The sequence below is a fragment of the Callorhinchus milii genome, unplaced genomic scaffold, assembly GCF_018977255.1.
Source record: "Callorhinchus milii isolate IMCB2004 unplaced genomic scaffold, IMCB_Cmil_1.0 Scaffold6, whole genome shotgun sequence".
NCBI lineage: Eukaryota > Metazoa > Chordata > Chondrichthyes > Chimaeriformes > Callorhinchidae > Callorhinchus > Callorhinchus milii.
Genome location: NW_024704747.1, coordinates 754948 through 824766, shown reverse-complemented (window position 1 = coordinate 824766; position 69819 = coordinate 754948). Strand labels below are relative to the sequence as shown.

General features: G+C 48.8%; 4 protein-coding genes across 5 annotated transcripts in view; 2 read left to right on the top strand and 2 right to left on the bottom strand.

The window, feature by feature from the left end:
• Positions 1 to 8497, bottom strand: part of marchf4 (E3 ubiquitin-protein ligase MARCHF4) — an 8587-nt gene extending 90 nt beyond the window's left edge. The window contains exons 1-4 of the mRNA XM_042336309.1: positions 8021 to 8497; positions 1652 to 1813; positions 794 to 986; positions 1 to 248 (exon numbers count right to left, since the gene is read on the bottom strand). The exon at positions 1 to 248 is cut by the window's left edge and continues 90 nt beyond it. Of these exons, the coding sequence (XP_042192243.1) occupies positions 1 to 248; positions 794 to 986; positions 1652 to 1813; positions 8021 to 8437 (1020 nt within the window). The 5' untranslated portion in view covers positions 8438 to 8497. The remainder of the gene's footprint in view (positions 249 to 793; positions 987 to 1651; positions 1814 to 8020) is intronic.
• A 6518-nt stretch (positions 8498 to 15015) lies between these two features.
• On the top strand, positions 15016 to 32593 carry smarcal1 (SWI/SNF related, matrix associated, actin dependent regulator of chromatin, subfamily a-like 1). 2 transcript variants are annotated; one of them, XM_007910110.2, is made up of 18 exons: positions 15016 to 15120; positions 17993 to 18158; positions 19144 to 19830; positions 20154 to 20204; positions 21298 to 21585; positions 22123 to 22173; positions 22684 to 22867; positions 23409 to 23559; positions 24135 to 24296; positions 24766 to 24831; positions 25517 to 25657; positions 26490 to 26708; positions 27136 to 27206; positions 28669 to 28771; positions 29348 to 29530; positions 30417 to 30517; positions 31045 to 31138; positions 31589 to 32593. In XM_007910110.2, exons 3-18 carry the CDS (start codon positions 19236 to 19238, stop codon positions 31784 to 31786), a joined length of 2658 nt encoding a protein of 885 aa, XP_007908301.1. In that variant the 5' UTR covers positions 15016 to 15120; positions 17993 to 18158; positions 19144 to 19235; the 3' UTR covers positions 31787 to 32593. The 2 variants fall into 2 exon arrangements, with proteins under 2 accessions (XP_007908301.1, XP_007908299.1); XM_007910108.2 differs by lacking the exon at positions 17993 to 18158.
• Positions 32594 to 33935: 1342 nt separating this feature from the next.
• rpl37a (ribosomal protein L37a) lies at positions 33936 to 37829 on the top strand. Its single transcript, XM_042336550.1, has 4 exons — positions 33936 to 34013; positions 35776 to 35904; positions 36222 to 36304; positions 37668 to 37829. The coding sequence occupies exons 1-4, from the start codon at positions 33951 to 33953 to the stop codon at positions 37729 to 37731; spliced, it is 339 nt and encodes a 112-aa protein (XP_042192484.1). The 5' UTR covers positions 33936 to 33950; the 3' UTR covers positions 37732 to 37829.
• A 4764-nt stretch (positions 37830 to 42593) lies between these two features.
• Positions 42594 to 49515, bottom strand: retreg2 (reticulophagy regulator family member 2). Its single transcript, XM_007910112.2, has 9 exons — positions 49281 to 49515; positions 48539 to 48645; positions 47879 to 47909; positions 47127 to 47256; positions 46443 to 46527; positions 45639 to 45776; positions 44384 to 44475; positions 43845 to 43980; positions 42594 to 43406 (listed from the first exon to the last, which is right to left on the bottom strand). The coding sequence occupies exons 1-9, from the start codon at positions 49493 to 49495 to the stop codon at positions 42811 to 42813; spliced, it is 1530 nt and encodes a 509-aa protein (XP_007908303.1). The 5' UTR covers positions 49496 to 49515; the 3' UTR covers positions 42594 to 42810.
• Between the last annotated feature and the right edge of the window lie 20304 nt (positions 49516 to 69819).

The window sequence follows — 69819 nt, the reverse complement described above, 5'->3', positions numbered from 1 at the left end:
GATGGTGTACGCACAGTGATGGTCAGACATGTTCCTGCTGGGGTGCTGGCCATGGGAGCCATTGTTCGTGGCGGGCGGGTGCTCGGCCCGTGAGTTCCTTTGGCAAAAGCGGCTGCTGCGTCCTGTCCCGCTCTTTTCGTCCTCAGTGTCCTTGGACTTCTCGTAGTTCAGCACCTTCCACTGCTGGTTGACCGCCTGCCATCGCTTGAAAATCCGGAAAACTGAAGGTCCCTCGTGAATGATCAGGCCTGGAAAACCAAGGAGAGATAGAGAGAGTGTGAAGGGTTTCCATGCTCCAACCCACAGTGGACATGGGATTGGTTAGATAATAATAATATTAATAATCCTCGCATTTGATACAGCGCCTCATCACGTCTTCAAAGCGTTTCAAAACGCTTCACAGAATATACTGTAATGTGTAGTGACTGTATTTTTGGGTGAAATGCGGCTGCCAATTAAGCAAAGCAGCGTCCCACAAACAGTTGTGGGTTGAGTGATCATTTTTTTGTTATTTTTTTTGGAGGGAATATTACCCTTGGAAAGCGATCCCGCCAATCAACCAACAACTGGGTTCCTACTTACAGAGGCGTGTGTGTGGGTGTGTGTGTGTGTGGAGTAAGGAAACTTGCCTAAGGTTTCGCCCTGACCCGCCGGGAATTGAACCGGGTCCTCTCTGTTGTGAGGCGAGCGCTCTAACCACTGCACTGCAGGCTTGTGCCTGTACAGGGCCGAATGGTCTGTTGCTTTGCTGTAAATGCTCAGTGACTGTGAAGTGAACAAAACGGACACTCACCGATGCAGACAATGTCCATGAAGCCGTACATGCCGTAGCAGATCTGGAAGAGAAGGTCCTGTCTCTGCCACTTGGCCGACGGGCTGATGATCGACCAGATTAACCAGGAGATGCTTGCGATGAGGAAGAGGGATCCCAGAATGGCGGCTGCTATCTGGACCCTCTCGATCACCGTCAGGGAGATGGCCTGCCACTGCACGGAGCGAACAGAGAGGGAGGTGTCACAATGGCTACATTAAATGGTTCAACTGGTTTCTAGGCTTTGTTACATGGAACATAATAATAATAATCTTTGCATTTGATATCTTGCCTAATCACCGTATGACCATAAGTCATAGGAGCAGGAGTAGGCCATTCGGCCCCTCGAGCCTGCCCCGCCATTTACCCGCCCTATCCCCAAATCCCCTAATCCCTCTATCCTTTAAAAAATGAAAACATTGTGGAGATGTCTCAAACGCTTCACAGGATATACTGTAAAGTGAATTGATTGTGTATTTTGTGGGCGAAATGCAGCAGCCAATTGTGCACAGCAGCGTCCCACAAACAGTCGTGGATTGAGTGACCAAATTATTTTTTTTGAAGAGATTACCCCTGGAAAGCAATCCGCCAATTGACTAACAGACAGGTTCCTACGTAAACAGGCGTGTGGAGTAAGGACACTTGCTTGAGGTTTTGCCCCGCGCAGGAATTGAACCTACGTCCTCGAGCTTGTGAGGCGATTGCTCTAATAACAGCTACAGGATACACTACAGAATACCCTACTGTAGTATTTCCATGTCTCTAGTGGGCTTCACCAGAAGTGGCTGAAGTAGATCGGTGAGGTTCCTTCACTGGCTAAGAGGGTCGATTGGCCCCAGCACTGACCTGAAGTGGGTTCTTGGCACTGACGGCGAGGACGTGATACTTGTAGTAACAGAGCTCGCAGCTCCAGGACCCCCTCTCGCTGATCCACTTAATCAGGCAGGGCTGGTGGGTACAGCGTACAGACCCGTCACAGCGACATGGGCTCAGCAACTCCCCCTGAAAGCACAAGATCAGAACATCAGAGGCTGGTGCTTCCCTTCCTCAGTCAAAGCAATTGTTCATCACAACAACAAGTTACATTCACACATATCTTTCACTTCGGGAGGACGTCCAAGCCACTGGACAGTTAAGGATTTGCACCCAGGGAGGCAATGGAGGCAGATTATGTCAGCAAATTCAAGAGAGGATTAAACAGCTACTTAGTGAAGAGATCAATTGAGGTGTAAACGAGATGGAGGAATTGTTTGGATTTGGAGCCTATCAGATAGAGAACAATAGTGCTTTCCCAGTCTGTGCAATCCTGCACTCCTAAACCCAGGCTCAGCCACACAAGTAAATTGCGGGTAAGTCCTAGGTAGCTCATCATCACTCTCAGAGCACCACACGACTCTGCTTCTATTCAGTGAGCTAACCATCTAAGGCTGGGTTTGTTCCAATCTAGAATCTCATTCTGAATGAATGGAACATGACAGCTCTGAATTATACATCAGGCTGAAACTCCTGATCACCAGACTGCCACAGGGCCACTCCAGTGAGACTCAAAGAGGTCCATCACTCGATTAGAATAGGCCCGAAGGGCACAGTGAGAGGCTCAGTAGCTAGCTCTCCCATGCCAGCCTGGCTGAGTGGGTAAAAGCACTGTCACTGGCTCAGAGCCTTGTGTGTTGTTATTGGACCGGGTTATTATTATTAATGCAGCTCTTCCCCCAGCAATGCACTGAAAATATCAGCCTAGATGCTGAGCTGAAAGTATGATATATGGGTTTGAACACACAACATTCTGACCCAGAGAAGAGCGTGACCAGATGAGTCAGGCTGAGATTTCTCCTGTGGTGTTTCTTAAAACAGTAGATTTGTTAATAGAAAACAAATTAGCTTACAAATTATTCTAAAGCATCACGCTCTGACGAAAGCTTGTCAGTTTGCTAGAAATTTGGTATCAGCACTTTTCACATTAGCAAATACCGCAAATTAGATCATGTTGGGAGGAAAGCAGACATAAAGCAAAGCTTTGGTGTGCGGGTTGAAGCCAGCACATTGCTTCTGTTGCTTGCTGTGTGATGTGCTGCCAGTTTGTTTGGAAGCTACATATTTAATCCCATTAAATTTTCATTTGTGCTGAAGCTAGGTTGTTGCTCTTGTGAGCTGGACGCACTACGTATCAGTTAACAAGTAATCAAACCAATTTTCCTTGGGTGTAAATGGCCATTTGAGTGGTCCCGTAGTCTGGCTGAGCCGAGATGTAACAAGTGTTCAGGAGTCACTCTGCACTGCCAAGCAGCTTAGCCCCTACCATCCTCGCTCCTGGTGGGGAGGGGGGTCTATAAACCTAGTGTGCTGTCTGCAGCTCGCGCAGTTCTGTGTGTGTGTGAGGGGTGGGGTGGCTTTCCTTTTCCTAGTTATAGGTGCAGCCCAGGCTCCAGTTACATTTGCAGAAACACAAAGCTATATCTGATATACACACAGGTACAGAGGTACCAAATACAGAGAGTGCACAGATATGGAGAAATGAGTGAAGTGGTCCTGGAAGAACGGACACAAGATTTAAAAAAACACAATAGAAAAAGGTTTCTATTTTTAGCGATGCTCACGTGATAGGCCCCAGAGACAGACAAACACAAACAGCAAGACAAGAGACAGGGACACTATAGGATCTATCTTACGCTGATCATGAGAAACAGCGCTCGTTTTCACAACAGAGTTATCTGGGATTTCCCTTTAGGTGTGTTTAAACAGAAAATCCCGATGAGAAAGATTGCTATTCTCAACAATGAACATTATAGAAATTCCAGAGAGAGACACACACAGAGACAGACACTCACAGACTCACAATGAGACAGACATCCAGACAGACAAACATACATTTACTGCCGAACACCCAGAAACAGAATTCACTATTCTGTGAAGATCTTTGGGAAGTCTCAACGACTTAATCAGGCGCTGCATCCAATGCAAGAATTATTATTATTATTACTCATTGACATAGTGAAACACCCAGACACTCGCAAGCTCACAGTGAGTCACCTAGAGTGAGACACTCAGAGCTAGACAGAAACAAAGGCTTACACTCTCAATGAGTCACAGAGAGACACAGTGAGAGAGGCATGCAGTCAGAGCAAAACAGACCAGAGGCACACAAGTGCACGATTAGAAACTGACAGCGAGGGACACACACACACACACACACTCAGAAAGCCATGCACAGAAAAACATAGATATATCAAAAAATCTGAAGCTTTTCACAGGTAATTGCTGTCAAATGTAATAACTAATTTGAGGCTTGAACCCACGAGTTTGAAGATTTGAAAAGCAGAAACCACGAGAAGCTGTTTTTAATCTTGTACTGAACAGTAGAACCAGAGGACACGGCCTGCGATTGAAGGGAATAATTTCGGAAATACTACTTCAGTGAGTGAATTGTAAATGTATAGAACAGGCTCCCCCGGGAGACAGCTGGTGGAAGCAGAAAGTATTGATTCTTTCAAGAACAAATTTGATAGATTTCTTTAGAAAATAATATCTCAGAACACAGAATATAGTTTGGGACACGACATGTCAAGGATGGTGGAAGATGAACTGGATGTACATTGTGCCTCTTTCGCCAGCAAATTCTTATGTAGAACAAGGAAGTAAAGCTTGACCTGAGCAGAATTTCTAATATACATCCTGACTGGAGCGTGTGAGGAGAGGCTGGGAACGGGATGCTTTACATCACAGACACCAGCAAACGGCATTGGTCAAACAAGACTCTCGTCTGCTGCAAATCATTCAGAATAACACACAAGTGAAATGTTCCCGGGTCCTGCAGCTATAACAAAATATATAAATAATTCTCGCATTTGATACAGCGTCTAATATAATCCCTCCGAAAAAAGAAAATTGGTCACTCAATCCATGTGGGGGACACTGCTGTGCGCAATTGGCTGCTGCGTTTCGCCCACAAAACACACAATCCATCCACTTTACAGTGTATCGTGTGAAGCACTTTAAGACGTAGACAACCACAATATAAGGTGCTGTATCAGATGCAAGGATTATTATTATCTATAATGTTGAACCATCTCAAAACACTTCACAGGGAAACTTGTAGGCAAATACAGTAGCCAATGCAGTAAGGTTCCCCACAGAGCCGTGAAGTAAATCAGCAATTCATCAGGAAGATTGTCGGCCAGGACACCCAGGAACCTCTGGCTTTAACATCTCACCTGAAGAACAGAGTCTCCAACAATGCAGCGCTCCCCCAAGTACTGCTCTGAAGCCTCAGTCACACTGAGCTCAAAGTCTCTGATGTGGAGACTTTGATCCACAACCCGATCCAGAAACCAGAGGGCGAGTGACTAAGATAGTATCACAATTCTTGCTCCAACCTTTAGCCACGGGAGATTTGGGGGTTGAATTAAAACATTGTTCTCTGACGAGGTGTGGATAAAAAATTGTGACGTGATGTGCTAATTAACATATTGCTCAAGAAAGCAACTAATTGGTGTATTAATTGTCTCCTCGGTCAGGAGTCCGCTGGAGGCTGGCATTCACCCTGCCCGCAAACACCATTCACAGTGACGGAGCCCAGAAACCAGTCGGCCATGCAACTGACTCACAGCATCGGAGCCGGTTACTGGGACACTGACTTAGCTCTGATTTTTGTTTAATTAAGACTTTAGCCAACTGATGAAGTGAACCGTTGTGAACAGTATTAGGTGTGGGAGGAGTGTGAGGAGGGGGCTGCCACCAGCACTCTTGGCAATAGTCATCACAACAACTGGTGGCTTGTATCAACATCTTAATTATTATACAGTTATACTCTGTCAGCGTCTAGCATTTGATAATAGCGCCTTATCACGTCTTTGAGATGTTGCAAAGCCCTTCACAGAATATACTGTATAAAGTATATTGACTGTATTTTATGGGCGACACGAGCAGCCTTTCTAACATTGCGCACAGCAGTGTCCCACAAACTGTCATGGATTGAGTGACCAAATGCTTTTTTTGAGGGACTATTACTCCCGGAAAGCGATCTGCCAATCGACTTAACAACCAGGTTCCTACGTACTGCTGGGGAAGCAGCGGTGTGTGGAATAAAGAATCTTGCCTAAGGTTTTACCCCGTCCAGGAATCGAACCTGGGTCCTCTCACTTGTGAGGTGAGTGCTCTAATCACTGCACTACAGATTTCTACGGTACCACAACCGACAAAGACCGATAAATGTAGAATTTGAGGCCTGAGACATAGCAATTGTCCAAAGGACAGCAAATTCTGGGATGTCTGTTGTCCTGGTGACAGCCTGACACCAACCGCACAGCTTCAGGCATGTGCAGGCTCTGATGGGGTTAGACCCTGCGAGGGTCGGGGTGTGTGCCTGCAGACTGTGGAGGTGTGAAGTGGTGAATATTTTATTGTGAAACCACTTGATACCGAAATGAAAACATTAATAGTGGAATATTTATTTACGCTGTAAAAATAAAAAAAGGCAGTGTAGGAAGAGGTAAATTACACACTCTAAGTAGCGGAGTAAAAATAAACAGAAACTCTTCACTCCCTAGAATTCCGCAGTGGCTCAGTTGGTCTAGTGTGGAACTGAGCCAAACCAGGTTCCACCTTTTAGCATGTCTTTAAAAAAAGTTAATTAATAATAATAATAATCCTTGCATTTGATATAGCACCTTATCACGTCTTCCAGAGTCTCAAAGCGCTTCACAGAATTTACTGTGAAGTGAATTGACTGCATATTATATGGGCGAAACGTGCCAACCAGTTGTGTACAGCAGTGTTCAACAAACAGTCGTGGATTGAGTGACCAAATTTCGTTTTAAGGGATTACATTTTGGTGACTGTCCTGAAATTACCCTTGATAACCCTGAACCTGTGACCTCTTGCTCCACAGCCTTGGTGTATAGGAAAGTTCTGGGTTACGTTTATAAAATTCTCTCTGAGACAATATCTTTCAAGGTTCTCACAGCTCATCCCTCCGGGCAGTAGCCTTGTTGTTCCCTGTACTACATCTAGCAGCTGAGTGGCTATTATACTGTGCAAACCAAGTGCATGCTGACCAGAGCACAGCCCACAGTACCCCAGGTATGGCCTGGCCAGACCTGCACACATCGCACTCAGGGGAAGGAGGTAGGGACAATCAGTTGGTTGCCTGCCAGCCTCAGATGGAAATATGGAACTGTACACTCGTCCAGAACAGTATACCATAGTCCATAGACCAGAGCTTCACATAAACCCCAAAGACAATCGAACACCAGAGCACAGTCTCACATCATCACCAGACATCCAAGGCCTGCGCCAGCCACAGTGAACATCCTCCATCTGCCAGTCCCAGACACAAAGACAATTATCTCATGATAATAATGATAATCCTTGCATTTTAATAAAAATGATGCACAGTATTTAGGAAGCGAGAACGAGAGCACCTTATCACATCTAAACACTTCAGTTAATTACTGTGAGGTGTAGTGACTGTTTTTGTAAACAACCGCATCAGCTAATTGTCCCAGGTATGAGGTGAAAGACTTTATCTGGAGGATTGTTAACCAGGCCAGAAACTCCCTTCACTTTCCTTATAGAATCGAGGAATCTTTAACATCCACTTTCACAGAAACAAAGGGGAAAGAGCAGGGAATGGCTTAGAGAGCTCCAGTGGGAGCGAGCAGCTGGATAGGAAAGTGTAGTGGGAGCTTTATGCTCTATCCCAATACTCTTAGCTACATATGAACAGTTGGGACGTCCTCCTGACGTGAAAGGCGCTTTATAAATGGAATCTTGTTGTTGTTGTTGATGGGCTGAATGGCCTCTTTCTGTGCTGTAACTAACACAGAACCATTCTTTCTCTCTCAAAAGGTGGTTGCACTAGTCTTTACTACCAAGCCAGTAGGTAGACTATTAAGAACCACCTATAAGGAATTAGATAGAGAGCACCAGACCAACAACAACTGCCCCTCACACAGGGTACCATCCCAGAACACTTGACAGTGGAGGAGCATTTCACCGAGCGGTGGGGGGGGGGGGGGGCGGAGGTGACCGTAGGCACAGTCGAAGAGGAAGGTCTTCAGGTGTGATCTGAAGATGAGGAAGGAAGGGGGTAAGGCAGAGGGATAGAGGAGAAGTGTTCCAAAGTTTCAGAATGTAGCGCATCCACCGATGGTGGAACTGAGGGCACGAGGGATGACCAGACCTGGGACCAACCTGGAATCAATCACCCACCTGCTCAGGGCCTTGGAAGCAGATGCGACACTGGGGAGACCTGCAGCCACTGTCCAGGCTACTGGTGAGAGAGAGTCTGTCTTCTCCTTTTCTGTGGTAGTAGTCTTCTGAGGAGGTGCTCACCAGAGTCAGGGGCTGCTCCTGGACACTGGGCTCCTGCTCGGGGGCCTGACTGGGTGGCTGTTGCTTGTTCCCTTTGCCATTGGTTGGCAGAGTGTTGTTGTTGGTGGTGTTGGTGGTTGGGAACCCATTCCTGATCGGTAGAGCGATTTGGTCGTAATTCATTCCACGGGGAGGAGGGGGAGGAGGTGTCGGAGGAGGTGATGGAGGGGGAGGTGGTCTCGGGAATAGCAACAGCTTCAAGTCATTGTACAGCCTATGGCAGCGGCACTTAACCAGACGTTGATGGCGCAACATCTGTGTGTGTGACTGAACAATTGCACACACTCACACACTAACTAACACATAGAAAAGCTGACACAGAGAGACGGGTAAAAAAAAAACCCAGAGTCTTGTTTTTTTTTCCAGGGATCCTTCAGAAATTCAGGACCAAATTCAGCATAAAAAGGAGAGGAGGGGGTCAACTGGGACTGAGATTTGGGATGAAAATCCAGTTTTTTTGTCTCTCCCTTCCCAGGAATGAGACCCAAACACACACACAAGTGGCCGTGATGATAGACTGATTCCCTTCACTCACAATTTCTTCCGCAGATGGTGATCGGTGTGGGTTATTGATCTGCCAGGTTTGCAAAGATCTTGACTGAGAACTCTTCAGTTGTGTTGTTGTGTTCCCATTTTCTTCTCGTTTCCCCCTTTCTCTCTCTCTCTCTCTCTCCACCAATCTCCCAATCCGAGGCCACAAACAGATGGAAATCAACGGCAGTACCAAATCGGGAGAGTGTGTGGTGTATGTGTTGAGGGAGAGGGGTGAGAGGGAGAGTCAATCTGGGGCTTCTAATCACTCGATTCCCGATTACATCTCATCGATAATCGATCCTGGGAAATATCGATCTCCTCTGGTGGCTTTCACCATTGCTGGTCAACCTCAGTGTCCAGAGCGGAGGCTGTTTTTTCCTCTAACGTTGCAGATGGAGCTCGAAATAACAGACCCACAGACACACACACACACACACACAGAGAGATGTGAATCGATGGTCAGGAGAATAACGATGGGATCGTTCTCAAACCGCTTCTCCTGTGCCGATGGATTGGGTGTCAGACGAGCAGTTGTGTTTGGATTCCTGGTTTGGAGCCTCTCATTCCTTCCCTTCCCATCCGTGTCGTTCTCTCGCCCCTCTGCCCCGATTGCATAGTGAAATAAAAAATACAGAGAAAAAAACACACACTGAAGGGGAAAAAAAACACGCTCTCGCTTTCAGCTTCTGTCTGTCTGTCTGTCTGTCTGTCTGTCTGTGTGTGTGTGTGTGTCTGTGTGTGTGTCTCTGTGTGTGTGTCTGTCTGTGTGTGTCTGTGTGTCTGTCTGTGTGTCTGTCTGTGTGTCTGTCTGTGTGTGTCTGTCTGTGTGTGTCTGTCTGTGTGTGTCTGTCTGTCTGTGTGTGTGTCTGTGTGTGTGTCTGTCTGTGTGTGTGTCTGTGTGTGTGTGTGTGTGTCTGTCAAAGAGAGAGACACACACACACTCACATCACTTGCTATCCAGTCAATTTCCCCACCCTCTCATCTCTCCTCCCCATCCTAGCCTTTGGCAGTGCCTTTTCCCAGAGCTGCCTTTGCTTTCTTTCCCCTCTTAAAATAAAAATAATAATAATAATTATCAATATAATAAGAGTAAATCTATTTTTTTTCCTCCTCTCTCGCTCCCTCTCCCTCCAAGCTCAGCAGATCAGATAACAACCCCCCCCCCCCACCACCCCTCCCCTTCAATATAGTTCAACCTGGGGACTTGTATATTCTCCTTCCGGGGTCTACATGTTAAATAAAACATACAGTATGTACTGCAATCGCCAGCAGTTCCTGCAGAGGTTATATTCAGCACCAGAGCCGGGACAGCTCCCCTGCCCCCTCCTCACTGCCCTGCCAGTGTGTGCCAACCAGCAAACCCACCTCACACCCACCTCCCCCACGCTTGCTTCCTTGCTTCCTTGGTTCCTTCCTTCCTTCCGTCCTTCCTTCCTTCCAGCCTCCACCGTTACAATACATGTCATCCTCTGCTCTCTCTCCTCGTCAAAAATAGAGATTTTTTTCCCCATCCCCTACAGCAGTTATCTCTCTGGATCCACGCGCCCCGCATGGAAGCAATGCCACCCCACCCCACCCTCCCCACCTTGCCTTTAAGCTGTTTGTTCCATTAACATTATCAGTCTTCAAATGGATTATTACCCCCACACTCTATCTATCTTCTTACAACCCTGTCCTGCCGTTGTTTCCCTGCAATGTTTCCCTTCCCTTTGTCCTGCCTCGGAGCCAGTAAAGACACCATGCTGAATGGAACTCGTGTGCACATTTTCTGTGGGTCTACGGATAATAATAATAATAATAATAATCCTTGCATTTGATATAGCGCCTTATCATGAGATCTCAAAGTGCTTCACGGAATATTCTGTAAAGTGAATTGACTGTATTATTTGTGGGCGAAACCCGGCAGCCAATTGCACACAGTAGTGTCCCACAAATAGTCATGGATTGAATGACAACATTTTTTATTACTTGAAAAAATATTTGTTTCCATATCACTGGTTGCTCACAGGAACATAGCAATGTAAAGAACAGGAGGAGGCCAATCAGCCGTTTGAGACTTTTCCTTCAGTTTATTACATCATGTCAGATCTTATCATCCCATTTCCTCTGGCACTGCCTTCGGCCATCTGCTCCCACCTCAACACCCTCTTCACCTCCACCCTCCCAATATGCAAGGGGCTATACTGTATACATGTAAATTGTAATGCATTGTATTATCCATATCTCTTAAACGCCTTACTTCCAAGTATCTATTCATCTCATGTGTCAGCCCCACCAACACTACTGGTGTTGTTTTTTTCCACCTCAGCCAATCTATTCCCTCTCTGTGCTTCCCATAACCTTTAATATTCCTCCTCTTCAAGTTTCCGCAGTATCTAATTGCCTATAGTTTGTGGCAGAGAATTCCTCATTCCTACCGTGCTCTGTGTAAATACAGAGAAACAGATATTTTATCACCAGAGTGCTTCACAGTACTGTCCAGAGTAGTGACTCTTCTGGACAAATATGGCAGGCATTTTGTATACGGAGATATGTAGAATGAGAACAATAACAATTTGGATTTATTTCATACAGGGAAAATTAATTAATCTGGAGGATTGTTGGCCAGCACACCAGAAGAAGCACCTTTATCTTTTCCAGCAGTGTTGGGAGCTTTAACGTCCATCCGAAGAACTGGCAGGTTGGACCTTAGTTTAACGACTCATCTGAAAAATGACACCTCCTACAATGCAGCGCTCCTTCCATTATTGTGTGTGTTGGAGTCTCAACCAGGACTGTGAGATCAAAGACCCTGATTTAGGGGCTCAAACCTGCAACCTTTTATAATAATAATAAAATAATCCTTGCATTTTATTAGTGCCTTATCAGGTCGATGAGTCGCCTAAAAGTGCTTCAAGAATATACTATAAAATGTACTGGCTGTATATTTTTTGGCTGAAACTTGGCAGTCAATTGCGCACAGCAGTGAACCACAAACAGTCATGGAGTGAGTCAACAATTTTTATCTTGAGGGGCTTATTACCCTTGGAAAGCGAACCGCCAATCGACTAACAAGCGGGTTCCTACTTACTGTTTCACCCTGCCCAGGAATCGAACCTGGGTCTGCTCGCTTGTGAGGCAAGTGCTCTAACCACTATACTACCGGACTCCACTTTTGACTAAGAGGAGAGAGTGTGACTGACTGGGATAAGATGACGATGGGCTTGAGGCTAAGAACTTATATGAAATTCAAGCCACGAATCAGACCGACACAGCTTCAATGTCAGTTTGTTTCTCATGGTGACTCACTGGGCAAAGAGCTTGGAGGCATTTCAGCGAGATAAGGCAGCACCGAATGGAAACATGATTACTTTTATTATTATTGGCTTGTGGGCGTTGTGCGAGAGGCAGAGGTTGATTTCCCCCCTCCTCCGTGATAATCATCTCATTACAACAGGGAGAGAGATGGGGATGAGCGGCTGATGAGATGTCAGTCCAGGCACAGAAACCATGTTGACACAAAGCAGTGTCATAACAACCACAACAAAATTACATTAGTAAAGCACTTTTCATGTCGGGAGGTCCCAAAGCACTGAACAGTCGGGGATCAGGACCCGAGTGTGTGGGGGGGGAGGGCAGGATTGGGATGAAGAAAGACAGAGAAGTAGGAGAGTGGCTGAAGGCACCGTCAAAAAGGAGGGCCTTGAGTAGTGCTATGAAGTCACCTCTGAACACCTCATAAACCACATGGTTGCAATTGATCTGATACACTGCCTATCAGATATCAGGCCCCAGTATGAATATTAACGTTCTCCCAATTTACGGTCAACAACACCGAGGCTGGCCTCTTCCCGAACCGGTTGGAGACGATGTAAAGCTCCCTCTACACTGTGCGTCCACACTCCCAGGACAGTGACAGCTTGGGTTATAGACAGAATAAAGCTCCCCTGGCATTCCTAGTTTAGATACCGATTCTGACCAAGTCAGTAGGGGAGGGTTCAAGCCCCAAATTTAGATTTTAGGCTCTCAGTTGAAGGTAATTACCTGAGAAGAATTTGTTTTTGCTCCCACAGGAGGAATTTTTTAAAAAAAATCAATATTGAACTTAATTTGCGTACCTGTCTGACTCTGTCTTTCCTAAAATCTTTGGCTCCACAGAACCCCAATAACTCTGCGTTACTCACAAATGTCTCTCTCCCGACGCAATGACTCGGAGCAAGGTGCCTTTCAGCGAGAAATCGCCTTACCGAGGTGACTGAAGCCTTCCTTTTTGAGTATATTGTTGTCGACGCGTTTCGCCCGCCAAGCAGCAGTCACCGCACTTGACGGCGATTCCCCTGTGAAGTTACTTGAGATGTTAATGTCAGGTTTAAGCAGTGCTGTTGTCCAAGTGCTCTGGGACGCTACCCTGGGTGAGGGGCGCGATATAAATGCAAGTTGAGGTGGTGGTGGTGGTTGTTGTTGTTGTGGTGGTTGTTGTTGTGGTGGTTGTTGTTGTTGTGGTTGTTGTGGTAGTGGTTATTGTTGCGGTGGTTGTGGTGGTGGTGGTTGTTGTTGTTGTGGTGGTGGTTGTTGTTGTGGTTGTTGTTGTTGTGGTAGTGGTTGTTGTTGCGGTGGTTGTTGTGGTGGTGGTTGTTGTTGTTGTGGTGGTTGTTGTTGTTGTTGTGGTTGTTGTTGCTGTGGTAGTGGTTGTTGTTGCGGTGGTTGTGGTGGTTGTTGTTGTTGTTGTGTTGTGGTGATGGTGGTTGTGGTGGTGGTTGTTGTTGTTGTGGTGGTGGTGGTTGTTGTTGTTGCTGTGGTGGTGGTTGTTGTGGTGGTTGTGGTGGTGGTTGTTGTTGTTGTGGTGGTTGTTGTAGTGGTTGTTGTTGTTGTGGTAGTGGCAGTGGTGATGGTGGCTGTGGTGGTTGTTGTTGTGGTAGTGGTGATGGTGGCTGTGGTGGTGGTTGTTGTTGTTGTTGTGGTGATGGTGGTGGTGGTTGTTGTGGTGATGGTGGTGGTGGTGGTTGTTGTTGTGGTGGTGGTGATGGTGGTGGTTGTTGTTGTGGTGGTGATGGTGGTGGTGGTTGTTGTGGTGATGGTGGTGGTGGTGGTTGTTGTTGTTGTGGTGGTGGTGGTGATGGTGGTGGTTGTTGTTGTGGTGGTGATGGTGGTTGTGGTGGTGGTTGTTGTTGTGGTGGTGGTCCCTTTAATTAACGGCTCAGGGCTTTCTCCCGTCACGTGACCAGAGATCGGCGGCTGCGAAGGAGCGCTCTGGGGCCGGCGATTGGCTGAAGTCGGTTGTCAGTCAGCGCGGGGAAAGGGCGGGACTTCCGGAAGCTGGAGGAAGTGGGCGCTTAGAGCGCACGGCGGTTAGACAGCAGGTGAGGGAGTGCGCGCGGGGAGTGCCCCAGTCCTGAGGGGAGGGGGGGTCAGGGTATTGCCCCTTCACTGAGGGGAGGGGGTCAGGCAATTACCCCATTTCTCAGGGGAGGGGGTCAAGGTATTGCCCCATTTCTCAGGGTAGGGGGTCAGGGTATTGCCCCATTTGCTCAGGGGAGGGGTCAGGGTATTGCCCCATTTCTCAGGGGAGGGGATCAGGGTATTGCCCCATTTGCTCAGGGGAGGGGGTCAGGGTATTGCCCATTTCTCAGGGGAGGGGGTCAGGGTATTGCCCCATTTCTCAGGGGAGGGGGGGGTCAGGGTATTGAGGGAGTGTGGGAGCGGTCACTTAAAAAGACATTTGAAAGGGATTTGGATGAATGTTTCGAAGAGTTGATTATAAAGCGGTCGGGGGGTCGGGGGGTGGGGGGGTCGGGGGGTCGGGGGTGGGGGGGGTCGGGGGGTGGGGGGGGGAGTGCAGGGGAACGGGAGAGAGTAGCGTAGAGGGGGGGGAGGGGGAGGGGGACCGTGAGTGCGGTCACCGAGGATGGTCTTGAGGCCTAATCTGAAAATGGGGATTGAGGGGAGAACGTTCCAAAGGTTCGGGGCTTAGGGGGAAAAACAGAGACTCGTCTTTCTATAACTCATCCCGGAGCGCTTCACAGTAATTACTGTTAACTTGTTGACAGGGATTTTTTTTACCCCCCACCCCAAAAAAATTTTCAGCCTCGGCGGCAGTTTATCCCACAAATGGCCGGAAGCTGAAATGGTCGATTAACCTGAAGGATTGATCGCCAGCCGGGACCGCCGGAGAAACCACCGTCTCTTTTTCCATTCGTGTGGTGGGATCTTCGAACGATCAGCCATCAACCATCTCACCTGAAGGGTGACATCTCCCCCGACACGGCACGGGACGGCACGGGACGGCACGGGACGGCACGGGACGGCACGGGACTGCACGGGACGGCACGGGACGGCACGGGACGGCTCGGGACGGCACGGGACGGCACGGGACTATTCGATTGAATCTAGATGTGAGATCTTCACCCACAGCTTCTCACCCTGAGGTGAGAGCAATGACCGATAGCCAGATTAACGCCCGTTATTATTTTTAAGTTGACTGGCGCATCGCTTTTCCTGGAATAATCCTTTGAAAAAAAATTTGGGCGCCCGGTCCACGAGTGTTTGCGGGTGACGCTGCTGTGCACCATTGGCTGCTGTGTTTCGCCCACAAAATATAGTCACTTCACTTTACACAATATCCTGTGAAGCGCTTTGAGACGTCTCAAAGACGCGAGAAAGCGCTGTATCAAATGCCAGGATTAGTTTTTTTTATTATTCTAGCTTGCAGGGAATATAAATGGGGTTTCACAGAGGTATTCTGGATGGAATCATGGTTACGGGATCTAATGTTTCGAAGGTTTTCTGTTGTGTTTGTTAATGGTGAGGTTTTGTCCTCATTCCCAGCAGCTGGCTTGTAAATGTGACCCATTAACTTTCTGTCTGTCACAAAGCTAGACTCAACCTCCTAGCTCTGTGAGTCTTGCTCGGCTGAATAATTACATTTTAATATATATATTAAAATGTAATTAAAAATTCGGATGTCTGAAAGGCCCTTTGGGTAATGAAGCATAATGGTGCGGAGGATGAGCACTGGGTCGTGAAGTCTTGTGGAAATCCGTGAAAGTGGAGTCCTGTAGCTCAGTGGTTGGAGCGGACCTGGGTTTGATTCCCGGCAGGGAGAAACGTTGGGCAAGTTCCCTACTCCACACGCCTCTGCTCACCCAGCACTAAGTAGGTTGTTAGTCGATTGGCAGATCGCTTTTCCGGGGGTAATAATCCGTTCAAAGATGATAATAATTTGGTCAGTCAATCCATGACTTTGTGGGATACTGCTGTGTGCAATTGGTTGCCACGTTTCGCCCACAAAATACACTTTACAGTAGATCCTGTGAAGCGCTTTGAGACATCTTGAAGCCATGATAAGGCGCTTTCTCAAATGCAAGGATTATTATTATTAAACATTGTGTGCGATCTTGCATACTCCGAAAACTTTACTCAGTGGCAAAGAATTTCACAAATCTAGATCCGAGCTGTCTCTTTGCAAAATGGTTGTGATGTCGAGAGCTACCTGGGAGTCATCACTCGGCAAATTAATTTCATTTCACAAGTAATTTGCTCCAAGGATTCGCACGACCCAAGGCTGATGCCAAGGCTCAAGTGGTTTCTAATTCCGGTCAGAGAAACCGAGATTAGATTTTAGCCTTCAAATCACATCAGTATCTCTCGTGTGTTTCTTAAATTGCATGCTGAACTTTAAGGGGGTCTTTACTCTGTTCCTTTTGGTTATAGCAAGCACGTAGTACGTTGGTTCTGTAGTTGCTGATTGTAAGGGAGGATTAACAGCAGGTTTTTAAACATTTACAATTAGTTGCTGCTACTACTAATAATATATTGATCCTTACATTCGATACACCTTCACATTGTTGAGATGTCTCACAACACTTCACAGAATATATGGTGAAATGGATTGACTGCGTATTTTGTAAGTGAAACATGGCAGCCAATTGCTCACAGCAGTGTCCGACTAACAATCATGGATTGAGTGACCACATTTTTCTTTGAGGGATTATTATCCCCGGAAAGTGATCCGCTAATCGACTAACCACTGGGTTCCTACTAACTGTTCGGTTAAGCAGAAGCATAAGGAGTAAGGAAACTTGCCTAAGGTTTCACCCCGCCTGGGAATCAAATACCGGATCCTCTCACTTGCGAGGAGAGGGCTCTAACCGCTCCAATATGGAAGTTCCATTGGCGTGAAGTGAATGACCAATTTATCTGGAGGGTTGTGGGGCGCAACGCTGCGAGAAACTCCCTTCTGCAGTTCACACTAACCTGCGTGAAGGACGCAAGTTGTTGCTTACAAAAGGTTGCTTTCTGGAAAGCAATCCTAAGGAAATTATGAGCGGGAGGAGGGGGGGGATGAAAGACAGAGAGCGGTAACGTGATTGATGAAGAGGGACATACTAGCTTGTGTTAGCAATGGGGTGAGATTCAGCACCATCTGGCAGCGCTGTCCTGCTGTGCTGCTTTTCCACAGCTATTGCAGGCCGCCTACAACCCTGCATAAAGGGGAGGCCAAGCTTGCGGGAGAGGTTTGCTAGTGATTTAAGGCGTTTATTATAATAATAATAATCCTTGCATTTGATACAGCGCCTTATCACTTCTTCGAGACGTCTCAGAGGGCTTCACAGAATAGACTGCAAAGTGAATCAACTGTGTATTTTGTACGTGAAATACGGCAGCCAATTGCACACAGCAGTGTGTCCCACAAACAATCGTGGATTGAGTGACCAAATTATTATGTTTTTAAGGGATTTTAATAACCGGGTTCCTGCTTACTGCGAGGTAAACAGTGGCGTGTGGAGTAAAGAAACCTGCCAAAGATTTCGCCCTGCCCGGCAATCAAACGCGGGTCCTCTCACTTGCGAGGCGAGTGCTCTAACCACAACGCAACAGGACTCCCCCCTTTTGCCAGGTAGAGTCTCCGGGGAAAGAGAGTAGTCAATTGCACAGTGCACTGATTCTGTGAGAGATTGTCCCTGTTGAGCCATCGCGGCAGCCAAAGTACCTTGGCTGGGATTTTAAACCGCAGTGCCTTCTGCCTGCTCAGGTGGTTGGGGAAGATCCCACGACATGATTTGAAGAGGACGAGGTTTCCCCTGGGTGTTCTGGTCAACAATCTTCCAGATTATCCGTGCTTTGCCTTACGGCAGTTTGCGGGATCTTGCTGTTTTGCAAGGAGACTGCTACCAAAAAAAAAAAAGCCTACATTGCCAATAATTGCTGTGAAGCACTTTGAGACAATCTGACGTGATGAGGTCCTATGAAGATGGAAGTTCTTTGTTTCGTTGTTGGGTTTTCTCTCTTTTCGCACAGCCTGCTTCACTCCCCCGCAACCTTCACAACAGACTGAACACTGACTCTCTTATCCCATCCCGTGGTTAGCGATTCCAACTCTCCTCTGTTGTGTGGGAGGGAAGCTTCAGAAGATGCGTTCAGAACATTAGTCTGCTCAACGCCGGCGGGTTAATCTTACAAAACGGTATGGACCATGAGGCAAAAAATGAATAATAGATAATGTGCTCTCTGCTCGGAGAGGATTTGATACACGGCTCATGAATTAGAGTGTCGGGGGGGGGGGGAGGGGGTCGCATCCCCGGGGGGCTCTTTAGGAATAGATAGGAAAATGCTACGTTTCATAACTGTTTCGATTTCATAACGTTGGCTTTTCCACTGGAACGGAGGAGGTTGAGAGGAGATACGATCAAGGTCTTTAAGACTCTGGAGGGGGGGGTGGGAGGGGGGGGATCAAGGTAAAGTGGCCATTGAGGCTGGATCAATACAATCGTTTAAAAAGGGGAAGATACGGGAAGCTGTCCAGACAGCGCTCTCAATGGCAAGCTGTGTGGTTTTAGCTAGTTAGACTCCAGCATTACCCCAACGCACACTCTGGCCTCTCCCAAGCTTTGGCCCTCGCCAACTTGCGCCTAATGCTCTGCAGAATTAGGTAGCAGAAGCAGGGCGGGTGTTGCGTTGTCGGAGCTACTGCCCTTCGGATGAGATGTTAAACCGAGCTCCTGTCCCCCCGTCGGCCTGTTCAAGCGGATGTTAAAGGTCTCGTGACTACTCAAAGCAAAGGGAAAGTTTCTTCCAGTGTCCTGGCCGCCAATTGCCCAGACAAAAATGGTCATTCATTTCATGGCTGTTTGTGGAATGTTGCTGTGCAGATATGGACTGCCATGCTTGCCTACAAAACAAGACACGACAGCATATCCTGTGAAGTGCTATATGAAGTTGAGATAGACTTCTGCTTTGAGGTGCTATACCAAATGTGAGTGTTGTTATTAATTAATTATCCTCGCGTTCGATATAGCGCTTTATCATGACATTGAGACGTCACAAACCGCTTCACAGGATATACTGTAAAATGGATTGACTGTATACTTTGTTCACACTTTATGTTACATTTATATTTTCTTGTTATTGTTGTGCTAACTGGGTGTTATTTTTTAAAACCTATTTTCCAGCCGGACTTGTGAAAGGCTGCTCGCACTGAGAAGCGGCTGGTGTGTGTGTGTGTGTGTGTTCAGGAGGAAAAACCCCGCGAGGTCCGGTGAAGATGCCGCCCATTCTGACCGAGGAACAGAAACGTAAGATCGAGGAGAACCGTCAGATGGCGCTGGCCAGGCGAGCAGAGCGACAACAACAACAGCAAAACTGCGCTGCTTCCTCAGGCTCTGGGAGCCTCGTTCAGGGGTTTCCCTGCCAGCCCCAGGCCGCCACCACCAACCCAACCCAACAGAGAGCTGTCGTATCTCCCCCCTCAGCGGGTGGGGAAATCCACCACAGAGACTCGCCAAAGCCTGCCCTTGCGAGCACGGGCAATGGTGGGCGTTTCCAACTGACTACCGGCTCTACAAGCGAGCTTAGCCGTGGCAGCCCAGGCCGCACGCAGACAGTGTTTACCAAATCGGAGGTAACCGGCGTGGCAAAATTTTATTCCACCGGTCAGACTTTTATTCCACTGGGCAGACCTGGCCAGGCCAGAGCAGCCAGGGCCCACGCTTCTAACTCAGCTGCAACGTCAGGCTCCAGAACTCCGAGCTTCACTCAGGGCCGCTGTGTGTCTCAGAGTAACAGTCGCTTCCGAGTGGAGGTGGGCTACAACCCAGAGCTCATTCTGCTCTTCAAAACTATCCCCAGCAGGAGTTATGGTATGTATTAATTCCATTTAACCTGTACAGCACTTCAGGAGTCAATCAGCGAGTTTCTGTTCCTGTTCACTATCCCGAGGGATAGTACCTGGTGGGAGGTACATGTGTGCAGTTGCCTGTTCTTGGCTGTGGTTTCGTTTTCCCCCTCTTGCCCCCTTTTCTCATGGTTAAATACCCCTCACTTTTGCTCAACATCTTCCCTTCGTTTCCTCAGTGATTCCCATTGTCTTTGTGAAGCGCTTTGCGATGTCCATTCTACTTGAGAGGAGCTGCAGAAGAAATAGTGCAAGTTTTTTTTATTATTGTTTCTCTATTTCTCATAGATCCAGCCTCCAAAATGTGGAACTTCAGCCTGGATGATTACAACGCTCTGAGTAAGTGGTGCAGGGAACTTTGATCGTTCCTGGGGCAGCAGGGGAATGAAATGTGTGTGGTGTATAATAATAATAATCCTTGCATTTGATACAGCGCCTTATCAAGTCGTTGAGACGGTTCAAAGAATACACTGTAAAGTGTAGTGAATGTATTTTATGGGCGAATTAAATAACATGAAGTTAGATGTTTCCCCCCACCCCAACCACTGTAACTGACTGTTTCCCACCGCAATTACATCCAGATGGAAATGACTGTCAGTATGGTTTCAATAGTTAAATATTCTGCTTCCTTTAACTTCCTCCGAATAATAATGATATAACATTATTATTTCTCACATGGCCCATGTTGATGTTTTTCTATTTGCTCTTCTTTCTAACATAATAATAATCCTTACATTTGATACAGTTCCTTATCACGACAATGAGACGTCTCAAAGCTCTTCACAGAATATACTGTAAAGCGTGTCGGCTGTGTGTTGACTGTGGGCGAAGCACTGCCGTGCGCACAGCAGTGTCCCACAAACAGTCGTGGATTGAGTGACCACATTTTGGAGTGTGGGGGGGGTGTTCATTATAGGAATGTGCAAGAATCCAAAAGACCCACAAAATTACAATTTATTCTGGAAGCGCTTTGTGGTGTCTTATTAATAATAATATTATAATCATTCCCTCTCAATCTTTCCTCACATCACTGGTACCCAATCCCATGGACTAATCCAATTGATTTAATATATAATTATATTAAATAGGGTGAACATCAGTGGCTGAGTGATGTTTTCTCATCCCTGACTAATGTTACAAGTGCCTGTGAAGCGATGGTGGAATGAGAGGAACAAAGATACTTTCATTTAGCACAGAATCATGCCGCTCCACCCATCGCACTAACGACTGTATGGGACTCATCCTCAGGGGTCAGACTCTGGGATGCTTCCCGGCATGAAGGGCGATATATGAATGCAAGCTTTTGCTGCTGCTGCTGCTTTATGTCAGGAGGACATCTCAAAGGGCTTCACGGAATTGACAGTAAAGTGTAGTGACTGTTTTGTGGGCGAGTCTGGAGGAATGAACACTGCTGCCTATTGCTGTGTTTCAGTGACGATGGTGAGGAAGCTGCCGAGTGCTGGGTTGGAGCCTCTGGACGGGGCAGAAGCTGGGACATCTCGAGCCACAGCCGATGGTTCGTACTCCTCCGACACTGGGGGGAGGGTCACTCCCGGAACTGCCTTAAGCACCATCACGGAGATGGGGAACGTCTGGAAGAAATCGGAGGCTGTGGTGCGAGGACGTTGTCAGCTCCTGTCTCGCGCTCGCTTCGAGGTGGAGATTGGTTATCACGAAGGCGTGATCACAGCCTTCAAACAGATGGAGTCCAGGAATTACAGTGAGTGAGCGAGCGAGCCCTGGGATATTCATCAGTACTTCTTTCTAGTGCCCATAACGGCAACCCACTTCACAGTGCTTCACGGGTAATTGGTGTCAAGCGAAGTGACTGCATTTGTTGGCAATTAGGGCAGATAATTTGCGCACAGCTCTTTCCCACACATAGCCGTATAAAATGAACCAGCGATTTATCTTGCAGATTGTTAGTCAGGACACTGGGAGACTATTATTTAAATATATATATCACACACATACAAATTTGTTTCCCTCTGTTTCACACCAGTTATGGATCATCTAAAAGTTCTGGCTGATGTTTATAATAAAATAATAATTCTTGTATTTGATATAGCGTATTATAGAATCGTGTGCCTGGAAGGAGAGATGTGATCTCTCACTGTGTTCGGTGTCCCTGTGGGATCTCTGTTCACTGGAAGGTTTGATAGTGTTTCACTAGTGGTGTGAAAGCCATTGGTTTCCCTGCAGCCTTTGAGCTAAGATACAGCTGGTAGTGGATGGTGACAATTCTCTTCTCTACCAGATGCCAAGACGAGGAGATGGAGCTTTCTACTGGAGGATTACAAAATGCTGTGTGAGTATAGAGACTGATTTACCTGTATTACATCTTTATCCTCTCTATCTGATTCTCTCTCTCTTTTCTCTCTCTCTCTATTCTCTCTCTCTTTCTCTCTCTCTCTCTCTCTATTCTCTCTCTCTTTCTCTCTCTCTGAAAGTAAAATTGTAAAATGTTTCAGAGGTAGCTCGGCTAACTCAGGCTGCTATACATCCCCAGCCCCTAACCCAGCCACCATTTTATTTTAAACAGAGAGAATCTTAGGACTCTGAATCCCCCCCAAAATCAATTAAGAATATATTGTAAAGTGTAGTGACTGTGTATTTTGTGAGCGAAACGCAGCAGCCAATTGGGCACAGTAGCGTCCCCACAAACAGTCGTGGATTGAGTGACCACATTATTATTTGGAGGAGCATTATTACTCCCGTAAGGAAAACAGAAGTGTGTGGAGCAAGGAAACTTGACTAAGGTTTTGCCCTGCTCTGGAAATGGCCGGCCAGAATCTGATTGCCTCTGATTCCTTTGCAGTTAAAAGGCTGGGTGCGATCCCCGGGGTGGAAGTGGAGCCGTTTCCCCGTGGAGTGGTGCAGGTGTTCCTGCCGCAGTTTGAGAAGTCCCAGGCGGGGCAGCTGGACATTCCCGAGGCAGACTTGTCCCAGGTCGATCCCCTGCTGGTCCAGAGCCTCATGCCGTTCCAGAGAGATGGAGTCGAGTAGGTTTCCTCACCAGCGTGGCTTTTACATGTTTATACTGGCAGCATTTTCATCCTGTGATAATAATAATCCTTACATGTGATTTGAGACGTCTCGAAAGGCTTCACAGAATATAATGTAAATTGTAGTGCCTGTGATTTGTGGACAAGATGTGGCAGCAAATTGAGCACAGCAGTGTCCTGCACACTGTCATGGATTTATTTTTTTTAAAAAGGGATTATTACCCCCGGAAAGCGATCTGCTAACCGACTAACAAGCGGGTTCCTACTTACTGCTAGGTAAACAGGCGCGCGGGCGCGTGTGTGTGAGGAGTAAGGAAACTTGCCTAACATTTTGCCCTGCCCGGGAATCAAACCCAGGTTCTCTCGCTTGTGAGGCGAGTGCCCTAACCACTAAGTTACGGGATTCCCCAAATTAAATCCTGTCCGTTTCACAGGTGACGTGCGTTAGTCCTCCAGAATCCTGCAAATCTGCGGAAAGAACGTGCTGTTGCTACTGCTGTTGTGACGTTCGGCTTTACTTCAGTTCTCCTCTCTGCAGCTTCGCTGTGTTCCAGGGTGGCCGCTTGCTGCTGGCTGATGACATGGGTCTGGGGAAGACCATCCAGGCGATCTGCATCGCTGCCTATTACCACAAGGAATGGCCTCTGCTTGTGGTGGCGCCCTCATCCGTCAGGTTCACCTGGGCTGAGGTACAGTTCACCTCGTGTCAGCCATGTCTGTGTTTGTCCTGTTTTGGGAAAGAGCTGGAGAGAGGGATTGTTAAAGCGGGTCCTAAAGGAATAGAATCAAATTGTCAGTAACTCTTGTGGATAAAATGGCCAACATCTGAGTTGTTGGGTCACTGCTAACATCATTTCCTGTGTGCTGTGCATCTGCAGGAAGAGCAGCTAGAATAATAATACTTGCATTTGATGTAGCACCTTATCATGTCGTTGAGATGTCTCAAAGCGCTTCATGGGATGCATTGTAAAACGAATTGACTGTATTTTGTAGGCAAAATTGCGCCTGAAGACCTTCCTCTTTGACTGTGCCTACGGTCACCCCCTAACCCCCCCACACCCCCGGCTTGGTGTTGTGCTCCACCTCTGGCGTGCACTCCGGGATGCTACCCTGCGTGAGGGACACTATATAAATGCAAGTTGTTGTTGTTGTTTGTAATGTTGGCAGTCAGGAAAAGTCCTAGAGAGAATTTCTTAAATTAGTGATAAGCAAAGTTACTGCATGAGCGATGCAGTGACAAGGTCTCGCTGTCTGTCTGTCTCAGGCTTTCCACCGGTGGCTGCCTTCAGTTGATCCTCAGAGCATCAATGTCATCGTCAAAGGGAAGGACAATCTCTCCTCAGCTCAGATCCACATCATCAGCTATGACCTGCTCAGCAAAATTGCCAAACAGCTGGCGGAGAGAGCATTCAAGGTCATCATCATGGTAGGCAGGTGGGATCCTCCCATTAATATAACAGGTCTCTCCCGAAGACCTTCCTCTTCGATCGTGCCTATGGTCGCCTCCTCCCTCCCCCCGGCTTCAAATCCCTTCACGCACTAGCACCTCTCTTACATCTCTGTCCTGCTTACTCTGGTCTCCTGTCCCTTGTGCCCTCTGTTCCACAATCGGTGGCTGCGCCTTCAACCACTACACTCCGAAACTCTGGAACACTCTTCACTCTTCCCCAATCCCGTCTGCCTTGCCCCCTCCTTCCCCATCTTGAAATCGTGCCTGAAGATCATCCTCTTCGACCGTGCTTATGGTCATCTCCCACCTGCCTCCCCCCTATCGGCTCGGCATCACTCTCTGCCACTGTCGAGTTGTTGTTGATGTTATTATTTCTGTGTGTGCTCGTGACTGGGATGTCTGTGTTTCTATGTTAAGTGGCCTCTATCTCCAATGTGGTTTCCAGGATGAGTCTCATTTTCTGAAGAACGTGAAGACAGCGCGGTGCAGAGTTGCCACTCCTCTACTGAAGGTATGTCCACTGCCTCCTGACCCTAACCTAGGCCGCTCGCTCATTTGCGTTACCCCCTGGAGTGCTCATCCCTCCCTCAAAAAATAATTCTCCCATTGTTTCAGTCCACGATTGACATTCCTGGAGGACTGAAATGGATCTTTGCACCTTTGCATTGACCTGGGAATAATAATAATAATAATCCTTGCATTTGACGTAAACGCTTTATCACGTCATTGAGTCATCTCAAAGTGCTTCGCTGAGTGTAGTGACTACATTTTGTGGGCGAAATGTGGCAGCCAATTGCGCACAGCAGTGCCACACAAACTGTTGTGGATTGAGTGACCAATCGACTAACAACCGGGTTCCTACTTGCTGCTAGGTAAACAGGTGTGTGTGGAGTAAGAAAACTTACCTAAGGTTTCGCCCCGCACGGGCAATCAAACCCAGGTCCTCTGGCTTGTGAGGCGAGCGCTCTAACCACTACACTACTGGACTCCAAATGCCAAAAACCTCAGAGAGGACTGGTTTAGGAGAGAACATCCAGATCTTGAAGTGCTTTCCAGCTCTCCATCTGTCAGCCGGAGGAGCAGACGGTAGGGGGGACACTAGGACTGGAGTAGTGGCAGTGGGGGGGTGAGGGGAAGCCGGCTGTTTTTCTTGATGTTAGTAAATGGTAAGTGTTTGGTTTGAATCGTGTTTTCAGGCTGCTAAGAGAGTGATCCTTCTGTCTGGCACCCCAGCGATGTCCAGGCCGGCAGAGCTCTACACACAGGTGTCTGTCATTAGACCCAAGATCTTCCCGCAGTTCCATCAGTTTGGAGAGCGCTATTGTGATGCCAAACGGGTGAGTTCAAAATCTTTGTAATTTAGAAAGAAAGAGCGTCTCATCACATTGAAACATCTCAGAGCACTTGCTGTCAAATAGTGTCGGAATCTTTAAGCTGCCGGATAGAACCTCGGTTTAATGTCTCTTTTGAACCGCTGTGAGCTCTAGCGTGCATTGAGATTGGAGACTCAGTTACTGATCCTCATCTTTACTGTAAGGACCTCATTCCATGATTTAGCTGGATGTTAAAGATCCCAAAAAGAGAAGGGAGTTTCTCTCTCTCCCGATGTCCTGGCCAACAATCCCCCAGAAAATACTGATCTTCTATTTCATGGATGTTTGTAGGACATCGCTGTACACGAATAGGCTCCGGGTTAACCCACAGATACAGTCGCATTACAGTAAATCCTATGAAGGGAAACCTTAGTTTCCTTATTCCGTTTGCGTCTGTTTAGCAGTAAGTAGGAAACCACTGGTTAGTCAATTGATGGATCGCTTTCCGGGACTAATAACTCCTTCAAAAAATAATAATAATAAAAATTTGGTTGCTCAATGTGGGACACTTCTGTGAGCAATTGGCTGCCGCGTTTCGCCCACAGAATACACAGTCACTCCACTTTACAGTATATTTTGTGAAGCGCTTTGAGACGTTTCAATGATGTGATAAGGCGCTGTATAAAAAATGCAAGGATTATTATCGATGCAGTTACTCCTCACTTCTTTGTGGAAAAATTATAATTCAGTGATTTGCTATTAAGTCCCTCAGCCGGGCTGAACGTCCCCAGCCTGCGCTCAGCTTCCAAGTACTCCCTCCATCTTATATGCCTACCTTTCCTGCGGTGTTTGCCAGCTTCCCTGGGGCTGGGACTATTCGGGATCCTCCAATCTGCTGGAGCTGAAGCTGCTGCTGGAAGAGTCCATCATGATCCGGCGGCTGAAGTCTGACGTGCTCTCCCAGCTGCCCTCCAAACAGCGCAAGATGGTGGTGGTGGAGCCTGAGGGCATCGGGGTGAAAGCCAAAGCCGCGCTGGAGATGGCAGCCAGAGAGGTGGCAAAGGTCCATAAAACAGTGAGTGTTCCATTCACGCAGCTGGCCCGAGCCTCAAGTGGGACTCGAACCCACAATGTTCTAACTAGAGCACTCGCCTCGCAAGCGAGAGGATCGGGGTTGATTCCCGGGCAGGGCAACATTTTGGGTAAGTTTCCTTACTCCCCACAGCCTCTGTTTACCCAGCAGTAAGCAGGAACCCGGTTATTAGTCGATTGGCGGATTGCTTTTCCGGTGGTAGTAACCCTTTTTAAAAAGTCACTCAATCCACGACTCTTTGTGGGATGCTGCTGTGCGCGATTGGCTGCCGCGTTTCGCTCACAAAATATAAAGTCACTACACTTTGCAATATATTCTGTGAAGCGCTTTGAGACGTCTCGAAAATGTAATAAGGCGCTGTAACGAATGTAAGAATTATTATTAAGATCCTAATTTATTTTTTTCACAGAAATCTCAGGAGAGGGAGGCACTAATGCTCTTCTATAACTCAACTGCTGTGGCCAAACTCCAAGCCGTCATGTGAGTAAGACAGGACTTTTCTCTCTCTAATGAAATAAACCTTGAATTTGATATGCAACCTATAATCTCAGTGTCTCGAAGCACTTCATAGATCATTGCTGTCGAGTGACTGTATTGGCAAATGCCACAGGTAATGTGAGCACAGCAAGTTCCCATGATCAGTGAATGACCAATTTATCTACTGGCCAGAACACTGGGGAGAAGCTTCCTTCTCTTTTCCAATAGCGCTGTAGGATCTTTGACATACACATGACCAGTCAGTCACAGACGGAATCCTGGTCTAACGTCTCACACGAAGCATGTGTCTCCGACAAACAGAACTCCCCAGGCTCAGAGTCTGCACTGGGATATCAGCCTGGACTGTGAGCTCAGGCTCTTGTCATTGGGGCTTGAACCCGCCACCTCCAGCCCCAGAGGCGAGAGAGAGAGCGAGAGCCGAGAATCTCTTGCCCATAGAGGCAGCATTCAGTATGGGCTGTGTGGCGATATTGTGGGAGGATGGGTGGAGAGCGGGAGGAGGAGGAGAAATATAAACACAAAATGGCTCCAATAATAGGGCAGAAGGTTCTTTGTGCTGTGAAGCAGTTGTAATGAGCTGAACCTTCTAATTACAATCAGTCGCGATTGAATATCCACATTTTGGCTGAACCAATCTGTATTCCTACACCAGCTGCTGAACACATACATCCTGGCTGTTTGGATGTTGGATCTGGGTGCAGTCCTGAGGCCCCAAATTCCATCTAGTCTTAGACTTAAGACCAGTTTGCCTTACGATACAGTCAATTCACTTTACAGTATATTTGAGATTTACAGTGTATTTGAGATGTCTCAATGACATGATAGGGCACTATATCAAATACAAGGATTATTATTAAATATTGAAATGGAGCAGAAAATTCTGCATTGAATTTTAATTAGTGTTATTCTCCAGTCAATAATAATGCTTGCATTTGATTCAGCGCTTCATCATGCCTCATCGTGTCTCAAAGCACCTCAAAGCCAATCACTGTAATGTCTAGTGACGTGTGTTTGTAGGTGATCTTGGCAGCCAATTTGTGCACAGCAACATCCTGCAACAGCCATCAAATGAATGAAAATCAACATATTAAAAGATCCTTGCATCTGATATAGCACCTTATCAGGTTGTTAAGACGTCTCAAAGCGCTTTGCAGGATATACTTTAAAGTGCAGTGACTGTATTTTGTGGGCAAAACACGGCAGCCAATTTTGCACAGCAGTGTCCCATAAACAGTAGCAGATTGAATGACCAAATTATTATAATTTTTTAAAACTCCCTTCTCTTTTTAAGCACTATATCAAATTGCAAGGGTTAAGATTCACGGGGTCTTTAACATCTATAAATTCATCGTCAATATAAAGGGAAGTGAACGCTACGAGCTGCAGTTAGTGTGTTTGCTGAGTGGCTGGGACTCTGACCTGATTGGCACTGCTTTGTTTCCAGCGAGTATGTCATGGATTTGCTGGAGAGTGGCCGAGAGAAGTTCCTGGTCTTCGCTCATCACAAACTGATCCTCAACGCCATCTGTGAGGCTCTGGAGAAGAAGGTAACACTGGCCTCTGACTAGGTGTCTACGTGGTCACTAGGAAACCAATGGCCTGCACCATCCATCACAGGATCTTCTCCTGCTTGATTATGTCCTGTGTCTAAACTCATGTTGTACAGAGAGGATTGCAAATATCCTAAAGCAGCCAGATAATCTCATTGTTTAAGTACATAATTGTGGAGTCGTGTAATTTAGTGGTTAGAGCACTCGCCTCGCATTTTGCCCACAAAATATACAGTCAATTCTCTTTACAGAATATCCTTTAAAGTGTTTTGGGACGTCTCAATGACGTGATAAGGTGTTATATCAAATGCAAGGATTATTATTATATTCCCTCTCTGCTTTGAAATCCCGCCTGAACATCTACCTCTTCGACCGCCCCTACAGTCATCTCTCCCGCTCCCGTGCTCCTATATCAGCTTCTGTCAACCCACTGTAAAACCCCTGAGATATTATTCTGCATGAAGGGAGCTATATAAATGCAAGTTGTTTTTGTTGTTGGTTTTGCTGTACCATATAGAGCAAGGTTGCAGTGCAGGCTCGGTGTGTTATTAAGTCCTCTCCCCTTGTGCACAGGGAGTTGGGTTTATCCGTATTGATGGGAAAACGGCCTCCGCTGACCGCCAGTCGCTGTGCCAGAGGTTCCAGCTGTCTGACAAGTGCTGCGTGGCTGTGCTCTCCATCACCGCAGCCAACATGGGCATCACCCTGTCCTCGGCCGACCTCGTGGTCTTTGGCGAGCTCTTCTGGAACCCTGGTGTAAGTGAGAGGACCCACCATGCATCAAAGCGTTGCACAGGATATACTGTAAAGTGGATTGACCCTATGATTTTTGGGTGAAACGTGGCAGCCTATTGCGCACAAATAGTCGTGGCGTGAGTCGTGGGTGGAACTCCAACCTTCGCTTTATAAAAAGCGCTTTTTTTAATCTTTGCTTTTGTTAATTTAAAAGGCCTCATTGGCAGGAAACGCTTTCTGGGGGAAATAATCCCCTCAAAAAATAATAATAATAATGCGGTCACTCAATCCGCGAGTGTGTGTGGGACGCTGCTGTGCGCAATTGGCTGCCGCGTTTTGCCCACGAAATACACAGTCACTGCAGTTACAGTATATTCTGGGAAGAGCTTGGAGACGTCTGAACGATGTGATAAGGCGCTGTATCAAATGCAAAGATTATTTTCATTGTGGCAACCTGTTGTTGTCAGCCTGGCTCATTGGCTGTCATGGTACCTCTAGATCAGAGATGGTTGGCGAGTTTATTATAATAATAATTAGACACAAAGTGAATGACTAATCTTTTAAATTTGGCCAGGACATTGGGAGAGAGAAACTCCCTTCTCTTTCCTAATAGTGTTCCGGGATTTTTAACCTCCGCCTGAACAGGCATAGGCGGGACCTCATCTAACAGTCTTATCTGAGGGATAGCACCTCTGACAATGCCCCCTCCCCCCCAGCACTGCATTGAAGTGTCAGCTTAGACTATATGAGTTTCAAGTCTGGATGTGGGGGCTCGAACCCACAAACCTTCTGACTCGGAGGCGAGTGTGTGCTGACTCCCAGGCTGACCATTGCTGATCTAGAGTTAGACGTTGGGATTGTAGCTTGCGGTTGGACTGTGTAATGGTTAACTGTTTTTCTGGTTTAGATCCTGCTCCAGGCTGAGGACCGGGTTCACAGAATAGGACAGACCAACTCCGTCAACATTCACTACCTGGTTGCCAGGGGAACGGCTGATGACTACCTGTGGTAAGGGCTATAATGGTCTTTTTAATCCAATGTGCTGGAACCTGATCAAAATAACTAAAGAAATGTACTAACCGGTTAACATTAGAATTCACCAATCAACCTTTACACCTACACTGTCCTCCATAGCCCAGCAGGTAACTGAGCCAAACAAAGAATCAATTTTGATCTCTGGTCGGTGTTAGCTGGTCTCAATTCGAGACTCAATTAGCTTTGACCCTAGGAATTGAGGGTTGGGGGGAGAATCAGCCATGTTCCCCTTGCTCCCTCTCTTTTTCCTCTGTGAGAGTTTGTGAGAGTGATGTGGAACTCTCTTCCCCCAATCCCTCTGCCTTGTCCCCTCCTTCCCCTCTTTTGGATCACGACTGAAGACCTTCCTTTTTGACCATGCTTGCTGTCACCTCCTCCTTCTCCCCAGCTTGACGTCGTGCTCTGTCACTGTCAAGCGCTCTGGGACGTTACCCTGTGTGAGGTGTGCTGTGTAAATGCAAGTTGTTGTTGATGTCAACTCTCCAATTTGGACTGTGCAGGCCCATCATTCAGGAGAAGGTGAAGATTCTGGGACAGGTCGGGATATCTGAGGGCAACTTTTCCGAGACGGAGTCCAAAGATTACTTTTTCAAGGTAAGGTCTAAACTCACCAAGGCCTACACTGGGTGAATAATACAGTATAATAATAATAATATCCTCATTCGATACTGCGCCTTATCACGTCGTTGAGACATCTCAAAGTGCTTCACAGAATATACTGTAAAGTGAATTAACTGTGTTTTGGGAGTGAATCCGTGACTGTTTGAGCAGCAGCCAATTTTGCACTGCAATGTCCCACAAACAGTCATGGATTGAGTGACCAAATTATTATTTACTTATTTATTTATTGAGAGATTATTACGCTGGAAAGCGAGCCGCCAATCAACTGACAAGCGGGTTCCGACTTACTGCTATGTAAACAGAGGTGTGTGGAGTAAGGAAACTAACCTAAGGTTTCGTCCCGCCTGGGAATCAAACCCAGTGCATGTTAACCACTGAGCTACAGGACTTGATTATGTAACAAACTAATCCATTCCTTGGTAGGGGCCCAAACAGAAGAAGATCGCAGACTTTTTCCAGACAGCGATGGCAGAGGATGACTGGATGGATGAGGCCCTGGTGGAGGCTGTCGACACCTGTCAGGACATGGAGGCTGGTCTGGAACCTGCCCCGGTCCCAGACACAGACCCTGAGGAGAGTCCCGCCAAAAAGAGACTGATGGAGGATTATTTTCTGAAATGAAATGACGAACTGCTTGTATCGTGGCTGTGTTGCAGAGTGAGGTGTAGTTGTGTGGATACAGTGGGACATTTTACATCACATACAGGTTGAAGTGGAAAAAAGCACCAAGGACAGTCGGTAACTGTGTCGCCTATCCTTCGCTGTACCTCACTCCAAATCAGGTACTGGCCCAGCCTCGTGTAAACCTTAACACCATCTTGATTGAACACTTGGCTCCGAATTTTTAAAAAAATGTTCCTTGGAATTCAACGGCTACGTATCGCACGTACTGCAGGTGAACCAGAATTTTCTGAGGGTCAGCCGGGTGTCTGATACACACGGAAACCCATCACAGTGATCAGCCGGGTATCTGTTACACATGGAAACCCGTCACCATGCTAATGAATCTCCAAACCATGAGTACCATGTGTCTATGCCAACTACACACATAAATTCTCCCCGTGTCTGGAATGCGCACACTCCTTCCCCTGGAGGGACGCAACCGGCTTATCTAATTATGGAAAGTGTTGGACACAGGCTGGCGAGAGCCAAGACTTGGGGTTGGGGCGCAGGTAACTACTGGAGTTTAGAGTGAACTGGAATTCAACGTTTATTTTCTTGAATAAGAGTAAAATGAAGCGGTTTGGTTAACAGCCATCTAATCAGACGCTTTTCTTGTTTTAATGCTGAGATACATTATTACGCTTTTCTTTCGTGGATCCTACTGGAAGATTGCTCAAGATTTCACCTTCAAATGATTTCATGCGCAAAACATAAGACGTTACATTTTAATTGTGCCTTATCATGTCATACTGTCGGCATTTCACATTATTTTGTATGTTTTGTAGGCAAACAAGACAGCCATTGTCCGCATAGCAAGGTTTGCCGCAGGCATGAGGTGAATGGCTGGTTAGTATTGAGGATTGTCGACCAGGACACCAGGAGAAACTTCGTTCCCTATTGCAAGAGTGTTGTAGGAAGTTGAAGTCTACCTGCTTAGACAGACAGGAGCTATTTAATGTCTATTGTTTAATGTCTTTTGTGAAAGTCGATGACACTGTAACGCTCCCCCTAGTGCTTCGCTCAAAGACCCCGATGTGGGTTTAAATAAGTGTTTATAAATTAGGATGTTTGAATTTATTTTTATGAATGGATTGTTATTCACTAAAAGTGTCTGTTCAAATAAAACTTATGTAATACTGGAGCAATGGTTCAGTGTTCTTCAGTGCATTTCATCTCATACTTACAGAATACCCAGTTGACCGTTCTCCCATTACAGCACAACGTTGTGTCTGTCTTAAATGAGTTTGGACGGTGCCTCTCCCAGCATTGCATTAGAGCATCAGCCTGGACTTCGAGCTCAGAGCCTTCTACACAGAGCTGAAAGTCAACACTTTGCCCTCCATCCCTCATGATACCAACCCCTCGTTCGGGTGCAAATATTCGACTGTCCAACACCTTGTGATGCCTTCCCGTTGTGAAACGCGCTGTGCAATAATAATAATAATAATCCTTACATTTGATATAGCGCTTTTCACATCTTCTACCGTCCCAAAGCGCTTCACAGAATAGACTGTAAAGTGAATCGACTGTATATTTGACTATAACCACTGAGCTACAGAACTCGACGTAAAACCTGGCCGTTAGTCGATTGGCTGATCGCTTTTCCGTGGATAATAATCCTTTAAAAAAAAATTGGTCACTCAATCCATGACGGTTTGTGGGACGCTGCTCAATCGGCTGCCGCGTTTCGCCCGCAAATATACAGTCAATTCACTTTACAGTATATTCTATGCGGCGCTTTGAGACGTCTCGAAGATGTGCAAAGCGCGATGTCAAATGCCGGGATTATTGTTATTAATGCAATTCCCCCCAAATTGTTCTTAAAAAAAAATACCGTACACTGCGTGGAGCGTTTTGAGTTGCCTCAGCGGTGCGATAAGGCGCTGTGTCAAAACAACAGCTTGCATTTAAATAGCGCCCTTCACGCGGGGCAGCGTCCTGAGGCGCTTAATGTACACAGAGCTTGTTATTAACTTATTATAATTTGTGGGGGGGGGGGGTTGACATTACTGCATGATGAATAAAAAGGGTGTGTGTGTGTGTGGGGGGGAGGTCCCTTTAAGAGGGCGTGGTCGGTGCCGCTTCGAGTCCTCCAGTATCCCGGCGGCCGGTGCGGGGCGCTATGATACTGCGCATGCGCCGTCGCTCCCGCCCTCTTTTCGCTGGACCCCGGGAAGGCGAGATGGTGAGTGCGGCCCTGAGCTCCGGAGCCGCGGGGCCCCGCCATCCGCCGCCATCCCGCACCCGGGGCCCCCCGCCCGGGCCACCGGAGGCGCCGGCCGCGCGGCGCGGTCCCCCCGGTTACGGCTCCCGCCGGGAATTGACAGCTCCGCGGCGATCTGTCCGGCGGATTGGTCGGGGCTGCGAGGCCCGAAGCCTACAGGGGAGCAGGGGACCGGGGGTCACCGGCCTCCCCCGCCCGGGGCTCGCAGGCTGTGAGCAGCAGCGGGCCGGGCCGGGGCCGGGGCGGGGGAGTCTCCGAGTGTAGGCCCAAGCACCGGCCTTTCCTGACCAGGCCTCCCGGAGGTGGCGGCTCTGGCTCTGGCTCTGCAGAGGTTGCAGTCCAGGCTGACCCTCCAGCCCAGAGGGCGACGGGGGGGGGGGGGAGGGCACTGTCACCAGAGACGCCGTCCTTCGACCTCCCTCACACTTTCCCCGTCTGTGCTCTGCTCAGGTGGCCGTTGAAGGGGGGGGAAGAAGGATACACTGCGAAGTGTAGTGACTGTATTTTGTGGGCGAACGTTCTCCCGGTCGGTGCCCCCCCCCCCCCCCCCCCGGCAGACAGTCCCAGTGACTTGTTTATCTCCTGGGCTGTGGGAGGGGAGTGGGGGACACACACACACACACACCGCAGCGCGAGAGAAACCGTCCGTCCGCCGATGCACACTTCACGCCGGTTACTTTGCGGAGCGCTTTTGAGGTGATTCGGGGCGACTTATAATAATAATAATCCTCGCATTTGATATAGCGCTTTTCACGTCGGGAGGACGTCCCAAAGCGCTTCACAGAACACACTGTAAAGTGAATTGACTGTATATTTGTGGGCAAACGCGGCAGCCAATGGCGCACAGTAATGTCCCACAAACAGTCGTGGATTGAAAATGACCAATTTATTATTGTTTTTGGCTTTGGAGGGATTATTATTCGGCTCTGTGTGGAGTAAGGAAACTTGCCCAGGTTTCGCCCTCTGCCTGGAATTGAACTCAGGTCTCTCACTTGCAAAGCGAGTGCTCTAACCACTGAGCTACAGGACTCCACTTAACAGTGGCGGAGCTTTACACTGAGCCTGGGGTGGAGGCGACCGTATTCCCGTTAACTATTTCAGGACAATAAAATCGCAACACATAATATTCTTGATAAAAACGATCCCCCTTCCCCTAAACAAATGGATATTTTCTGACTACTCTGCAATTTGTAGCACTGTCATTCCACACAGCGTCCAAGCACATTTGGTACATTGTTCCGGCGCTTCAGAAACAATGTCTGCATTGGAAATCACATTTCACCAAACAAGCGCTCAGTTCATTAACAAACGAAGACGCTATCACCAATAAACAGAGAACATTCAAATGCATTCTCTTTATTGAATAATAATAATCCCATAAAACAATAATAATTTGGTCACTCGATCCACGACTTTGTGGGACGCTGTTGGGTGCAATTGGCTGCCACGTCTCACCCACAAAATCTGCAGTCATTCCACTTTACAGTATATCCTGTGAAGTGCTTTGAGACGTCTACAACGACGTGACAAGGGGCTATATCAAATGCCAGGATTATTATTATTATATAATGAGTGTAGTCACTGTATGTGCCGGCAGCTCAATACAATGCTGCGCACAGCCTTCAGGAATGACCAGGTATGCGCGGATTCCTGGCTTCAATCGTCAGTCAGTCACTGGTCTAACAAGTCTGACCGTTTGAATCACCCGTTCCTTTCCCTCCAGGCCAAACGCACCAAGAAGGTCGGGATTGTCGGTAAATACGGCACTCGGTATGGTGCCTCGCTGAGGAAGATGGTAAAGAAGATTGAGATCAGCCAACACTCAAAATACACATGTTCCTTCTGTGGCAAGGTACGGCTCCTTACCTCCACCCCTCCTGATCCCAATCCCCAGCTCGGGTCCAAATCCCTGACTGTCCAGCGCTTTGGGACGTCCTCCCGACATGGATGGCACTGTGTAAATGTAAATTGTTGTTGTTCACTGACCTGAGCGGTAAAAATATTGAGGGTTTGAGGGGAAACTGGAACATGGGATTGGTAATGAAACAGACCTTTGACGGAGAATGACTTGGCACATGGTCGATGGGCCAAACGGCCACTTGTTCTGTGAATGTCTGATTTGTATTGTTTGTCCAGTGACTGACGTTTTTTTCTGCTCACTTTTCGCAGACTAAGATGAAGAGGAGGGCAGTGGGTATCTGGCACTGCGGATCCTGTATGAAGACAGTGGCTGGCGGGGCCTGGTCATGCCAGTAAGTGTTACATCTCCATCTCCTGTCGCTATGCGTGTTGTGTGGCTGAGTTGGCCGCAGCCTGTGTTTCTGTTACATGAGGTGGAAATCCCTCCACCTTGCTCCCTCCTTGACTTTTCAGATCACACGAAAGACCTTCCTCTTCGACCGTGCCCTCAGTCACCTCCCCTTGGCTCGGCATCAGGCTCCGCCGCCTTGTGTGAAGGGCCCTGTGAAATTCAAGTTGTTGTTGTTGAGAGACCTGATGGCTGTGGGACTGTATCTCTGGGAGAAATTCTCAGAAACAGCTACTGAAGCCAGAGATTAGATCCCATTTTACCAATTTACAGAACGTGGTGTATAGTCTGAACTGGGATTGGTGGCTGTTGTATCAAAGATGAATGCACTTTGTTGAGTGTTGTGTTATGTTGGATTCTGTCAGTTTGGCTTCTTACATCGAGTACTAACAACAGTTGTTATCTATGCTTTACAACCAATGCCCCTTTAGTGCTTGAGCTTCTTGCCTGTGACATTGTGCCTTTCCTGCTTGGTGATTCGGTGTGTAAGTGATTGGCCCAGAGGACATGGCCTGTGATTGAAGGGAGATAAATTCAGAATAAATGTGACGGAACACCACTTCAGTGAGTGAGTAGTAAACGTGTGGAACAGGGCTCCCGAGGGAGATGGTGGAAGCAGAAAGTGTCGACTCTTTCATGAACAAATGTGATAGGTTTCTATTGGGAATTAATATATCCGGAGACAGTATATAATTTGGGACACGACATGACAAGCGACTACCAGGAGGGTGGAAGGCGAACTGGATGGACCTTGGTCTTTCGTCTAGCAAATTCATGTGTTCTTACGTGTGGTCACAGCTATACATGTTAGGTTGGGGCCTTGGTATGTGCTGCATTAGCTGAGGGTTGTCATGGAGTATGGAGCTTTGGTTTGTGAACTGAGCCCCACGGCTGATGGTGGGGAAAGCATCCTGCTCCTGTTTGCTGTGCAGTAATGCCCTTTTGACCGTGTATGTGGAAGGCACGGGTTACCAGTACCTGTTGGCAGCTGTGTGTCAAAGGTGGCCACTTTACTGATGTGCCAGGGGCATCTGTGGGAACACTTGTCTAATATGTCACCTCCTTCAACAGAGGATTTTTGCAGTTGTTGGTTCTGAGCGCTGTTCTCCCATGTTATATCTGGCTCAGGATTGGCTCTGCACTGGGGTTGTGGATCAGGATCGGTTCTGGATCAATGTTGTGGCTCAGGGTTGGTTTTCCACTGGTGGCTGCGGTTCAGAGTTGCGTCTGGATTACTACGTTAGCTCTAGTGCCTTTACTCCAGTTACTTGGTCTGGTTCTGACACCCATGATCTTTCCTCTTCCAGCACCACCTCAGCACTCACCGTCAAATCTGCCATCCGCCGTCTTCGGGAGCTGAAAGACCAGTAAACCCTGTCCTGTAATGTCCTGTCACGTGGGAGAAGATAAGCCTATTGAACATCATTTTCTACATCTGTGCGCTTGTCAATAAAGGGTTAAGTTATGTACAGGTGCTTGTGGCCTCTTTTGACTCCGACGTGTGGGTTGATTTCCTTTCGGTGCAGTCGGTGAGTGTGTACCTGCACCAATCTACACTGACGTTACTTAAGAAAACCTGGAGCTTAGTGCGGAACTGTGGTGGTTTCATGGTGGTGTTTGTATGTGAGTTGTGTGTTTGTGAAGGCCTTCTGTATCCAGTTATGCTGCTGATCACTGAGCTGTGGAGTCTATTGCCCAACTCACACTGTCTACCTTATAGGGGAGCCAGACAAGCCTGAACGTGGAGGAGAACGAGTCTGTTTGTTTGTGACATAACATAACAAAACATAACATGTAAGAGCAGGCGTAGGCCATTCGGCCCTTCGAGCCTCCCCGCCATTCAATCATGGCTGATCTCCTAATCTAACTCCAGCTAATACCATAACCCTGCCTTATCCCCATATCCCTCAATACCTTTTGCAATAATCACCACCACCGTCACCACCTAACTTCCTGCCATAATTGAGATGACTTCAAGACCCTCCTCTTCGACCGCACATTCGGTCACCCTCCTACCCCTACCCTCCTGATCCCAATCTCCAAATCCTTGACTGTCCAGCGCCTTCGGATGTCCTCCCGACGTGAAAGGCGCTGTGTCAATGTAATTTGTTGTTGATGTTCTTCACTATTCCCTTTCCCCGAGGAAGATCTTCCTCGGTCATTCAATGCTTGGAGTCTATGTGCTGATAAGAGCACCACAGGCAAACCTTTCCACTTGTAGTTGGACGTATGTTTTAGCAGGAGACTGAAATCTCCATTGCTTCGCCAGTGTTGGCTTGGAAATTAAGTCTGTGTGTGAGCTATAAGATGTCTCACAGATTTACTTTGGATTGAGTTGTCCTTATACAATCAGTATCTGCTTCCACAAACTTACAGAAATAGTTTGTCAGGGCTTTAGGCCCCAGACCTGTCACCTCACTCACTCCGGGCTGTATATTGCTATTACTTTGATTACTTATTGTCTTGTGCTGTAGTTGGTAATGAAGCCATGGGTGGCTCCTGCACTCGATTGAGCAGAAGACGAGAGCAGTGGAGTGTGATGTTCTATACACAGTCTCTGGCAGGAGATGCATTAATGGCCCGTGTAACATAATTAATTGCTTAGTATTTTAAGTTAACGATTGTCCCAAAATGGCAGCAATCGGTGGCTAGTGACTGCTCACTGCAGGTTAGGACCATCCGGTCACTGACGAGACCTACTCTGTTCTTCTCTGTGGACATTACATGTCAAGTGGAGGGATTTTTAAATTGGGTAACTTTAAAGTCAATTCTTTCTAATAATCATTGCGTTTGATGTAGCGCCTCATCACGTCTACTAGACATCTCAAAGCGCTTCACAGGATATACTGCAGAGCTGCTGGACAGTGTATTTTGTGGGCGAAACACAAATGCAAATGGGATTTCTTTTAGGAAATAATATTTTGGGATTCAGTATATGAGTAGTTCAGGACATGGTGTGAATGGGTTTTTTCGTCTAGTAATTCTTCAGCAAGGCAGCCTGATGCGCACACTGACGGACTGACCTGCAGGTCCGTGTGAGCCACTGACATACTAATAGCAAGTGATTGCTGTTGAGTTGGGTATAGACGAGGCCACTCGTGTGGGGGAGTAAAACATCAGCTCAGACCTGATGGGCTTTTTTGTATGTGCTGCTATGAAATCGGATCCGGTTACAGTTGCCATCCACGCACACTCCCCCGAGCTCCAGCCTGATCAGGCCGTGCTGCGAGGGGATTCCTCCACGCCACAAGGGAGGCAGTTTAGCATTTGGTGACTGAAATTCCTTGCGGAAAATAATAATCCTCGCATTTGATATCGTGCCTTATCACGTCGTGGCGACGTCTCAAGGCGTTTCACAGGATATATTGTAAAATATAGTGACATATATAGAAATGTTTGAATGCTTAATTTGGAAGCCAGTTGGACCTTCATTTTAATAATTATTATTTTTGAAGGGAATATTACCCCCAGAAAAGCAATCTGCCAATTGTCTTTTAACAACCAGGTTCCTACGTAGAGTGAGGAAACTTGCCCAACGTTTCGCGCTGCCCAGGAATCAAACCCAGATCCGAAATAATGAGACCTGTTACCTATCATAGCAAACGGCTAAACTGCCTCACCCAGAAAATCTGAGTGTCCGCATTGCAGCCTGAATAAAGGACATCCAACACACTGAGGCCATTCTCACTGTTTACTATGGTTAAGTAGAAAATGTTCCATGGGTACGTTCACACAGCAAAACACTGCAATGTTATGTTCCATAATCACCACTCCCTCATGGGACCCACCAAGAACCAGCTGTACAGTTTAAAAGGGTAAAGTGTTGGCAAGGACTTCCTTTGGTTGCACGGGCCAGTTGGATCCTCTTGTGACTGACGGGTGTAAATGTGGTAACTGTCAGCTCTGTGTGGGCCCCACAGTCAAATCTGTGAGGCAGCAGTTTGTTAACCAGCTGTCTGACTCAGTCTTCACATCCGTCTCTTCCCGAATGCCCTCGCTCTCTGAAGATTAACTTTAGTTGGGCTGGGGGGGGGGGGGGGGGGGGGAGGTAGGAAGAGAGAGAAGCCATGCTACATCTGTGCAAGTGCTCTGGGACGCTATCCTGAGTGAGGGGCGCTATAATAATAAACCTTATATTTGATATAGCACCTTATCACGTCGTTGAAAAAATATAAATGCAAGTTGTTGTTGTTGTGCATTGTGTGCACAGGCTCAACCAGCCTGAAAAGATGACTGTTCCTCCTCCACACCCTCTCCAGGCACTGAGCCAGTCAGTCGAGTCAGGATCCCAGCTGTTCTGTGCTAATTATATAAAGGTTTGAGTTTATCCAAGTTGAGGCTGTGAACCATTGAGGGAGCAGGTCGGAGCCTGCTGAGCAGAGGGAGTGGACAAGGTGAACGCCAAGAGATCGGTCCCTGTGTTCTGAACTCAGTCCAAGGAAAGCCACATGGTTTGCCAACAGCAGCACAAGGATTAATGTTCTCTGTCCATTTTATTTTGATTACTGACCTGTTCTCCCCCCCCACCCCTACAGCTCAGGTGCCCAGCCAACAGTGTCGAGCCCTGTATAAAAATCGTATTAACCTTTTGACTAAGAGGGCCACAGTGAAGGAGATTAGAGGAAAGGTTTAAACGTTCACACCGGAGAGGGCTTAGGGAAGGTTGCAAGAGGTGTAGATAAACCTTAAACCTTAATGTGTTTAACACGGTCACTGTAACTGCACAATGGGGAATACGCAGACTGAAGCTCACGAGGGACAGTGGGCAGACAGTCAGATTGAATGACTTCACACAGCGAGCAGAAACTGTACAGTGAACAGCCAGTGGAGGATTGTGTCAGCAAATTCAGGAGGGATTAGATACACATTGCATAAAGCGATTTAAGAGTATGAGACAGATTAGTGTCAGATTTTACTTCACAACTGGCCAGGTGGACATGATGGGCTTCTCTGTTCCTCACCTTCCTGTGATACCTTCAACCTCCTTCCCCACCCCCCCTCTCACAAATCAAGAGAACAGCTTACAGTGCATCCCCCCCACTACCACCTGAAGGAGCAATTTTGAAGGAAACAGTCCCAGAAGGAAATGTGGAATGGAGGTGGGGACAGCGAGTGATGTCAGTGGTCCACACACATTGATGACAATACTGTACAGACACAGATAAACAAGTACAAACAGCGGTGACCAGCTTATAACAGAACAGCACTGAACTAAACCCGGAAAACATCTTATACATGGAGGACCTTAGCGAGAGACTGCACAATGGAGGGGCTTAGCGCTTGGTAATATGGGGTGGGGGGGGAAGAGAGGGTTAAAGTTGCTAAGCATATAACCGTTTGAGCCCAGCATTCCACTATAGCTTTAAATCCAATGTTACTAAGCTTTGGCTCTCTTTTTAATATGTATATATAATAATCCTGGCATTTGATATAGCGCCTCATCACGTCTTTGAGACATTTCAAAGCGCTTCACAGAATAAACTGTAAAGTGGATTGAATGACTGTATATTTTGTGGGTGAATCACTGCAGCCAATTATGCACAGCAGCATCCCACAAACAATCGTGGATTGAGTGACCAAATTTCTTTTTTAAAAAAAGGAATTATTATCCCTGGAAAAAGCAAACCGCCAATCGACTAACAACCGAGTTCCTACTTATAGCTAGGTAAATATATTAAATTATATATATAATATATATCTCCATCCAAGTTGAAACTTTCAGTTTCCAGGCTGGAAAACGATCAGGTGTGGGGGAACCCTGACTGATTTCCTCTCCCCCCCCACCCCCCCCCACCCATTTTCCAGAGCAGACAGAAACCACTGCCCTGGGTGAAATCAACTGAAATCTCTTGAGAAGTACACAAAGCTTAACATAGCATAGGGGTGGGGGGGGGGAAGAGGAGAGATGTAAACATCGTTCCCTCCTGTTCTGCGTGGCTCAGTAACACACCCCCGCGCACCATGCATTTACTCACTGAGCCACGTTTAATTGAGTCGGACATTAAAGACAATCTGTATTCAACATAGAAGCCACGTGCCACCAACCACACCACGAGACACGGGGGAACTGGGGGGTGGGGAGGAGACTTATCCGTGCAAGATCTTTGGAATGTGTCCACTGTTGAAAGGTTTAAAAGAAAGCATTGGCAAATCTTCAGTCGCTGATGGGTGAAGTGGAGGGATGGGGGGAAAATAAATCAATCAAACTGCTTCACTGAGAAACCTGTGTTATACCTTCCAGCCTCTGAATGGGAAGCCATTCAGTGCATGAGACAAAGGTATCAGGTCTCTGTGGAAACGTCGAGAGTCAGTGACAGAGGGTCTGGTCAGAACACAAGCCGAGAGATGAAACGCTGTATCTCTGCACCACCCCCCCGCCCACACACACACACGCGCACACACAATCGCCGCCGACTGAGCGAGTGGAACAAATGCAGGGCGGGGTGTGGGCTAGCACTGGCTCTCTCTGGGTGGCGTTGCTGGCACCTGCGGGGATTCCAGTCCGTCGCCCACCTGCCTCTCCTGCTGCTCGGTTAAGCCCAGCTCCGTGTCCATCTGGTCCAGCTCCCCCTGGTCCAGCAACTCAAAATCATCCACCTCCTCCTCGGTCTCCCGCAGTTCTGTCTCCAGCAGCGGACTCTGCTCGGTGGGCAGGAACTCGCTCTCCTCCACACCTCCCTCGCCATCGCCCGGAGTGGACAGCAGGGCAGACAGGGCGTTCTGCACCACCGAGGAAATGGCCGAGCTGACGATCTCCTCACTGAAGGCCTCTAGAGTCATGCCCGCTTGCCCGGGGCTCTTTGGCGCACCACTAGCTGCCTCGACACTCCCGTTGAAGTGCGTGTTCACAAAGTGCAGTGGAGAGGTGAGTGTCTGAATGAACGATAAAGGTTCCCGTGCCGCAGTTGCTGCGCTCCGGTCTGGGGTTTCCTCCTCGCCGGCCACCTCTGACTCTTTGACGGCAAAATCCTCGACTGAGGGAAACTCGGGCAGGTCTTTGGCGAAGGCCTCCTCAGGCTCACTGTGCACGCTCTGCTGGTCCAGGTCTGCAAAGGAAGGAGAGCAGTCACACAGGGAAGGGAAATCGGGCAGCGTTGATTCACTAGGATGTTACCAGGAGTTTGGTATGATGAGGGACATGAGAAGTTAGGCCATTCTTTCTCTTGGCCATGACCTTCCCCATCAAGTTCATGGCCAAGCCCTGTAGCTCAGTGGTTAGCGCCCTGGCCTCGCAAGTGAGAGGACCCGGATTTGATTTCTCGAGCAAGACGATTGGCGGATTGCTAACAATTCAAAAATAAACAGAATTTTGGTCACCACGACTGTTTGTGGGACGCTGCTGTGTGCAATTAGCTGTCGCGTTTCGCCCACAAAATATAGAATCATTCATTTTACAGTATATTCTGTGAAGTGCTTTGAGACGCTTCGAAGACGCGATAAGGCAAGTTATCAAATGCTCTCTCTCCCTGAGATGATGGACTCACCTTCTGACACGTCAGTTAACTGTGGGGTCGTTCCTCGGGAGACGGTGAAGCCTCCGCTCTCCAGGATGGAGGCCTCCTCGTCAGACAGTTCGGAGTCAGTGATCGCCAACGCTAAGGCTGTGGTCTTTGGATCCGCCTGACAAGATCAGCACACGCTGTGAGCAACGATACACACACAAACAAAGCCCTTCTATTCCACATTCTTACCAACCTAACTGGAAGTTCATCCTTCAAGGTAACAGCACAGGACAATTACACAGCGCCTTTCATGTCAGGAGGACGTCCCAAGGCACTGGACATTCAAAGAATTTGCACCCAAGCTGGGGGTTGGGATCAGGAAGGGTGGAGGGCAGGGTGAGTGACCAAAGGCGAGGTTGAAGAGGGTCTTGAGACTGGCAATGCAATCCAAGTCTAGATTGGGATTCCTGCAGTCAGCGCTGAGAATTGTGTTTACCAGAAGCATGGCTCAGATCCTCACTAAACACCGGTGAGGAATGGAAGCTATCGACTGCACTGGTAACTGTTGAATGACTAAGTACCTTGGAGTTGAAGCAGGACAGCTCGGCCTCGCTCTCACTCTCGGTCTCCGCTGTGGGTTCATCGCTGCTCTCAGACTTACGGTCTCGTTTCTCTGTATGGGTGAGAAACCGCACATTTCACAGAAAGTTACCAGAGACCGACCGACCGGGCTATTTCATTATTCAATGGCCGTGCGTGCATAGATGGGATGTACATGGGGAACTCTCGGCAATGGGTTTCCACTGTGTTGACATCTGACTAAAATGGGAAATTGCCGTGTTTGCGTGCAGAATACACAGTCACTGCATTTGACAGGAATTCTTTGTGAAGCGCTTTGAGATATAATAAATTTGCTTTTCCTTCAGTGTTGTGGTCCCCAACAGCAGATGGTGCTGCTGAGACACAGCAGGATGCTCTGGGCTCAAAATAACAGCAGCAATTTTTGCATTCAGGTTAAAATCCTCCCCTCACTGATCCCAGCCCAGACCCTCTGAACCAGGTTCTCCAACCCCGCGATCGTGATGGACCTCTTGGAACATCACAAAGTGGTCAACCAACTCTTTCCCCCCCCACACCTATCCAGGTAAGTCCGCGCCATGGCGTGGCCGTAAATGAAGAAAAATTCAACAAAGAAACGTATATAATAATAATCCTTACATTTGATATAGCACCTTATCACGTTGTTGAGATATTTCAAAGTGCTTTGCAGAATATACTGTAAAGTGTAGTGACTATGTATTTTGTGGGCAAAATCTGGCAGCCAATAGCACACAGCAGTGTCCCACAAGCTGTCGTGGATTGCATGACCATATTATTATTATTTTATTATTAACCTCAGAAAGCGATCCACCAATCGACTTATTAACCGGGTTGCTACTTTGCCTAAAAATGCACAATCACTCTCGTGACAGCAATTACCTGACGCACAGGCAGACATTGCAACACTATAAGCCCTGAGGCAAATGCAAGGATTATTATAGTCAGCCAGAGAGTGATTGTCGGGGCTGTCACACACAGTAGACATCACAGCGAACATCCATGTACCTTCCAGCAAGGACCCAAAGCAGCGATCAGGAACCCTTCACCGATTGCCCCCCAACCCAGGGGTGGTGGGGAGTGATCAGGAGCGGGAGGGAAGCTTGGCTGATTTTCCTTCCTCTTTTACATGGTGTGGAGGGGGTGCTATATAGTGATGAGGAGCAGGACCTCTGGATGATTTGATTTCTCTTACTCCTCTCCCCCCTCTCCAACCAGTACAGAGACCGTGTGACTTACTCTTTCTCTCCCGCTGGGGATGTTGGGTTCCTCCTTTCATGCTGTAGTCCAGCTTCATCAGGACGGGCTCGATGCCCGTATACATCTTCTGTATCAGCTCATGGTACACCACCAGTGGCCACAGCAGCACGCTCAGGACTGCAACACATATCACAGTCCCGCTGCTCACTCTCACAACAACAACTTAAATTTATAATGCGCTCTTCACAGGTAGTTTCCCAGAGAGCTTAACAGTGGCAGAGCCTAATCCAAGGGGAGGTGACCATAGATACGGTCAAAGAGGAAGGTCTTCAGGTGCGATCTGCAAATGGACGCAGGGATTCAGGGACAGAGTTTTTTGGGGTGCAGTGGCAGCCAATAATGGAGCGGAGGGCATGGGGGACAAGCAGGAGATCGGTAAAGAGATAAATGTTTTTAGGGAAAATAAGGGCTGCAGAGAATGGGAATTATCATAGAAACCTTCAGCACTGGAGGAGGCCATTTTCCTCAATGTGTCTGTGCTGCTGCTCTCCAAACTATCTTCCATTATTAATCCCATGTCCCAGGTTTTTTTTAATGTGTTCACTGCTCGTGTGCTTATCCAGATCCCTTTTGAATGATTCGATTGCTTGGTAATGAATTACTGCTGCTTGATTCTTCTACAAACAATCCAGTTTCATGCTACACAACAGCGACTGCTTCAAGTTAAATAGGTTATGTGATTGTGTCTGATATACAGCGCGTGGGTTTATAGGTATGTTGCATGTTGACAAGACTATCCTGGGTGTTGGTGGTTAGCCAGGAAATTTTTCATTGAATACTCACTGAAGATGTAGGAAATCATGATTCCCGGGATGTAGTGGCCAATCCCGGCCATCGCTGCGCTTCCAACACACATCTTCAGGCAGAACTGGAGACCAACAGAGAGATTCAGGTCAAAGCTAGCAGTATCAAGCTCTCTCCCCTGCCCACCTCTTCCCCTGTCCATTGGTCAGGCTGTCAGAGGAGCTCACACAACACAGAGGCCTATTGAAATATGGTGTGCGAGCTTTGCTGCCCACACTGCCACGGTCACATAGCGTTCTGTAGCAAACATAAGGCTATTATCTACTTAAAGAGCTTCATTTTTTTTGGTCAAGTCGTAATTGAGATTCTGTCTGCCTTGTGAACTCATGTCATCCTCTCCACCGAACCTGCTCTAAACTTGCCCTTCACACCCCGAAACCTGTGCTTCCTCTTTCCCTGCTAATCCGGTGTATGTGAAAGTATTGTTCTGGGTTTACCATGTTATTTAAGAATTTATTAGGTGAAAACAAGGTCCATCCAGTCTGCCTTCCACCATCCTAGCGGTCGCTTGACATGTCGTGTCCCAACTATATACTGTATCCCCAGATATTATTTTTAGCACCTTGTATACCTCCCCTCTGCCATCAATTTAGGGTTTAAACAGGAAGATTGAGCCAACACGGGGAGTGCAGCTGACAGTACTCACACACACACCACACACACCTGGCCAGGGTTCTGTCGCTTGTACTCTGCCACTTCCTGCAGGTAAAGTTTGAAGGCTACCCAGCTCTCAGCCAGACAGTGGCAAAGCTCGGGCAGCCTGAGCAGGCGTGGGTGCACCGAGCTGCCATCGCTGGAAGGAAACAAAACACACGTGTAAATACACAGAGCAGATGGCTTAATGGCTTCGCCAGCAAACCACTTGGAATTCCGTAGCGTAGTGGTTGCAGCACTCGCCTCGCAAGTGAGGGTACTTGGCTTTGATTCCCAGGCGGGGTGAAACCTTAGTTTCGCAAGTTTTCTTACTCCACACGCCTGTTTACCTACCAGGAAGTAGGAACCTGGTTGTTAGTTGATTGGCAGATTGCTTTCCGAGGGTAATAATCCCTTAAATAATACTAATTTGGTCACTTAATCCACAACTGTTTGTGGACACTGCTGTGTGCAATTCGCTGACGCGTTTTGCCCACAATATATATTCAATTCACTTTACAGTATATTATGTGAAGCACTTTGAGAAGTCTCAATGATGTGATAAGGCGATATATCATATGCAATGATTATTATTATTGTATAAATCCAAGTTGTATTTACATTGATGGCTAAAACCACCATCTTTTCACTATGTTTATGTTTCTAGCTGCCCAGAGGTCAGTGCCCATCAGACTCTCAAGGAGACTGTATACATTAAACACACAACGGCAACATGGAGACATCAGCAGGTGAATAATTTGAACAGATAAGTGGGAACGTACCTGTCACTCTCAGGATCCTCAGAATGCTGGACTGGAAGGAATAAAAGAAAAGGAGAAACAGAAGGGGTGGGGGGAGTGGGGGAATAGCAGGTTAATCTGGATGTTCGCTCTTTCAAATACGTTTAAAAACCACAAAGAGAAAGGCCACGCTTGTGCTGGCTAAAACTACTGGTAAAATTGAGCAATGCAGCTAAAGAGGCCATTTTGGAGACTGAATGGATTCTTCAGACACACAGAACGTTAAGGGAGTTGGATACGTGGCACAACTTGGGAAGTACTGATGTGACGAGAGGGACAAAGCTGTTCGGGGAGGTCCCGGGGGGTGGGGGGGGAACTGTAGCCAAAACCACAGTCCAAGAGATTGGTCTTCAGTTTAGTTTTCAAGGCTGGGAATAAGGCACTGAGACATCCAGGACAGAAGTCCAGAGAGCAATAACTGGATGGCTGGAGACATGAAGCGGGCAGTTGTGTTTTGGTCAGTCGGGTGTCTATGCGGAAACCCATCACCACGCTTAAGAGTCTCCAAAACCAGGCGGAGATTTTCATGCATCCCAACCACACGTGGAGATCCCAGCGACAGCTCCTCAAGTTTCTCCTTCTAACGAAGACCCCGTTTTTCTCTTAATAAAACTCTCGCGTTAACGATGGAGATGAGTTTACCTGTAACCTCAGGAAGTAACTGATTCTTCCATCGCTCCAGAAGCAATATCCCCAGCAGAGAACTGCTGATCAGAAAGATAGGGCGCAGTGAGGTGGACGAAAATAACCTGGTTTGGGGGGGGTGGTGGGGGGAGAAAGAGGACATTCAGGGCAAATGTGACTCATTCACACAGAACAAATACAGCAGATAATGAGAGGGGCAGCGGCGGGGGAGGGGAGTGCCCGAGGGAGTGCGGGAGGGGCTTTGACCCGGGGGGGGGGGGGGGTTCCACAAGGGAGATGCAGGGCCCTGGGGTGGGAGGGGCATTGCCAGGAAGTAGGGGTATTGCCCTGGGGGTGGTGGGGGGGTAATGAGGGGCATCAGCCTGGGAGGGAGGGAAGGAGGGAGGAGAGGGGCGTTGCCAGAGGAGCCTTGTCCAGGAGGGGGAGGGGGCGTTGCTCGGGGAGTGTGGCCCAGGAGGGGAGGGGGCGTTGCTCGGGGAGTGTGGCCCTGGGAGGGGGGAGGGGGCGTTGCTCGGGGAGTGTGGCCCAGGAGGGGGGAGGGGGCGTTGCTCGGGGAGTGTGGCCCTGGGTGGGGCGTTGCCCCGGCGGGATGGGAGTGGGGGGTGGGGGAGAGAGGGGCGTTGCCAGGTGAGCGTTGCCATGGGGAGCCTTGCCTCGCCCCGGGGGGGGGGGGGGAGGGGGGAGGGAGTGCGGCGCAGGCGCAGTGTCGGGCTGCGGCGCGCGGGGCGGTGACCGTTACCAGAAGAGGCCGCTGAGGGAGGCGAGCATCAGGCCGCTGTGCGCCGGCCTCTCCCACACCAGCAGCCGCTGCAGGTACATCAGCGCCGGCTCCGAGGCGCCCAGCAGCCGCCTGAGCCTCTCCTCGGCCCGCTGCAGCTCCAGGCTGTACTCGGCGCCGTCCCCCGGCTGCTCGGGGCCCGGCCGCTCGCTCCGCTCCTCCTCCGCGCTCGCCATCTTGCGCGAGCCGCCCCCACCGCCTGACTGACTGACTGGACTGGACTGGCGGCGGCGGCGGCGCCTCGCCGGAAGTTGCGTCATTGAAGCCGCACTGCGCAGCCCGCCCGCCCGCCACGTTCACCCCGGTCATGTGAGAGGGGGGGGGCGGTCCCCGCCAGCCAGTGCGCTCACCGGTCTCCTAGCAACTGTTACCATGGGCGCACAGCAGCAGCAGCAGCATCACCCCAGGGCGAGTGGTACCCAGGGGCTGGGATACCCTGGCAACAGTGGTGGATGGCAGCATCACTCCTCGCGTACGGAGGGCTCTTGCCGACAAAACACACTGGGACTAACTTCAGGGCAGGTTTCCTGGACTCCACACACACACACACACACACACACACGTAGGAGTTTGGTATGAAGAGGGACTTGAGAAGTTAGGACCATTCTTTCTCTCCGCCGTGAGCTTCAGTTTCCCGGCGGAGTCCCCCTGTAGGGCAGTGGTTAGAGATTCCCGGGCGAACCCTCGGTGTAAGTTTCCATTAAGTGGGAATGCAGCTGTTAGTCGATTGGCAGATCGCTTTGCGGTGGGCAATAATCCCTTCGAAAATGATAATAATTTGGTCACTCAATCCACGGCTGTTTGTGGGACACCGCTGTGCCGCAATTGCAGCAGTCGGATGAGAGGGTTATTAGTATCACTTGTCTTAAGCGGCAGCACAGCTCCGCATTATCGGAGATACCGATACCGCCCTTCGGATGAGACGTTAAACCGAGCTCCCCCTCCATACCCTGTTCAGATGAACACAGTCACTACAATTCACAGTAAATTCTATTTTGTACTTTCTGGTTTTTATCTCGTTGGGTCTTTTTTAATTGTCCTTTAATTCTTAAAGGAATATCCTACACACTTTTCCTCTTCAGCTGTTTCCCTTTTAAATGTTAGGGTTTGAGATTCAACAGCCACTTCAAGTACAGTTTATGACTAAATTAGTGTTTTCCTAAGATAATGAATGAGAGTTGGCTGTTAATAAAACTCCTGGCTATATAAGACAATGACATTTCCCTGGAATTTAACGTTGGGGTCCTTATGGCATTCAACACAGCAAGCCAAAGTGAACAAGTGCACTAGTCTGGCTCCAATTCCAGTCAGTGACTTATAGGATGGACTAAGGATATTTTGGTTTGGAGAGGGTACAGCGAAGGACAACGAGATTGATGGATGGAATTAGGTTTTTGAAGTACAAGGAGAGGCTACCAAAGCTGGGAATGTTCCCATTGAATAAGTGAAAACTCAATGTGAACATAAGAAATATTCAAAATCCTAAAGAGTAGAGATATTTTTTTTAAAAAATGATCACAAACTCCACAACTAGAAGGCATGAGTTTGACCACAGAAGAAAGGTGAACAGACAGTTCAGATTGAATTACTTTACGCAGAGAGAGAGCAGCGAGTGTGTGGAATGGATAAGGCAGGAAGTGATAGAGGCGGACTGTGTCAGCAGATTCAAAAGGAAACTAGATAGCGACTTGATGAAGAAGAAATTGATCAAGGGTATGAGAAGGAGAGAATAGTGCAGGATAATAGTTTTTCGTTTGAGACCAGTGAAGATAATAAGTCCTGTTGCGTAGTGGTTACTGGGCTCGCTTCGCAAGCGAGAGGACCCGGGTTCAAGTTTCCTTACTCCCCTCGTCTCTGTTTACCAGCAGTCAGTAGGAACCCGGTTGTTAGTCGATTAGCGGATCGCTTTCTGGGGATAATAATACCTTAAAAAAAAATTGGGTCAGTCAATCCACGACTGGGTGTGGGACGCTGCTGTGTGCAATTGGCTGCTACGTTACCCCCCCCCCCAAATACACGGTGGTCACCTTTACAGTATATGCTGCGAAGGGCTTTGAGGTGGCTCAACGGCGTGATGAGGCGCTGGGTCAAATGCGAGGAATGCCGTCGTTATCCTGTGACGTTAGCTCGACTTTGGTGTCATTGAAGGTGTGGTTCTACCATTCGTCACCAGAGAGCAGCATCTCATCTATTCTTCAATCAGTCTTTAGTTTGGGATTGTTTACGGAGCTCTTCGCACCCCTGAACCTCTGACCCCCCCTTGTCCCGCTCCCCGGGGTGCATCGTAACCTTTCGCCCACAAAATACACAGTCACTACACGTCATGGTATATTCCTCTCCGCCACTGTCGAGCGCTATGGGCCCCTACCGTGCGTGAAGGGTGCTATACAAATGCAAGTTGTTGCCGTTGTTCTGTGAAGCGCTTTGAGACGTCGCAACAACCTGATAAGGCGCTATATCAAATGCAAGGATTATTGTTATTATTATTATTATTATTATTATTGACGAAGTCATTGTTCCTGGTTTATTTGCTCAGTCGCGTTCAGCATTGTGTCCACCTCTACAACCGCTTTGGGATGTCCTCACGATGTGAAAGCTTAAGTGTAAACGCGAGTGTATGTTGTCGTGTCTAAGGACTCAATTCAGAGATGAAATGTTATTGTACAGACTCTGGGAGTAGATAGTGTGAAGCCTGGAGAATAAGAGGCCAGTATTGTCCGTGTTAATTATTTACGCTGCATCTTGAAGCACTTTGTTCACAAGACAGAGGTATCTTAGTTTGCCAATTCTTCCTTCCCTGAAGGTCAGATCACAAGCCTGAATGCAGTGCTATCAATCTGGGGCCACAGCTCCAGGTAATTACAGCCAGCGACTAAAACGAAGGTCACAAACATCGCAGTTACTTTCACTCAGTTTGGTGTCAGTCTCGCTCGGCCGCTTGCACTCTCGCGCCCTGGGGGTCAGGCGGTTGTGGGTTCGAGCCCCCTTCTCAAGGGCTTTGAGTTCATCAATCCAGCACAGTGTCGGGGTGGGGGCTGCATTGTCGGAGATGCTAAACTGAGTCCCGTTGGTGCCTCTTCAGGTGGATGTTAAAGATGGCGTATGGTACTAGTAAACTGGGAATCACTGCAATTGGCAAAATTCACTTACACCCCACTCTCGCCCGACTCCATTGGCTCCCTATCCTTCAGAGGATCCAGTTCAAGATCCTGGTTCTCACCTACAAAGCCCTGCATGGCCTCACCTCACCATACCTCTGCGACCTCGTAACCCCTTACCAACCTGCCCGCTCCCTCTGCTCAGCCGGCTCCACACCCCCGACCCACCCGCTTCACCATTGGCGAGAGAGCCTTCAGCCACTCTACCCCCAATCTCTGGAATTCCATCCCCCAATCACTCCGCCTCGCCCCCTCCTTAAGTCTCCTTCAAGTCCCACCTCAAGACCCTCCTCTTCGACCATACCATCGGCCACCCCCCTTTCTTAGTGATTTCTGATTTGTAGCCGGACGTTTGGGGCCTTTTCTCGGTGGAGACTGTCCGGCTGGTGGATTCTGACTATATAAGGGCAGACACACTGGACTCCCGACACCTTATTCACAGCAAGGGCTGAGGTGGGGAGAGGAGGGGGTAAGTTAAAGAGAGATGGGGTGAGAGCGGGAGTGGGGGAGATGAGGAGAGGAGGGGGTGGGATTGGGAGGGGGTGAGTTAAGGAGGGTTGTGTTATGTGATCAGCGTCGGACACTGTAATAGTATTTCCGGGCTTGCACATTCCTCGCCGCCTGTGTTATCAGCGCAATACGTTACAGTATCACAGCACAGCCCCTTACAAGGTGATCAGCCCAATTCTGCAGCTTTGTTCCCTTTGTCCTTTCCCTTCCTGTTTATTTACAGAGGGTTTACGGGCTGACATCACAACCGGGCCACACGGAGACACAAGCCAAGCACATTGTAGCCACGGGAGCGTCAGGGGCTGAGCAGCCAGCAGAGCATGCACCAAGACGTGAACACTGGTGGCGAGGACCAAGGGTGGGGGGGGGTAGGGGGGGCAGAGAGGGAGTCAGCCATCAGTACTGGGGCTCTCTTCAATCTCGTGCCCTGCTCGCTCCCCATCGTGTCTGTGCTGGGGCTCACTCCCCCACTGGCGCTCTCTACTCTAACCCCATTCCCTGCTCTCTCTCTCTCTCTCTCGCTCCCCATCGTGTCTGTGCTGGGGCTCGCTCCCCCACTGGAGCTCTCTACTCTAACCCCATTCCCTGCTCTCTCTCTCTCTCTCTCTCTCGCTCCCCATCGTGTCTGTCCTGGGGCTTTCTCCCCCACTGGAGCTCTCTACTCTAACCCCATTCCCTGCTGTCTCCTCATTGATGTCAGTTCTGGAGCAAATTGAATTCCAAAATTGACCCAGTTGGTGTTGCTAAGGCCCCTCTGCCTCCCATAAGGGATTCGGCGTGCACTTGTATGTGTGTGTGTGTGCGTGCGTGCACATTGGTGTGTTTGCGCACAGGGTGAATATCTGTGCATTGGTGTGTGAATGCATGGCACATTGGTGTGTGCGTGTGCGCGGATATAAATGCGTGTGCATTGGTGCGTGAATGAATGCGTGAGTCTGTGTGCCTTGCAGCGTGGCTTAACCGCTCCTGTCTGAACCAGCTACTGGCCGAACCATAGCTTTTCATTTTCTTCCAAAAAGTCTGGCCGCTGTGATGGGAGGGCGGGCATTGTCAGGACGATGTCAAATGGGCCGAATCCACCATGTTAATCGCTCTGTGGCTTCAGTGCTATAATTCTATTTACCGGCTGCCTGCACCTCTGGACGAGCAAACAAGATTACACGTCGATTCACATCTGTTCCCAAGACATCAACATCCCAAATCCTATTAGGAGATTAACTGCACCTCATCCCCTGACTCCATCCCAGCCCCTTCCCTTCCCTGCTCTCTGCCTTTCGTGACCACAGCAATGGGGAGGCTGGTGATAAACCAGTGTTTATGGCAGCTCTGATGTGGGTGGAGTGAGTCTCCCTAATCCAGCCTGACATTTAATTCACTCCCTGTAATTTACACACATGCCAGAAGAGATTCCGAGCACTGGGTTTGCAAACGATTTTACTGATCTTAACCCGCAAGTTTCTCAAACCAAGACACGGCAACAACGTGCACTCATAGCAACTTAGGAACAGGAGGTGGCCATTCAGCCCCTCAAGCCTGTTCCGCCATTCTGTAAATTCACGGTTGATCTGTACTTCAACTCCAATTACCCGCCTTTGCCCCATATCCCTTGATCCCCCGACCTGACAAATATCTATCACCTCGGTCTGGACAATGTGAATGGATCCAGGCATAATCCATAGCCTTTTGGGGGATGGGGGAGAGAGTTCCAGATTCCCACTGCCCCTGATTTCACTCATAAATGGCCTGGCTCTAATTTTCAGATGATGCCCCCCTTGTTCTGGATTTCCCTCCCACCGCCCTCCGCCATCAGAGGAAACAGTTCCCCTGTATTTTCCCTATCCAATCCCTTTATCATTTTTAACACCATGCTGGAGCCCCTCTGACTCGCCTGCTTGCTCCCTCACCTCGTTCAAGGTCCATCTCAAGACCTTTCTCTTTATCTGGACTTTCGATGATCTTTCACCCCCCTCCCCCACCCCCTTTGGCCCCCATCTCCATCTCAGGTGCCCAGCCAGCAGTCTTAAGTACTTTAAGATGTCCTCCTGACATTTCTGGGGTGTTGAGAGGAAGGTGACCGAAAGTTTGATCGGAGAGAGAGAGACAGAGTCCTGATTGTTTATCGAAGGAACAACTTGCATTGTTTGTAGCACTTTATCACGCCCCAAAAACTTCTCAGAGCGCATCAGAGTCGTGACTGTTTCATGTTGGTGAACCCAACCGCCATTTGCACCAGGGAGTCCCAAACACAGCCACGGGTGGGTGACGATGGCCGGCCAGGACACCTGGAGAAACTCCCCTCCCTTTACCAATAGCGTCGTGTGATCTTTAACGTTCAACCTGAATGGGGCACCAACCAGACCAGGTGGGAGGTGGGCTGGGGCTGCTCGTGCCGGCAGTGCGGGGGTTAATGTGCTGCGTGCAGCTGAGAGAGGGGAATGTGTTCATTTACCAACCGGGCAGAAAGCTGCTGTCTGCTCCACATCGCAGTGTGCGTGTTGCCCTTTGCTCAATGTTAATGTGACATGATGGGGCGGTGAGCCTCCTGCTGAGAGCCCAGTGATGGGCACAGCAATCGCCCACCGCAAGGCATTAGGCACAGAATCAGAACAAACAGTCACCGCACGTGAGAGTAATTACTGTGAAGCTCTTCAACAACAACAACAGCCTTTCACACATCGCTCCCTCACGCAGCGCAGCATCTCAGAGACTCTGACTGTGGCGGAGCAGGACACCGAGCCGGGGGTGGGGGGTGGGGTGACCGTAGGCACGGTCCAAGAGCAGCGTCTTCAGGCGCGACCTTCAGACGGGGAAGGAGGGAGGGGGCAAGGTGGAGGGATTGAGGGAGAGAGTGACAGAGTTTCGGGGCGGAGACGCTGAAAGCACGGCCGCCGATGGTGGAACGGAGGGCACGAGGGACATGAGTTGGGGAGTGAGCAGGTCGGAGAGGGAGGGAGGAGGAGCGGGGGATTGGGACCAGTTGGATTCCTCTCTCAAAGAGCCGGGACAGGCCCTCTGGGCTGTAGGATTCTGTGATTTTCCTGCTCGTTCACAGTATCGATTGAGGTTGTGTCCTTCCCAGAAACTTTAGTCATGATTCCAAAAATAGATGTGCTGCTGATACACTGGCTGTGGGGAGAGAGCACAGCTCTCCTGGGACCAGGTAACATTCAGTCAGTCAGCCAGCCAGTGTGCGTGTGTCAGGCTGCCTCGCTGAAGCTGTCGTAAGAACAATTTTCTCTGTGGAGTCCTGCAACGTAGTGGTTAGAGCGCTCGCGAGCGAGAGGACCTGGGTTCGATTCCCGGCCGGGGCGAAATGTTGGGCAGGTTTCCTTACCACACACACCGCTGTTTACCTTGCGGTAAGTAGGAATCTGGTTGTTAGTCGATTGGCGGATCGCTTTTCCCGGGGTAATAATCCGTTCGAAAACAAACAATTAAAAAATAATAATTTGGTCACTCAACCCACGGCTGTTTGTGGGGAACGCTGCTGTGCGCAATTGGCTGCCGCGATTCTCCCACAAAATATACGGTTAATTCACTTTACAGTATATCCTGTGCAGGGCTTTGAGACGGCTCGAAGACGTGATGAGGTGCTGTATCAAAGGCGAGGATTATTATTATTAACATAAGAATTGGCAGACGAAAGACCAAGGTCCATCCAGTTTGCCTTCCACCATCCCGGCAGTAGCTTGACCTGTCGTGTCCCAAACTATATACTGTATCCCCAGATATTATTTCCTAACAGAAATCTCCCTCATTTGCTTTTGAAAGAATCGACGCTTTCTGCTCCTACCGTCTGTCTGTCTGTCTGTCTCCCCAGGGAGCCTGTTCCATACATCTACTCCTCGCTCACTGAAGTAGCTGCTCACTAAAATACTGTTTCACCTCCTCCATCTCGAACTCACATTGATCTCTGTCGTTCTCTCGCACCGAGCTGGCCCAGTGCGACCGAGAGGTACATATTCATCACTACAGCTGTCAATGGCCAGGTTACTGCTCTCACCAGAGCAACTCGCTTCTCAATAGCACAACATCTGGGGCACCCACTGAGGCTGGGAGGGAGACACAGCTTGGGAACAGTGAGCAAATCACTGTATGCTGTATAATAACACCCCCTGTTACTGGTTATTGTGATATGATATATTATACATTAACACACAACGTGTTACTGGGTATAACGCTATATTAGTGGAGTCCTACAGCTCAGTGGTCAGAGCGTTCGCCTCTCAAGCGAGAGAACCTGGGTTCGATTCCCGGGCCGGGCGAAACCTCAGGCGGGTTTCCTCACTCCACCCACACGCCTCTGTTTACCAGCAGTCAGTAGGAACCCTCTTGTCAGTCGATTGGTGGATCGCTTTCCAGGGGGTATAATAGTTCCCCCAAAAATTGGTCACTCAATCCACGGCTGTTTGTGGGACGCTGCTGTGCGCAATTGGCTGCTTCGTTTCACCCACAAAGTATAGTCAATTTACTTTACGGTCTATTCTGTGAAGCGCTTTATTACTATATAATATCACACTGCGTGTTCCTGGGTTTGTTGGGTTACTGGGGGTATTTCACATTCTAACATCATTCCTCAGTTGGCCCCAATAAGTCCATGTGTGTCTGAGCTGGAGGACGGACGGCATGATCAGTTGGGCGGGGTTTGCCTGGCTCGCTGTTCACAGGACCTGTTAATTACACACTACTGATTCCTTGCCCACCACAGTCTCTAATCACTGAATTACAGGCAACAGCTAACTTCAGAAACCAGCTGAGGGTGTGTGTCTGTCTGTTACTGTCTAACTCAAAGAGGGTGACTTTGCTGTGCCCAATGCTTCATTTACATTACTGCCCAGTTGGCTGTGAGGCAATCCATGGACTTATCTAACATTATTGCCTTGCTCTTGTACCCTGTGCACCTGTATATAAACCCCCCAATATATAACAATTAAATATATAATAATAATAATCCTCGCATTTGATGTAGTGCCTTATCACATCTTCGAGACGTCTCAAAGCGCTTCCCAGGATACATTGTAAAGTGAATTGACTATATTTTGTGGGTGAAATGCAGCAGCCAATCGCGCACAGCTGCGTCCCCACAAACAGTCGTGGATTAAGTGACCAAATTATTACCATTATTATTTTGGGGGGGGAATTATTACCCACAGAAAAGTGATCCGCAAATCGACTAACAACCGGGTTCCTACTTACTGCTCGGTAAACAGAGGGGTGTGTGCGCGTGTGTGTGTGGAGTAAGGAAACTTGCTTAAGATTTTGCCCTGCCTGGGAATCGAACCCAGGTCCTATCGCGCTTGCGAGGTGTGTGCTCTAACCACTGAGCTACAGGACTCCACCTGAATTTCCCTTCATCTCTGCACACGCACTTCCAGCTCGGTGTGTCGTGCAGGTCTGAAGTCAAGCGAGATAGAAGCAATGTGCGACGCTGTGCGTTCAGGCGTGAACTGAAGGAGCTGGAACTGAAGCCTCGTTAAATGAAGTGTTAACGCTCTCCTCGGAGCAGACCCACACATACACAGGCGCGCACACACGCGGCTGATTCTCTCTGTTCAACTGCAGCAGTCTGATAAAAGTCAAGCAGAGAGGCGAAAAGGCAGATTAAAACGTAATGGGGTGAAAATGCAATGTTTGATAACGGATTCTTTGTGATAATCATCATGGTTAAGAAACGAGGGAATTTCGTCCTGTAATAATAATAATAATCCTTGCATTTGATAGGGTGCTTTATCACGTCGTTAACACTCAAAGCACTTCACAGGATATATTACAATACAATAATATTATTATTACAATAATATTATTATTATATTAATGTATTATAAACAGAGACGTGTGGAGTAAGGAAATTTGCCCAAGGCTTCTCCCTGCCAAGGAATCGAGCCTGGGTCCGTCCTCTCGCTTGCGAGGCGAGTGTGCTAAACACTAAGCCACATAAAAAAGGCCACAGAGGTTCCAAATATAAAAGGCTTTGATAATCTCTCGGTCCCTGTTTTTTTGACTGTGTTTGTGAGAGTCTCTCTCCCTCCCGTTCAATAGCAAACAACTGTGGATGGTAAAGAAACTTTACTGATCTCAGGTTACAAGCGGGACTCAATGCCAACCCCCATCCCGCACACACGCACACACAGGCGGGTATCGTGCTGACACATCCACTGAGTCACGGAGGCCTGACAACTTGTGTATCAGCAGCGGACAGCACACTCAACAACCACCAGCTCACACTTGTACAGAGCCTTTCATGTCGGTTGGCTTTGGTTTGTAAGAGGCTTTTGCAAGCGAGATACGGTGAAGGAATAAAAACAGAAATGGCTGGGAACGCTCAGCAAGAAGTCAGGCAGCATCTATAGAGAGAGGGGAAAGTGAGTCAACGTTTCAAGTCGATGGCTGCTCTGAGAAGCTGAAGAGCGCTATGTGAACCCAAGTCGTTGTGGTTGTGGTGCTGGGGGCCAGTGGAGGATGGAACGGGGGGAGGATGATGGGTGGTGTGGAGTCTGGACACAAGCGGCGGTGTCCTGGACGAGTTCAGGAGAGGAAGAGAGACAAATCGATTTGAGAGAAGAAGCAAAACAATTCATTGTTATCCTGTCTTCCTGGCAAACATTGTAACGCACCGTTGACAAGTGGAACTAAATCAGTTGTTTTTAACCAAAGTTTCCAGTTCAGCAGAAGTCTACAGTGTAGAATTAGCTCTGAGCTGTGCAGAGCCAAGGTCACACCGGCCCGTCAAAGCCTCCCATTGCCTTGACCCTTACATTGCTCAGTGTGTCAGACGCTGACTTGCTCCCTGTTCTCTCGGAGTCTCAGCCCGGCTCAGTTGGTAGCCTCTTGCCTTTGAGTCAGAAGTTTGAGGATTCACGCCCCGCATTAGTGACTTTGAATAATAATAAATAATAATCGGTGCATTTGATATCGCGCCGTATTACTGCGTCGTTGAGCTTCAGAATATACTGTGAAGTGGAGTGACTGTGTGTGTTGTGGGCGAAATGTCAGTCAATTAATAATAATAATAATCCCTTTGTTTGATATAGCTCCAGATCACGTCGTTGAGACATCTCAAAGACGCTATGATTGCTGACAGGAAGAACTCGCCATTTAATCGCATTCTACCATTACCCTCACTTACCCTTTTAAACACATGGAACGTTACATGAATTTTCCCTTTATGACTAACGGACGTGCCGGGCTGCACTTTATCTAGGGAACAGGATAATTTCCTAATAAAGTCTAAACTAAATACATACTGGTGAAAGATAGCTCACTTTATCTCGTGATACATACGTAATAAAGAGTAAACTACGGGGATATGAGGGGGGGAAAGGGCAGGTCATTAGGTCTGAAAGGTTTGCTCTTAAAAGTGTCAGCACAGACACGATAGGCCAAACGGCCTTGTTGTGAGCTGTAAATCTCTCTGGTTTTATGATGTTCTCCACACTCTCCTCTCCAGATTGGCGACCCTCCGGTTATTTCACGATCAGGGCCCACAGTGAGAGAATGTAAAGGTTAAACAGACGCCGCAAGAGGAACCCGGGCAAACCACTCTCAGGCATTCTTTCTGACTCCAGGCTTTCTGCAGTGTGAGAAATAATTGCTTTCAAACCGCAGTCTCATCTGTTTATCCCCTGCTCGGGTCATGACCCAACTGTGCAGCGCCTTGGGACGTCCTCCTGACGTGAAAGGCGCTTTATAAATGGAATCTTGTTGTTGTTGTTGTTGTACGTCGGGGAGTCTGAGCTCACGGTGCAGGTCTGCACTGTGCTGCTGTGAGAGGCACTGGTCTCTGGGTCAGAAGTTAATTATAATAATAATAGTCTTTGCATTTGATGTAGCGCTTTTCACGTCTTCTCGACGTCTCAAAGCGCTTCACAGAATATACAGAGCCAAGTGTCCCACAGACATGGATTGAGTGACCAATTTTTTTTGAGGGATTATTACTTTAGGAAAGCGGTCCACCAATCGACTAACAACCGGGTTCCTACTTACTGCTGGTAACCAGAGGTGTGTGGAGTAAGGAAACTTGCCTAAGGTTTTGCCCTGACCCGCCCGGGAATCAAACCCGGGTCCTCTCGCTTGTGAAGTAGCATTGCTACCCATTACGCTACAGGACTCTAAACTGTGTGTAACACAGGGAGAGACAGTAAGAAAGGAGTTTTTGGGGCTCTTTCCTGGGATGTGGGGATTACTGCCCATCCCTAGTTGCTCCGAGATGGCGGTGCTGGGGTAATTAGGGTTGAACCACCCCATCCCCAGCGATTGTCTGGGGCTTTAGGCAATCCTTAGTGTGGAGACCTCACAGATATTTCCAGATACATCCAAAAACTGTAGCAAATAAACAACAGACTGAGCCTCTCCATGGCAGGCCCACATTCCTGACATGCCAGTGGCGCAGACAGGAAATGGCCACTGGTCAGCCCTCGCTCCTCACTACTATAATTAGCTCCTCTCCCAGTGAGCGGGTCCCTGCGTGCCAGGCATGTACCGTGTGATGTGCTGCTATTATACTGTAGACGTGTCCTTCTATCAGCGGGCGTCTGTCTCTACACAACCCGGCTCTTTCGGCCGTCTCTGGGACCCTGATTCCCGGGCGCCGGCACACATCGCCGGCCTAGATGGGCAAGTAAAACCCATGGAGTCCTGTAGCTCAGTGGTTAGAGCACTCGCCTCGCAAGCGAGAGGACCTGGTTTCAATCCCCGGGCGTCAGTCATTTGGCGGATCACTTTCCAAAATAACAATAATAATAATTTGGTGATTTGATAACACAATCCACGGCTGTTTGTGGGGACGCTGCTGTGCGCAATTGGCTGCCACGTTTCACCCACAAAATAGGCAGTCACTACACTTTACAGTGTATCCTGTGAGACGCTTTGAGACGTCTCGAAGACGTGATAAGGCGCTGTATCAAATGCCAGGATTATTATTATAATATTGTTTTAATGTCAATCTCCACACCTCCATAGAAATGCAAACAGATATGCAAATCAGACTCAAATGAGACGCAAATCCGCATGTAAATGAGATGCTAACCGTGTACCTCCCCCGCCATCGTGTTCCGCACAACACAAGAGTTTACGTCGGGTGAAGATTGAAGCATTGTCCTGAGATTATTACAATTTATTCCTCATCTCTTTATTTTCTCTCCTCGTCTGCTACGTGTGCTGGGAGATCGAGTCAAATCCCAGAGCTTTGGAACTCATAGAGTCTACAACAACAAGATTTCATTTATAGAGCGCCTTTCACGTCGGGAGGACGTCCCAAGGCGCTGGACAGTTGGGTCGGGACCCGAGCATTGGGGGGGAAATGGCCAGGGTGAGGGGAGGGAAGGGAGGGAGCGAGGAGGGGGTAGAGAGTCGAGAGGGGAGCTGAAGGCACAGTCAAAGAGATTCTAGATGATGCTTTGGGGCTGTTGTGCTGTCGGAGGTGCTGTCCGTCGGAAGATGTTAAAACTGTTCAGGTGGATATTAAAGATCTCCCCGCAGCGCTATTTGAAAAGAGAAGGGAGTTTTTCTCTCCCTGTGTGTCCTGGCCAACAATCCCCCCAAATAAAATGGGTCACTCACTCCGCGGCTGTTTGTGGGACGTTGCTGTGGGCAACCAATTGCCGCATTTCGTCTACAAAATACACAGTCACCCACACTTCACAAATATACTCTGTGAAGCGCTTTAAGACGACGTTGAGATGGGATACGGCGCTATATCAAATGATATAGAAGGTGGCTGTGCGCTGTACACCATATGGCACGTCCCCTCAGACAGCGGGAATGATCAAAGGGAGCTACAGGCACAGGAGCACAAAGAGCAGAGCTCGGAGATCTCTCCCCAACAATGAGAGCTGCAGTGACTGGGGTCTGGCGCACTCAGGAATTCCTCAGATCTCACAGCAGCCCACACTTAAGGAAGGGGTGGGGACTGCCATTGTGTCTGAGTGCTCCATGAGTCACGGGAGGCAGCCAGGCTCTGGGAAGTTCCACTGTGTTTGGGACACATCATTAAGCGCAGCCTCTCCCCCCCCCCCCCAATGCTGCCACAGACGGTCCATCAGGTAAAAGAGGGAAACCTGCCAGCAACTCACCTGGGAGAGAATGCTGTCTGTGAGCTATGAATCTGCGCTGTGCCATCAAACTGGAAATGATGGACTCACAGCATTACTGTGTCTCTAACCCTGACCTGGGAGTGTGGACACACAGTGTAGAGGGAGCGTTACTGTGTCTCTAACCCTGACCTGGGAGTGTGGACACACAGTGTAGAGGGAGCGTTACTGTGTCTCTAACCCTGACCTGGGAGTGTGGACACACAGTGTAGAGGGAGCGTTACTGTGTCTCTAACCCTGACCTGGGAGTGTGGACACACAGTGTAGAGGGAGCGTTACTGTGTCTCTAACCCTGACCTGGGAGTGTGGACACACAGTGTAGAGGGAGCGTTACTGTGTCTCTAACCCTGACCTGGGAGTGTGGACACACAGTGTAGAGGGAGCGTTACTGTGTCTCTAACCCTGACCTGGGAGTGTGGACACACAGTGTAGAGGGAGCGTTACTGTGTCTCTAACCCTGACCTGGGAGTGTGGACACACAGTGTAGAGGAGCTTTACTGTGTCTCTAACCCTGACCTGGGAGTGTGGACACACAGTGTAGAGGGAGCGTTACTGTGTCTCTAACCCTGACCGGGGAGTGTGGATGGACGCACAGTGTAGAGGAGCTTTACTGTGGATCTGACCCGTGAATGGGGAAAATGTTCTGTTTACCATCATCATGACCCCTCTGATGAGCACAAAATGTACACAGAGATAGAGAGCTAAATAAAGGAATGAAGAGCAGAGGGTTGTTTGTCCCTTTAAGCAGTCGGAGTGGCAGCTGTTCCCAGGGTCTAACATTCCTCTGACAGATGACGTGATTGGGTTAAGTGCTGCCATATGGGTGTTTGATCAGGGATACACCCCAAGCTCATCACTAAGTCACTTCCTGCTTTGGGTCGTAGACTCAATCCCATTAACAAAATTCTTCCATCCTCGAGGGGGGATGGGGGTGGGAGGGGGAATTTTCAGAATTACAATTTCTCCTTTGAACGGACAAAGTCCTGTAGATAGTGGTTAGAGCACTCGCCTCACAAGCGAGAGGACCCGGGTTCAATTCCCAGGCGGGGAAAACCTTAGACTAGTTTCTTTACTCCACACACCTCTGTTTACGTAGCAGTAAGTAGGAACCCGCTTGTGAGTCGAGTGGCGGATCACTTTCCAGGGGTAATTGCCCATGGCCTTGCTCCCCCTCTACCTCTGCGACCTAATCTCCCTACCAATGTGCCCGCTCCCTCCGCTCAGCGGGCTCCGGCCTGCTTCATGTCCCCCGCCTTGCCCACTCCACCATTGGTATGCGGGCCTTCAGCCACTCTGCCCCCACCCTCTGGAACTCCATCCCGCAGACCCTCCGCCTCGTCCACACCCTTGCCTCCTTCAAGACCCATCTCAAGACCCTCTTCGATCGTGCCTTCGATCACTCTCCTTCTCCCACTGCCCTCCACCATCCCCGATCCCGACCCCCAGCTCAGGTTGGAAACACTGACTGTCCAGCACCTTGGGACGTCCTCGCGATGTGAAAGGCGCTGTACAAATGTAATTTTGTTGTTGCTGTAATAATCCCTCGAAACAAAATGTGCTCACTCAATCCATGGGCTGCCGCGTTTCACCCACAAAATACACAGTCACTGCACTTTACAATATATCCAGTGAAGCGCTTTGAGACTCTCAATAACGTGATAAGGCGCTGCATCAAATGCAGGGATTATCATTATTATAACTCGTAATCATTGCCCATTCATAGCCTGACAAGTTATATGTATTCCCGTCACCCCTGACCCTCTCTCTCCTCTCCTCCCGCAGGCACTGGCTGAGGCTGGGGGAACGGTCCAGGGGGCTCCCTCCTGTGCCTCGCCCCCATCGCGCTGTCGCTGCTGGTGATCGCTGCTCAGGTTCCTCACGTGTGCTGTGGGCAGAGGCTGAGTACAGCTGTTAGTGCTGCCTCTCACTCGCCTCCCCAGGGGTACAAGGCAAAGGTCAGTCACTCTTCACTGATGATGTCTTTTACGTGTCAACGTTTTTGTGTCTGAGGATGGAGCGATTGTGGTGGGGGGTGGGGGGCGGTGGGGAGTGGGGGGGTAAGTACTCCCCCGAGACCGCTAACAGCAATTTAGCATGTTCTTCTGATACAGTTTGTTGGCACTCTCTCTCTCTCTCTCTCCCTCCGGGTCAGAGTCCAGTAACAGGACCCTGAGCTCACTCACAATCCAGGTTGATGCTCCAGTACAGTGCTGGTGGGTAGGGGGGGTGGCGGTGGGGAGGGGGTGCTCATTGTCAGAGGCACCAGCTTCCGAGGTCCTGTCTCTCTGGTTGTTTGGGAGAACGTTAATGATTCCACAGGACAACGGGTGCTTCTATGGATCATCCTGGAGAGTTGTATCAAGGTCCATGCCATAGAACAGGTCAACTCTTTTACGAGGGAATTGGATCAGATGCTTGAGGAAGAGGAATAACAATAATCCTGGCATTTGACACAGCGCCTTATCACGTCGTCGAGACGTCTCAAAGCGCTTCACAGAATAGACTGTAAAGTGGAGTGACTGTGTATTTTGGGGGCGAAAGGCAGCAGCCAATTGTCCCACAAGTAGATCTTCAGATGGACCTTGAACGAGTTGAGGGAGGGGGGCATTATCTATCTTGTCCACCTCTGTAATCGAGATGTTTTATTGTATATAAAAAGAGCTCCCTGTCAGTTGCGTGAAGCACTTTGTGACGTCCTCATGGTGTGAAGGAGTTGTGTAAATTGTTGTTTAAATAGAAGAACAAGAGGACCTCGTACTCCTCTTGTTGACAGATCCAGATCCAAGCATCGCAAGGCTGGTATAACACACACAAGTCCCAGCTCTGGCACAGTGGGAGGGGGGATGGGGTCAGAGGATTGGGGTCGGGGCAGCTTTAGGAATTCCAAAAATGTTTTCCCAGCTCACACAGCCCCCGATCCCACTGAATTCCTCCACTTCCTGAATATAAAATGATCGCGGCACCAGCTTCCAGGCAGTTTGGGAAATACACTTCACAGTGTATTCTGTGAAGCGCTTTGAGACGTCTCGAAGACGTGATCAGGCGCTTATATGAAATGGAGGGATTATTATTATTATGTTTAGCTTCCCCCCAAACTGCCGGGAAGCTGGTGCCGCGATAATATTACATTCAGGAAGTGGAGGAATTCAGTGGGATCGGGGGCTGTGTGAGCTGGGAAAACATTTTTGGAATTCTTAAAGCTGCCCCGACCCCAGCCCTCTGACCCCATCCCCCCACCCGCCCACTCCCTGTGGCCAGACTGTATATTTTGTGGGCGAAACATGGCAGCCAATTGCACGCAGCAGCGTCCCACAAACAGTTGTGGATTGAGTGACCATGTTATTATTTATTTTGGAGGGATTAAAGTGATCCGCCAATCGACTAACAACCGTGTTCCTACTTACTGCTGGGCAAAGAGAGACGAGTGGGGGAAGGAAACTTGCCCAACGTTTTGCCCGCCTGCCCGGGAATCGAATCCAGGTCTCTCGCTTGCGAGGCGAGTGCTCTAACCTTCGAGCTGCCCACGCACTGCCCACACCTCCCTGGCCTCTGCCACGGCGGGAGGAGAATCTGGATTAATCACGGATTCCTGGTGACGGTAATTTCCAGGTCACACAAGCGATGTCGCTGGGATATCCTGTCTGTGCTGTCAGTGTCTCAGCCAAAGTCAAGGAGTTGTTATTACAGTGATCTCAGCGCTCCCGACACGATTGTGGGACGGAGCGACTAGTGAGATTTTAGAGGGTTTGTGACAGAAGTGTTTCCAGGTCACAGCCGTGTAGGGGAACGGCTGATTGATGATGATGATGATGATATAATAATACTTGCATTCTATACAGTACCTTATCACGTCGTCAAAATGTCTCAAAGGGCTTCAAAGGATATACTGTGAAGTGTAGTGACTGTGTATGTTTTGTGGGCAAAACATGGCAGCCAATTGCACTCAGCTTTGTCCCTCAAACAGTGGTGGATTGATTGACCACCTTTTTGGGGGGGGGGAATGGATTATTACCCCCTGGAAAGCGATCTGCCAATCGACTAACAACCGGGTTCCTACTTACTGCTGGTAAACAGAGACGTGTGCGTGTGTGGAGTCAGGAACCTTGCCTCAGGTTTCGCCCTGACCTGCCCGGCAATCGAACCCAGGTCATCTCGTTTGCGAGGCGAGTGGACTAAACACTACGCTATGGGACTCCGGCCTGGGGAGGGTTGAGGTGTGGTGGGGTGGGGGGAGCATGAGCGGGGGGGGGGGGGGGGGGGCTAAGAGAGGATGAAACACTGGCTGATGCCTTTGTGTTGATGTCTGGTTGAGTTCAGCTGAGTCAGCACACACTGAATAAGGCTCTGTTGCTGAGCGGGCAGGGCTGGGGCACGGATTAATTATGGCCAGTGTCTCTCACTCTCCCTGCTGCTATCAGGACAGACTATCACAACCATTTAATGTTACCCAGGTAATCCATTCACTAAAGAGCCAGTGCTGGTAGCTTCCTCTCCCCCACTTCCCTCCCTCCAGCCCCCCCCCCCCCCGTTCCCCTGCCCCCTCCCCACTTACACACACACACACTACAGGAGGGACAGGAGTTGTAATCTGGATGAGTTGTTCTGTTCAAGACATCAATCAAGTCGCTATTCTCCTCAGATTTCCTGCCAGCTATCCTGCGAAAGGAAGCGGTCAGAACTACTGAACGTTTCATACCTTCTGACTCAGCTACCTTCAGGAAAGACCAAGCTACTCAGCATTTAGCTCCCTCTACACTGCGTCCGTCCACACTCCCTGGTCAGGGTTAGAGACACAGTAAAGCTCCCTCTACACTGTGTGTCCACACTCCCAGGTCAGGGTTAGAGACACAGTAAAGCTCCCTCTACACTGTGCGTCCACACTCCCAGGTCAGGGTTAGAGACACAGTAACGCTCCTCTACACTGTGTGTCCACACTCCCAGGTCAGGGTTAGAGACACAGTAACGCTCCCTCTACACTGCGTCCGTCCACACTCCCAGGTCAGGGTTAGAGACACAGTAAAGCTCCTCTACACTGTGTGTCCACACTCCCAGGTCAGGGTTAGAGACACAGTAACGCTCCCTCTACACTGCGTCCACACTCCCAGGTCAGGGTTAGAGACACAGTAAAGCTCCTCTACACTGTGTGTCCACACTCCCAGGTCAGGGTTAGAGACACAGTAACGCTCCCTCTACACTGTGTCCGTCCACACTCCCAGGTCAGGGTTAGAGACACAGTAAAGCTCTCTCTACACTGCGTCCGTCCACACTCCCAGGTCAGGGTTAGAGACACAGTAAAGCTCTCTCTACACTGCGTCCACACTCCCAGGTCAGGGTTAGAGACACAGTAAGCTCCTCTACACTGTGTCCACACTCCCAGGTCAGGGTTAGAGACACAGTAAAGCTCCTCTACACTGTGTGTCCACACTCCCAGGTCAGGGTTAGAGACACAGTAAAGCTCCTCTACACTGCGTCCGTCCACACTCCCAGGTCAGGGTTAGAGACACAGTAACGCTCCCTCTACACTGTGTGTCCACACTCCCAGGTCAGGGTTAGAGACACAGTAAAGCTCTACACTGTGTGTCCACACTCCCAGGTCAGGGTTAGAGACACAGTAACGCTCCTCTACACTGTGTGTCCACACTCCCAGGTCAGGGTTAGAGACACAGTAAAGCTCCTCTACACTGTGCGTCCACACTCCCAGGTCAGGTTTAGAGACACAGTAACGCTCCTCTACACTGTGTGTCCACACTCCCAGGTCAGGGTTAGAGACACAGTAACGCTCCCTCTACACTGTGCGTCCACACTCCCAGGTCAGGGTTAGAGACACAGTAAAGCTCCCTCTACGCTGTGCGTTCACCCTCCCAGGTCAGCGACAGCTTGGGTTAGAAACAGAGTGACGCTATCATTCCACCCCCCCCAGCAGATGAGTGAGTAATAATAATCCTTGCATTTGAGACAACATCTTATCACGTTGTTGCTAAGTCTCAAATTGCTTCCCAGGGTTTACCTGGCCCTGGCCCTGTCCCTGCACCGTGTGATTCCTCACTGGGCCATTACGGGGCGATTCACTATACCTTTTCCCAACTGGTTACAATTTAAAGATCCCCTTTAAAGATCCCGGATCAGTCCTGAAACCCGGAACATTGAACGCTTTATAAGTAACAGTGATTAGAATTGGATCCATTCTGTTTTATGGAGGGCAGGGAGGGGGGTGGGTAGGAGTGTGATCGAAGGCTTGGTCGAAGAGGAAGATCTTGAGAGGCGAAGGGACTGTGGGATGGAGTTCTGAAGGGTGGGGCGTCGCTGATGGTGGGTCGGGCAGAGTGGGGGACGTGGAGCAGGCCAGAGTACACTGAGCGGAGGGAGCGGGCAGGCTGGTATGGGGTTAGATCTCACTTTTGTTTCTTTCTGCCTGTTGAGCCATGGTGTACTGAGCAAAGTTATGCCATGCAATCTGGGCAATGCTGAGTTCCTGTGGAAATACCCAGAAGCGATATGCTACTGCAAGACCCAAGGAATGGGTTAGTTTACAGATCAGTTTACTGGTGTACAGAGGATATTAATGGGCAGAGACAAACATTGAGGAGTTGGCTCTCTCCCTGCAATGATTTGTCACCCATGGACAGTTTCATTGGGAATGGGAGATATCAACACAAATCATCATCATCAGCTCAAATTCTTCTCATCGTCCTGCTTGGTCTGTAATTCCCTCGTTAATAACAATACTTCTGGGAGCGAGTAGTA

Excerpts from the sequence above, each read along its gene's own strand:
- rpl37a (XM_042336550.1), top strand. The coding sequence starts at position 33,951 with ATGATACTGCGCATGCGCCGTCGCTCCCGCCCTCTTTTCGCTGGACCC. Across the intron at positions 35,905-36,221 it reads CATGTTCCTTCTGTGGCAAG|ACTAAGATGAAGAGGAGGGC; the intron begins GTACGGCTCCTT and ends CACTTTTCGCAG. Across the intron at positions 36,305-37,667 it reads GGCGGGGCCTGGTCATGCCA|CACCACCTCAGCACTCACCG; the intron begins GTAAGTGTTACA and ends TTCCTCTTCCAG.
- retreg2 (XM_007910112.2), bottom strand. The coding sequence starts at position 49,495 with ATGGCGAGCGCGGAGGAGGAGCGGAGCGAGCGGCCGGGCCCCGAGCAG. Across the intron at positions 47,910-48,538 it reads GTTACTTCCTGAGGTTACAG|TCCAGCATTCTGAGGATCCT; the intron begins GTAAACTCATCT and ends TATTCCTTCCAG. Across the intron at positions 43,407-43,844 it reads GTTAACTGACGTGTCAGAAG|ACCTGGACCAGCAGAGCGTG; the intron begins GTGAGTCCATCA and ends CTTCCTTTGCAG.
- smarcal1 (XM_007910108.2), top strand. The coding sequence starts at position 19,236 with ATGCCGCCCATTCTGACCGAGGAACAGAAACGTAAGATCGAGGAGAAC. Across the intron at positions 26,709-27,135 it reads TGGCAAAGGTCCATAAAACA|AAATCTCAGGAGAGGGAGGC; the intron begins GTGAGTGTTCCA and ends TTTTTTTCACAG. Across the intron at positions 30,518-31,044 it reads ACGGCTGATGACTACCTGTG|GCCCATCATTCAGGAGAAGG; the intron begins GTAAGGGCTATA and ends TGGACTGTGCAG.